The sequence below is a fragment of the Carettochelys insculpta genome, chromosome 11 (genome assembly GCF_033958435.1).
Source record: "Carettochelys insculpta isolate YL-2023 chromosome 11, ASM3395843v1, whole genome shotgun sequence".
NCBI lineage: Eukaryota > Metazoa > Chordata > Testudines > Carettochelyidae > Carettochelys > Carettochelys insculpta.
The window spans coordinates 34,401,361-34,456,354 of NC_134147.1; the positions used below are offsets into that span (position 1 = coordinate 34,401,361).

The following is a 54,994-nucleotide window of genomic DNA, read 5'->3' on the forward strand; positions in this document are numbered from 1 at the left end:
CATGTCAAGCTACTTTTGTGAGTGATGATGATTAAGCAGGGCATCATTGAATATTTATTTTAGATGGAGATGGGCATGTTTCTATTGTTAGTGGCTCTAAGCAATTGCCAAGATAGGACCAAGAAGAAATGACTTTTGAAAAATTTATGTTCTTAGCTTTGTGGTGGGAAAAAAAAAAATCATGAAACCGAAACTATAAAGCAAAAGCAGAGGGAAAAGGCAGATCTTTCTAGTCACACAGTAAATATAATGGAACTATCCAGGGGATTTGGCACCTTTTAAATGATCGTGCATGTTAAGAAAGCTCTCCCTCTAGCAGTCACTTTGAGAGAACCATGGAAGGACAATGTCAATCTGAGCTGCTTTTCTTTCCCATTCTTATCAAGCAGATGACAACTAACCATTTACCTACTGCCCTGCTGCCTCTGCCAGCCATTAGGTTTTCTTGAAGTAAATTCTTCCATGTCCTCAGAAAAGTTACAGAACTGACTTCATTGAGGTCATTTACTTTTTATAAAGGTCCAAGAGAAGAATGAGGGGAAATGTGGCATTAATATATATGTGCAATCCACTATAGCAGCCAGGAATTACCCACATACTCAGATGGGAACTAGAAAAAATAATGGGTTAGAAGCCAGAATGGCACTTCCCCTGAACAGGGTGAAATTCTCAGGGGGTTGGATCTATTGACTTTACATTTACATTGTCAGAACCATGCAAAATATCCAGGATATGACTGAATACAGGCCAGGCTCTGTGGAATGTTCTCAAAAAAATCTTGGTCTAATCTTAGGGCAGTGGTTCTCAAAGTGTGGACCACTAGTGGTCCATGACCATCTTGCAGGTGGGCTGCAGGCTTGGGACTTTGAGCTTGCCACTGTTGCTGCGGGGAGCCCCCTTGGCTCTCTAGCCTGGCACTCCACCCCCAACCTTAGGTTACAGCTGTGTATCTACCTTTTTATGCTTCAGTAGACTAATATGAATAATTTAATTTAGAGAGCGCAAACACATTTTGTCATCGTGGGTGGTTGGCTGGTGGTCTGTGGAATAGTCTACATTGAGTGGGGTGGGCAGTGGGCCAAAAAGTTTGAGAACCACCGTCTTAGGAGGTGGCAATCAAATTCGTCCCATAGAGATGCATGCAAATGATTAAGAACTTCTCATCTCCTCTGCCCCCTAAACTTTTCAACAGCGTTGCTGTTCTAGCAATCTCAGGCAACAGCTACCATACTGCGGTGATCCAGTGAGCATAAAACCCCCCATTAAAATGTCACTTGCTATTATAACACCTCAACACCACCACACAATATGCTCAGCCCCTGGAGGCAGCACAGAACTCAAATGTGTCAATCTTCATCCATCAGGTAATCAGGTGAGAAATAGTTTATAAAGCAAAAGAGTCACCATTTAAAAAAAAATCTATTCAGAGAATTTTTATTGATCTAGATTTGCCTCTGCTAATCTATGGGTTAATTATAGTTATTGCCCTTTGCTCCACAAGGGCTCATACTATTTAATAATAGTCACGAAGACAAAAGGTCCTCTCCTCTGTGAGAAGGATGGAAAGAATTAAGTGCATATACAAGCCCTGCTGTCACACAGTTACTTTACACCAGGCTGTACAGATGGAAATAAAATAGTAATGTTTGACAGAGAATAATTACTTGCAAAGAAAGATCAATAGCTATTGTATAATTTGTTTTTCATTCAACTGCATCTCAAAGTATGGGGACTGTTTGCTCTATTAAAAATGCTTATTTTAAATCTCCTTCAGGACTAGAATAAAAGTCTCACACACTCACCCTGGCCTATTTTCAAAAAATCAATCTGCAGTAAAAGGAACAAAAAACTGGAAAGATTTTTCAAACCCTCTGGTTTTTCATTTCACTTGAAGTTAAACAAAAGCAGTTCTTTGACACAAACATGTAATGCCACATTGACGCTGCGGCTGTTACATGATGAAGATAATTGATTCAAGAACATGGTACCTTTCAAGAACTATTAGTGTTAAGAAATACAGACTACAGTAAATCAGACTGTGAATGATTAATGGCATTCAACTTGTCAGTATTGTAAAACCTTTAGTGCCTTATAACGGAGATTATTTCCATTATTTAAAAATAGTAATACAGGAAGATTTTGATTAATTTCAAACCTCTTTTTACAGCTGTATGTTGTTCTGCTATGGTTGGTAAATGGCATGTTTTAATCAGTTCTTACGTGGTTCTAGAAATTTGTAACCAATGTTCTCAAAAGATAATTTTGTAAACAGGAATGTCTGCATCTTCACACACTTTATTAGAGTTCTCCACGCAAACTTGAATGCTCTTTTTGCAGACTGAAATGTAGCACTTAACAGCCATAGATGAAGCATGCTGCCTTCATTTTTTAAAACCGTTGGCTTAAATGAGTTGGTTTTAAATATCCTTTTGGTTTATTGTTATAACTAAGGTTGCAGTACAGACAGACTGTATCTCAGTTCTGTTCATAATATGGCAAGACACTAAACTGTGCAAAGGAATGATGCTGCCCCTTATTTTACACTAATTTGAAAGTTATAGGGTTTCACAATGTTCTCAGTGTTGGTCTAACTCTTCTCCCATATAAACCAATGGAAAGATGTATAGTCCAGTGGTTACACTTAGGTTTCATCCCTTGCTCCATTGCAGAATTCCCGCCTGACCTTGGATAGGTCATGTCATCTCTCAATCCCAGAAGCTTTGAGAAAATCATGTGAGAATTATGTTGGAATTGAAATCAGATGCCCAGACATCCTTTCCACCTACCATGTAAATGACTAGGGTGTGCTAGCAAAACCAACAACCAATGGAAGCGGCTCACCTGGGTCAGATGACATGGACCCTCAAGAGCCTGATGGGAAGGAGAAAGGGCTTTGTCCCTACACAAGAAAAGCTAGTGAATGGACATAGCAGCATCCACCATGGAGACAGAAAGTCTCTTGTCCCTGTTCCAAGGTTCCATGTTCCAGCATGCTGACCCCAGTTGGCCAGATCTGCAAGTCTCCAGTACATAAAACTATGTGACCTGGACTCATACCCCCTATAGGATGAACTTTCAGAGAATTTCAAGAATTAGCATGTAACATCACTGGCCTGCATCAATAACTGTAACTGATGTATGTAAAATATTGCTTTAACAATTTTTCTCACTAACCCTGTTCTTTCTTTTTTGTTAATAAAGCTTTCAATTTTAAAATCTAAAGGATCTGGCTTTTGCATGGTGATTTGTGTAAGAGCCAAGTGTATATTGACTGGGGACTGCGCCAGGACCTTTTGGGGTTGGAGTTGGTGAAATACGAATTAAGAACCGCTTACCTGAGTTGCGGGGTTGTTGGTCTGGGCTGTTAAGAGCAGCTGGGAAGTTCGTGGGCTTGCTTGCGTGGCTTTTGGCTGGTCAGTAGGGCTGGCAGAGGTACTTTTGAAGCTGATTGGATCTGCCTTTGTTAGAAGGAAATCCCAGCCTGGGGCTGTAAGTGGCCCAACTTTCAGCAAAGATACCCTGGTTTGATTTCTCTCACTGTGCCCAGAAACCCCAACATATTACATCCTCTGATACTATTTGATGTTAGACTATAATTATTGGACTAATTCTATAAAAATTCTCAAACTATGAAGCTCATCATCTCTGCTATGACTCTGATCTCAACTCTGCTCATGTTTGCATGCACATTTAACTTTTAAAAAAATGTGAGTACTGGTTAAAAGATCAATTTTAGTCTAATTCAGATCAAAATATCCATTAACCTGGGAGGCAATGTGTCTGATCCTTTAGGACAGGTAGAACTTTAACTTGACTTGAATGACTGGATGGAGGCCTAAGGCTGGGATACCTTAAGGGAACTGTGTTGTTGGCTTCTAGATAACTACCAGCTTTGGGTAACTACCACCATTATTTGCAGTTTGGCCCTAACTGAATAATCCCAGATGGCACCACTGGGACCCTGGTGAGACTGCTGCAGGCTCAGTCCAAATCTACACTACAAGCCTCCATGAGAAACAACAAACTTCAGTGGTAACTCCAACTGTGCTTCAGTGGAATTGGGTTGATTGAAACATATGGGAGTCCTTCAATTGGTTTCAAGAGCCTCTGCATGAGGTCCTGTATTCCCCCCTGGACACAATAACTCCCACCACAACCTGGTCAAACTGTACAAACTGTGAGGTGGATGGCAGACACCATAACTTGCAAAATTCAGACTGAAATTGCACTTCTGTGATTTCTGGGAGAGCCTTTGGCTTCTGGGTCAGAGACAACTGTGCCAATTCACCTGGATCTTGTTGCCATCGCGATACTTTATGTGCCAGGAGCTCATTGGGAAACGCGATGATAAATGAGTTTGTTTTATTGTATTCATTTGTATTGCTGCTCGCGCAAGTGGGATTACTAGCAATACACTACTGAAATGGAAGGCTGAGCTGGATGCTGCTGAAATCCTTATTTAATTTAGTTATAGATAATGTGTACTTGTCCAGAGGTAGTTTACCGTTCTTCTAACCTTTTATATATTCCCCATACATCAGTTCTGATTACTTTCTAATCCCTCCTCCTCCTCGCACAGATCATTCAATTTCAGCTCCCAGACACCCACAGTCTCACAATGGACATAAATGGTACTGAAGAAGCCCCTGGATTCAGGCAGACAGTACCACTTGTTGCAAGTGGGGTCCCTTCCTTCGAGCTATAACACACTTTTGAAGCCACTGCAGAGAATAAAGATGACACAAAAAGAAAGAGATTCCCCCTTCCATGTTAAAAAGCTGCCATCAGGCAGCTTGGTTTGGGTTCACCAAGGCATCTATTGACCACCAGACAATGACATCTGTTTAGGGTAGCCATAAAACTGTCTGGACAGTAATTACTTCTGTTTTTGGCAGGGACATATTTCAGTTCCAAAAACTGGAGCCATGAATCAGAGTGACAGATATATTACATGTGTTCTCTCTTGAATGAGCAAGACTGACACATTTAAATTTCTCTTTCCTCTAACGACTGTCAGATATCAATGCTTTCATTTATGCAGTTACTCAAAGCACAAACAAGAGCAATCTAAACTGCTCTATTCTCTCCGACAGTCAGGTCCCATTAATGTCACAAAAATCAAATCTATCTTTTGTCATGTCAAAGGGTAAGGTGGTGTTTGCGATGGAAGAAACTCAGAGCCAGGAACTCTCCTGCAGCCATTAAATAATCAACTGGGTTCAATCTCAGGTCAGAGAGAACCAAGTTCTTTCTGATACCACAATTGATGATACCTTGGATGACATCCTCAAAGGCTTCTGGATCCAGTTAAGCTGGTCAGAGATTTTTGAGAAAGACAAAATGTAACTCCCAAACAAAACAGATCTCAGCAACATGCCAGGGCCCCAGTAACAATATAAATTCATCTGTGAATAAGTGGTGTGCTGTTGTTGGCACTGGCAGCTCTGGGAAGCCCACGACAGGTAAAATGTTGCCATGCAGCACTTTTCTCTATCACATCCAATGCTTCCGAGCAGTGTTCCCTGTCAGGGGAGCGTTCGGGTGACTGCCCAGGAAAGATTGTGTTGTGGGGGAGAGGAAAGGGGCAGGGCCTGCCATGCAGGGGCGTTGCCAGGAGCCCTTGCCTGGGCCATGCTGGAGAGGTTGCTGCCTGGCCCCTGGGACAGCCCTGACTGTAGAACTTACATGCAACATTAGGTGAATGAAATCCCCAATTTGTCACAATGACACACAGTTTTATGGAATTCTTACCTTCCAGCTTATCCTATACAGAGCACTGCAAATCTTACAGCATGCCTCAACGTATGCGAGCTAGTATTGCAAGGGCTTCTCTTTAGTTATGATGCTAAACGCCTCTGCCCCATTTGTACAAAATCAGTTGATCTTCTGAGGTGCTGTATCCTAACACTGAAGCCCCCAGATACTGTCACTGGATAACTATCAGAGAGGTAGCCGTGTTAGTCTGTATCCTCAAAAACAAGTCCTGTGGCACTTTAGGGACTATAAGGTGCCACAGGACTTCTTGTCATCACTGGATAATAATTCTAGTTAACCTTTGTGCACACATACCTCTGTCCTGCAGTGCCATCGCAAACCCACCCCATTCAAAGTGGCAAAGAAGCCCTTAACAGCTGGTGATAAAGGGAGCTTTCACCCCCCCCAGGCTTATCTTCCCTCTAAGGCTGTGCCTTCACGTGTTAAAGCAAGTGACAATAGTAGTCCCAGTTTTGCTAGAGATAGGATGTGGTTCACCTCAGCTGAGAGGCCTTCATGAGAACATGCATGACAGTGGATCTGAATAAGCAGGAGCGGGAGACAACTGCTCACTGTGCCAGAGACAGACACAGCAAGAAAAAGATACTGCAGTCCAGTGGTTAGGGTCACGTTTTCTTCCCAGCGTGCTGAAGGTTATGGGACTGGCAGCACCAGCACCATTACCACCTCCAGATGTCAGATTTTGACTAGGACTACCTGCAGTAGGGGGCTTCTGCATGTGACCTAGCTGGCTGATTGCCTCTCTTCCCCTACTGTGGATCACTCTGGGAATGTCAAAGCAAGATAAGTGTCTCAACAGCTAGAGTGAGAAATCAGTGCATATGCCCAAGGCAAAAACTCAGGCACCTGAGGGAGCATAGCCTACAAACATAGGCACCTATGACATTCAGTAGATAATCACAGTGACGTCTGAAATTGGGACTTGAGCACTTGTGTCAGGGTTTAGGAACCTTGGTGGGTAGGGGCCCATCATCTTATACAGGGTTAACACATTTGACCCATGTCCATCTCCCATTAAAGCCACACTATCACAGCCAATCTCAACTGGCACAAAAAGGTACAGCATGCACCCAATTCTTTGACTGACACTGAATAAATATGCCTGAGGCAAATAACTGATGGAGCCCCACTGACTTTGAGGGCTTGGTAAGAGCACTTGCCTATTAGAATTTGTCCACAGAATGATGGTTTGACAGACACTGGCCATTCCACCACCACCACTCCCTTACTGCATTCAAGATGTAGAAGCCTGGCTCTCCTGAGTGGCTCTAGCAGACTGCAGTTGTAAGCCACCTTAGCAGGATTACTAATGCTAGGGCTGACATTTTATTTGAAACATTCGTAAGCACTAACAGCCACATCCTTCAGCTCGCCCTAGTATTTGACATACACAAAACCCATTTGAGTCATTCCTACAGTGGCTTCAACCCATTTAATCAATTATATCCCCTCCCCACAAATTGCTTCTTGGACCACAGCAGCGTGCATGTGTACAAAAAGAATGCCCCACAGTCCTCTAGTTATAGATTGCTGAAACTGACCCCCCTACAGCAAGAGAAATCTATTACATCAAGTCCACAGAACAGTGAACTCCCCAAATCAGACCCATTAACAAAGTTGTTTAGATTGATTTTTGCACTGAAGTAACCCTACTGAAGTCAGTGGACTTACAGTCCATTAAAACTAGCATGAAAGCCTCATGTTTTCCATCTTGGAAAGACAAAGGGATTTATGTAAAGCATCTCATAACGAAGGAATCGCTCTAAGATGATAAACTCTAATGGGCATGCCCACAAGTTGTAATATTCTTTACCTACAGCCAAGTAACAATCAAGGCAGCAAATTCCCTTACCTTTGAAAACTGATGCTATTCCAATCAGCTTTTCGGAACCAAATGTCACTATGATCAGTTTAAAGTGATGAATAAGAAGAAGAGCAAACAAGAAGAAATGGCTTTTGGAGAGCATTTTCTGATCTCTCTGGTAGGTGAATCATCAACACCAGTGGTGATCAATAAATAAAATTCCACTACCAATAAAGAGGGGCTCTCTTTCATGCATCTATAGGGCCAAATTCTCCAGTGAGACCACATGGCTTCCATAATCTCGACAGCAGAATATTTACATTTTAGCTTTCCTCATTCATCTTTCTATTAAAATTTTGCAGCTCTTTGCACAGACTCGCTTGGAGCAAAAGCAAGGTCATGGAAACCATGAAATTACACTTCCAAATCCTCATCTTAAAAGATATGATTACATTTGGCTTTCCTCTACATCTGAAACACAGCAAGATTCTAAACAGTGAAGCAAGAGCGGTCTCTTGTGGAAACACAGGACATCTACAACATTAATGCAAAAAGTAATACACTTGTACAGAGAAGATCTGAGAAATCTTATCCCTTTCCTGTATTCACTTCCTGATTTCATGGACTTGTCTTGGGGATAATTTGAGAAAACGTTCACTCAACACTCCCAAAACTTTAGAGGTTCTCTTGCAGATTGACAAGTTTTAAGGCCCAGATTTTTAAAATAATTTAGGCATTGCCAAAGTCATTTTCAAAGGAAATTTAAGCATCTAGGTGCCAAAATTTCATCAACTGTCAATGGTATTAGGCTGCTAAACCTTCCAACTCTCACATAAATCCTTTTTTAGGGCAGGACCCCTACCATACCAACACTGTGAAATTTCAGGTGTATTCTGAAATCATGAAATTTACCATTTTAAAAATTCTGTGACTGTGAAATTGACAAATGGACTGTGACTGTGGTAGGGTCCCATTTATAGAGGTTATGTTCAGCAGACCTGTAACTTGGGCCTTCCTCCAAAGCACCCTGAAGCTAATAGAATGTTCCTCATTGACTTCAATGGCTCTGGATCAGGACCACAGAGCGGACTGTAAAAACCAAGAAAGCCAGAGAGGGAACAAACAAAAGAGTAAGACGAGGCCTTTATTCAGGGTTATGCTGGATTTTGTATTTCTGAATCCATGGGCAATGCCCTGTGCTGATCACAGCAGCCCCGTCCAATCACCTTACATCAGCCTAAAAGACTGGGGCTTAAAACACAGCAACATCATCAAGTTTTTAAATTCCCAGCATGCACAAGGGTCTTGTTAGTACAGCTCTGGGGCCTTACTGGACACAAACAAATGAGAGTACTCACGTGCACGATGTCCTCACCGCTGCCTTGGGCCTGTTGTCACAGACCTCCATCTCTAGACATGCCACACTCCAAACCACCCACTGCTGTCTCTTAGGAAAGAGGGATAGCCGAGAGTGCTTTACCCCCAGCTGGGAGGCAACTGCCTGGTGTGCAGGGAGGAAGGGCCCAGAACCCTATCCAGGTCAGTAACAGCAGCTGCTGCAGTTGATCAGCCAGGAGTCTATGGAAGCAGGGGCAGCTGCTGCTAACTTTCTCTTCCTATAGGTAATGCTGGCAGATGTCTCTGCTGGCCCAGGAGCTACAGCAGCTACCTGAGACAGGGCTGTGAATACCCCAGGTTAGGAACTACTTGCCTGAGCAGAATCATAGAATACTAGAACAGGATAAGGCCTCAAGAGGCTGTGAAATCTCATCCTCTGCTCTTATGGTAGGACCAAGCACCATCTAGATCAGCGGGTGCACAAAGGATGGGCCCCCTTGGGAGTGTGTGTGAAATTTCATAAGGGGGGCACAGCCCAATCAGCTGCTGGGACTCAGACTCATCCATTTAATTAAAGTGGGGCCTGACATAAAGTTTGCTCATCCCAATCTAGATCATCCCTGACAGCTGTTTGTTTAACCTTTTCCATAAAATCTCAATGACACAAATTGCACAACCTCCCTAGGCAATTTATTCCAGTGCTTAACCACCATGACAATCTATACATACTTTGCTGCAATTTAAGCCCCCTGCTTCTTGTCCTATCATCAGAGAACAATTAAAGAGAATAATTTTCTTCCTCTTTCTTGTAACAACCTTTCAGGTATTTGAAAGCTGTTATATTTCCCTTTCAATCTTCTCTTTTCCAGACTAAACAAACCCAATTATTTCAGTCTTCCCTCCTGGGTCATGTTTTCTATCTAGACCTTTAATCATGGTTATTGCTCTTCTCAGGACCTTCACCAATTGCTCCACATCTTTCCCGATATGTGGTGCCCAGAACTGCACACAAAACTCCCTTTGAGGCCTGCTCAGCACCGAGTAGAGTAGAAAAACTAATTCTGACATCGTGCTCAAAAACACTCCTACTAATACATCCCAGAATGATGTTTGTTTTTTGTTTTTTTTTGCAGTAGTGTCACACTGCTGACTCACATTTAGCTTGTGGACCACTAAGCCCCCAGCTCCCTTTCTGCAGTACTCCTTTCTAGACAGTCATTTCCCATTTTGTATGTATGCAACTGAGTATTCCTTTCAAAGTGGACTACTTTACATTTGTCCTTGCTGAAGTTCATCCTAGCTCCCTCAGACCATTTCGGATTATAATCCTAACCTCCAAAGTAACTGCAACCCTTCCTACCTTGGTATCATCCACAACTTTATAAGCATGCTCTCTATCCCATTACCTAGAACACCAATGAAGATACTCAACAGAACCAGTCCCCAAACTGATCCTGTAGAATCCCACTTGCTATGCCCTTCCAGCATGACTGCAAACCATTGACAACTATTCTCTGGGAAGAGTTAGCTAACTAGTTATGTACCTAATTTAGAGAAGCTCCATCTCAATTGTATTTCCTTAAGGTCATGTAAGACTGTACAGAAGTCTAAGTATACCACATCTACTGCTTCTCCCTAACCCACAAGACTTGTTTTCCTATCAAAAGCTGGTCTACACTACGAGATAAATTTGAATTTAAGGCAGTTAGCTCAATATTACCAATTTAGGAAGCACTAATATTGCGATTACAGTATCACCGTTACCTGATGGGTATAGCATCAAGCTCAAATTCAAAAGTTCAATTAAAGGCCAGTATGGAAGCACCACATCTTAAAATCAAATTCCTTCGCCTCCAGACGTGTCCCATATGTAACCCAGAATGCACCTCAGCTCCAGTCTGACCACTGCTCTCCAAGTCCGCCAGAATTAGGTAACAGGAAGACCATGAATTTGAAAGTGGGAGCCTGTGGCTGTGGGCTCATGTTTGTATTAGAACCTGAGAAATGTCTTTCTTATTTTGCAGTTAGTGCTGTGAGCCCATGTACCCACTACAAATAGCTGCTTCAGGGAGTTCGTGGTTCTGTCTCTACACTTGTTACTTTTTTCTGTGCTGGCTGGCTCCAGCTGCTGCCCAGCCACCCACATGGCAACAAGGCTGTTGTGGGGGTCGTTGTTGCATAAAACACTGAAAAACTTCTTCTCAGCAACTTGCATTTGTGCACGAACCTCCCCTCTTTCCCTTACAGGCACCAAGTAGTCGGAGTCTTTTCTGTGCTCAGCCACAACACGCAGGTAGCCCCAACCCCATGAAAGGATGTGCCTGCTGTTTGGTGGTGACCATGTTGCCAGGCAACACCATGTCTTAGCTTGTGCATGTTTAGGGCTCCAAAGGAAGGAAAGAATTTCAGGGACTTGCAGCCCCCAGGGCAAATTATCCCTCAGCAGCTAAGATAATTGGGGGCTTGCAGCCACTGAGGTGAATCTTCCTCGGTGGCTAAGATATTCCAGGGGGACCACTTCAACTGTGGCACCACTACACCTCCTCATGGCCCTACCATGGGACCAGTGGGGCTTGCAGCCACCAGGGGGAAGTCTCCCCCAGGAGCTAAGATAGTTGGAGGGACTACTGCAACTGCCCCCCCACCACCCTAGCAAGGACTAGTGGCGCTTGTTGCCACTGGGCGGGGAGGGGGAGTCTCCCCCCATGGCTATGCTAGTCATGGGCTTGCTGCTGCTGCTGCTGCTGCTGCCGCCGCTGGGGGGGAAGCCCCCCACTGGAACCCCCCCGCATGCCTCTAGCAACTGGCCCCCCACCAACATTTTCAGTGGTTTTAGGATGCTGGAATAAGTCTCCCCCGGCAGTGACTTGCTGGGTTGAGGGGGTGAATATAGGAATTGATGGAACGCTACATCATAGAAATAGGTTTTATCTTAAGGCTTGACAGCTACAAAAAGACCTGGCTGTTTTTGGCTCTTGCAGAAGCAAGTTCCATAGTGTGAATCAGCCCCTGAGAAAATCCTGTCTCACTTGCTCTGCCAGGAGTCCCAGTGTTGAGTCTCATGGCTCCAGCAGAAGGTCAGCACTGTGAAACATTAGGACATTCTTTCCAGGAAGCTGAATGAAACCCAGGGAGGCTTTGAATATCAGACAGACATGGAACTGGACTCTTCGCAGTAGAGAGCACAGAAAGCAGAATGGCAGGGAGAAAGGGAATAGCAGTCTGTCTTGCTAAGTACATGGGCTGCTAGAGCTTTTTCAGTTTGCCCAGTTTTAGGCCAGGATCAGGTGAGGGTGAAATACACCCTCAGGCCATATCCAGCCCATAGCCCAGTAGGAGCCTAGGGCCCCCCACATGCCCCTCAAAGCAGCAGGCTGCAAGGAACATGTGTTCTGGGCACCCTGGGAGGAGATGAGAGAACCTTCATGTACTGCCCCTGCCCCCAGGACAATCTCATAGCTGCCACGGGCTGGAATTCAGCCCATGAGAGCTGACTGGGCCATGCTTGCGGCAGCGTGCAAGTACTCCCCACCCCAACACTCACAGAAGTGCATGGCCCTTGGAGTTGGGCATTTTGAGCAGCATATGGGGGCATGGAAGGCAGAGAGCCTGCCTGAGGGACCTGCTGGGGTATGAGCCAGGAGCCACAGAGGTAAGCCCCTCCCTCACAGAGCCTGCACCTGGCACCCCAGCTCCTCCCTGCCCAAAGTCATAACCCAAGACCTCTCGCACCCCTGCTCCTAAACTCATGCCCCCCAAACCTTCCTGCACCTCTAAAACCCTGCCCCACATCACAACTCCCTCCCAGACCCTGCACCCCATTCTACAGTCCTCCTCCAAGTCAGAATCCTCTCCTGCATCCATATTCCCTCCTGGACCCTACATACCCTCCTGCACCCCAACTCCCCACCCTGGGTCTTAAGTCCCTCCTTCACCAGACCCCCTCCCAGATCCCACATCTCCACCTACTCACCTATTGCCAACCCAGAGCTCCATTCTGCACCCAACTTGAATCTCAGAAACACCACCCCCCACTTCCTCCATTGATATCACCAAAGAGTGCAGCCCTTGACCATTCATCAAATTCTTGGAGAGGCCTGCCCAGAAAAAAAGTTATTGCCCACCCCTGGCCTAGATGAATGATGAAAAGCCTGGAGGTCATAAATACAGAGATCATTACAACTGGTCACTGTCTTGTAGGATAGGGTGCAGTTTTGTGGTCAGGGACTGGCTATTTTTCCCCTCCACCACAAGTAGGAAGAAAACAGCATCACCCCAGAAATTATATTCACTTGCATTCATCCTCTTCCTTCCAGGTGTAATGCGTGGGAGCAATTCCACACCTTCAGTAACAGCCTGCTGCAGGGAGCACATAAGCAAGAAAATACTTGCTGAGCAGGGTAAGAAAAATGCACTTCCTGAATGGCCTGAAGCTAATGAGAACAATAGCAATGTAGGATATAGAAGATCCCTTACTGTAGTTTTATGCTGGGACCCAACACTAGCAAATGATAGAAAAGTGAGGCAAGAGGTAGAGAATGGGAGCACAACAAAGCAGTGGAAGCAAGGTATGAGACGGGGGGAAAAGGCAAGAAAGGACAGGCTGAAAATATCTTTTCCCATAAACAAATGTAAGTTACAAGCTTTGGTTTAAGCCACTCCTTTTCCGCAGAAAATCCCAGGCCTCACTATGCTCATCTTGGTAAAAAAGCCAGAATGACAGGAGGCTCTTTGGCTGCCTGAGGGCAGAACTCAGGCCTAGGATAAGATAGCTGTAGTTTCATAGCAGATTAATCCAACTTTCTTTGCTGGTCAAGTTTACACCAGATGAAAATTCCTTAAACTTGTTCTCCTCATGCAACATGAAGCCCATGTGGGACAAGAAGAATACATTGTCACCAGTTTTGTGCTTGAGAGGCTATTGCTGGTAACACTATTTCAGACACCTGACAAGCCAAGAGAAACTACACGAATATAGGGAAAACACTGCCTCAATTTTCCCACAGTACTATACGAGAACTACAGGCTTTTCAATTTCCCCATCGCTGGTGCTGGCTGAAATACCTGTTCTGTACTTCGCCTTGTTCCTATTGTCCAAGAGGATGCCACTGCTATCACAGAAGGGTGTAAGATGAGCTATAGCTCTCTCATTCTGAGGGCTTTCACTACAAATATACTGATTTTACTGGGGTCACAGATCCACACAAGTGCTACACCTGCTGTTTTCTAACTGTCTCCAGAAAAAAACCCTTCAATATGCCAGACCCCAGCCCAAGTGGCCTTATGTTCTTCGTGCACTGGGTAAAGCCTGTGACCTCAATGTTCTCTAGTGAACCTCTGGGGCTGAAGCACTCCTGCTCTGCTCTGCTGAGACAGACACCTGGTAGTCTTGTACACATTTAAGGAATTAATGTATCACACCAAGCATTTGTGAGGACACTCAAACAGCATTATCAAAACTGTCAGGTTTATTAGTTCACTGGAACACAGCCTAGGAAATCCTTTGGCTAGCACAGAGAAAGGAAGGTTAAAGCACAGTCCAAGACACTCCTACAGCCAACTCTTATGCCCCCACCTGACCTCTTTTTCTTTAGACCTCTAACATTTAGCAACTAACACCCAGTGCCCTGCTGACTGGACTTGCCACTGTCTTCTTAGATTCACCACTGAAAATAGACTGGCTGAGACCTACCTTATATCAAAGAAACGTTCAAACTCAGACAACTAGTCAACATTCACACCTATGTCTCAGCTTGTCATGAGAACAAATAGTCTTTTTCCTACTTCCCTCCCTGCTGCTTGTGGAGCCTTGCAAGCAGGGGAAACTCGGGCTTCATACATTATCAAAAAGTCCCACTTCATAACCTAGTCCAGCCTTCTCAGCCAGCAACTAAGACAGACTTGTGAAAAAGTCAGCCAGGTGGAGGTGAATTATGCAGAATACAGAGTCCATGAAAGGAATGAAGCTGTGTAATCTGCAACTGCACCATGGGACTCCCAAAATTACAATGTTAATAACTTTTATAGTCCCCTACTGCTTCAAAGGAAGAGGGAAAAAAACAAAACAAAGAAAGGTTAAAGACAGCCTTTTAATACATTTGTAAAAATCTAACCAAGCCATTTTGACAAAATTTCTTAGGACATTTATAAAAGAACATTTGGTCCTTTTAAAAGTATTTCCCCTCCCCCAGTTAAATACATTTGACAATTAAACATATGTACAATGAAATTTTAATTAGAAAAATTATATTGCACATTACACTGAAGTACAACATTGTAAATATCAGCAAGTTATCCTAGCAGTGTTTTCAACTTGGCTCTAATACTTTGTTTAAAACAGATTTTCACACTAGTGCAACAAACATAAGATGCGCTCTGTGTTTTGTCATGTTTTATTACAAAAACCCTTTTCAAAAAAAGGGGGAAGGAGGGGGAAAATTGAATTGTTTGAGGAAACGATGTTTTTCACCTTCAGGCCACCAGATTAAATGCCATACTCTAGCACTTGAGTTTATAACCATGGGATGATTGCTGTTAGGTGATTATGAAAAGTAAAATTGGTGATTTTAGCCCTGTTTTTGGAAATGGGTGACTACAATCCAAATGGCATCCTGGGTAGTAATCTGACACACCAAACACTGAAAGAACATGGAGAGTCAAATCCTCAGTGCTAGGTGTGATTGATCCATCCAACACAAGGCTGAATCACACCAACTGGACAGAACAAAGGAGCCTGCATTGCTCATATTGTACCCATTCCACAACTAAAGAACATCAGTCTAATTTTGGCAATCCACATAAAAAATGTAATCCTAGGGTCAAAAACTTGAGGAAAAAATGAAATTGAACAGCCTAGTTAAATACACTGCTCTTTTGACAATTATTCAAATCTAACATATTCCCGTTACTTAGCCTCCAGCTGGAATTTGCACTTCAGCCCAATTTTTTTTTCAGAAGAACACACACTATGGAAAGTAGCAAGGCATACAACGCATAATCAAAGAGCTCAACTGCGGGTCAAGAAGATTTTACTGTCAGCAGGACACCTGTTGGCATGAACTAATTGGCTTAGAATTAACTGTGAATTGCAAGTTTTGGAGGGTTCTATATGTAGATTTCCCTTCACATTACTAACCTTAATAAAGGTTTTCACTTCAAATCACCAGCTAGTAAGAGGTCTGGCCCAGGAAGCAGTATTTTGGAATGCCAAGATATTTTTGCTTTATACTTTACTTGGCAGGGAGAATACGCTTCTTCCCTATACAACTTTTGCACCTAAAGTAGCAACAGAGGCTAACTAGCATCCCCAGTTAAGAATACATTACCTATATTGCCATAATATATCTTTGGATCATAACATCTCGGAAGCAAGCTTTGCTTTAAAATAGGCACTGAAGTGACTATGAAACAAAATGTTCTAGTGATGGTTTTGAAATGTAAGTAAGAAAAAAAATATTTTGCAGTTCAGGATACATCTAACATCAAAAAGGCACCAGAACCTCTCTCTCTCTCTCTCTCTCTCTCTCTCGCTCTCTCTCTCTGTGTGTGTGAGAGAGAGAGAGAGACAGAGAACTTTACATCTGCTGTTTGTCATAAAAACATGCCGCCTTCTCCCATCCTCAAAAGTTACCACGTAAAACAAGACAAGACAAGATTTTGTTCCTTGAGTATATATTATATCTGTTAGCGAGAACAGAAAAAGTCTACTTGAAGGTCCCTGAGATGCATCTGTATATTAAATTAAGCATTTGCCTCATATACACGTACTTAATCATGTTTGTTAGAAATGTTTTATGAAAGCAACATATGGCTTAAGCAGCACTGGATTTCTGTCATAACACTAAGATGATCTGTGTGTGTATATTTATATACACACACACATTAAATACATATACACACTCTACATTTGGCTCTATTACGCTGAAATTCCTATGCATGTTTTCTATTTTTAATTAAAACTAAAAATATATTAGCTGAATACATTTGAACTTCAGTCTAAAAGAATTTAAAACAGGTTTAAGTGATGAGAAGCACTGAAATAGTAACCTTTAAAATAAGGTATGTTTCTGTCTCAGTTAAAGGTTGTTTTTTTTTTTAAATCCACTACTGATCAGACACGCAAAAAGGGACTTTCACAGGGCAAGACTGAGATCACAGGGGAAAAAAAAATATGAAGATTCCAACTTTCTTTGGGATATGCGTAATAGGCAACATCCTCCCAGTAGTTAAAAATAACAACTTGAGTTTCTTTGGGACTCAAAATTGTATGATCAAGGCACTCCAACAGTAACCAATTCCATTTAACAAAAATATATTCCCACTCAAAGAACAGCACAGGTTCCTCCCTCCCCCCTATGAGTGAAGGTAAGCTTATTAAGGCACTAATCCCAAGAGCACTAGCCAATAATATGAAAATAAAGGAATTATATTCTTGCTAACTTTGTACTTCTTCACAATCTCTCTGTTAAAATTAATTACATCAGTACATGACAAAAACAGAATATTTTGACCACATGTTCAGCTAAGAAATACAAGGTGAGGAGCTCAGATACTTCAGAATAGTTTGTGCATTTCCCCTACAAAGGCACCTTGTTCTTCAATTACTGGTTACTATAACTAGTATGTTTTGTGAAAGCAAAATTCATGTTAGAACACTGTTAAAATATCTCATGATTGTACTAAGAACTTTTCTTTCATGACTATGAGATGCCTCTTAAAGCTGTTATTATAAACCAAACTTTCTTTCAACCAAAACCCATTAAAATGTGTTTTTACCTGAGGAACAAAGAGCATTGTTATTGCTAGTCAGAACAACCCAAATGATTAAATTTGGTGATAAAATTGCACATTCCCTTTCCTCTCCACAAAAGCATTTTCAACTTTGATTCTAATTTTCATCCAAAAGTATCATTTACAATACAGCTACAAAAAGGTAGCAAAATGACTGTCATGGAACATCCCGAATGCCTTTTTTAAAAAAAAAAATATATATAAATATGTACTCCAAGATTATCCAGACTTCATTTGTAATACGAGCTTTGCTGTGTGAAATTTTATCAGGCTAGAACTCTGCTCAAATGGTATTTCAAATTCCTGCTGCTTTACTACCTCTCACTTCAGAAGACAATTAAATCTCTCTCTCAGTTTATTGTCAAATCTTTAAGAAACTCAGTGGCTGTTTAAGTGACTCAGTGTAGGTAAGGATGCATCACAGGCATGCAGTTGTAGATGTTGGTCTCAGAATCCAAGTCCACGTTGCTTTTTGCATATTGTGAAACATTACTACTCAGGAGAACAAATTCAGATCAAACCCACCATTTGATCAATCTGTCTCATGTAAATACTCTTCAGTGGCAACCAGTACCTTCTCTCATCAGGAACCTTATTGCACTGTGAACAAAGCAACACATCATTTTAATAATTCAAAACCCTGAATAAACCATGTACATTCTCTGTAATGCAGCATCACACACTCAGGCACTGTGTAGAGCTTAGCACCATATGGTGCAGCATAGGGCACCTGAAAGTAACTAGAGCGAGTTAGAGAATTCACCATTTGAAGTATTTAAAATCATGATTTGGGTCTATTACAGGATAAGGTGGATCATGTCCATGGCCCGTAACGTGCAGGAGACCAGACTAGGTGATCATGATGGTCCCCTTCTGACTTAAAGTCAGAGTCTGAAATTGGGCTGGTAGTTATTCACTGCATCAAGCTAACCTCTAGGAAATAAATGGAGGGTGCCAATTTACTCTGTACACAGAGACTACCAATCAATCAATGACAATTACAATAAACCCTCGAGTTACATGGGGGCTGTGTTCCTCCAATCCCCGGGTAACTCAAATTTTCACATAAGGCGCGAGGGGACGGGAACCAGGCTATCACCAGCTCACTTGGGCTGGTCAGTTTCCTGGCTCCTGGAGTGCCTGGGAGCTGGGAACCCAGGAAACAGCTCTCCCCGGCTTAAGGGGATCCAAGAAACTGACCAGCCATGAGCTGGTCAGTTTCCCAGGTCCTGCAAGTGGCTGGGAGAGGGGAACCAGGCAACAGCCTGGCTCGCACCTAGTTCCCAGCTTTCCACCACTCTGGGGACCAGGAAACTGCTCCTGTCAGGGGCAACAGCCAAGAGTCAGGCTGCTGCCCCTAACAGGAGCAGCTTCCCCACTCCTGTAGGGACAGCAGCCTGACTTGCAGCTGCCACTCCTGTTAGGAGCGGCAGTTACGTTAACCTGAGACACCTGCAATTCGGTTGTGCATCTCTCAAGGGTTTACTGTATTTCCGGTTACTAAGAGAAAAAGGCCAGTTGGAGCAAGGGACCTGACAGGTTGTGCCAATACTTGTATTCCAAGCCATCCAGATCAATTCTTATTTAAAAATATAAACCTGACTTTCCAAAAATATCTGAGTATAGCATCCATTAGTTAAAAAGTTGCTTTCCTCTTCCAATCTGTCAAGGTATAATATTCCACCAATCACACAGCCAGACACACTTTATATGCTGCTTACATTAGAACTGGAGTTCATGGCTTTTAATTCATTATGCTTTATTTTTTCTGCACTCCGTTCCTCTTCTTCACGGAAGGTATCTTGCCATAGTGAATCACGAAAACGTTTATCCAGAGACACAATGTGTCCCTCAGTAGTAAACATATATTTATTTCCAGATTTGTGCACTGGATTCTCTTCATCAAATAACTAAACGAGAGGCAGAAGAAAAAGCGTAAAGCTATCCATCTAAAGAAATTCATGTTTGTTATCACAACATTCATCAAATGCACGTGAAATAATTCAACATGACACCAAACAAGCTTGTCTGATTTTTTGTGATCAGTGGCACAAACTATCAAAATAAAAAAAACTATAATTTTGGGGGCTTTTTGATTGTAATTCTAAAAAGAACAGAAAAATTGGTAGTAGTTATGATTACTCACTACAAGTAGTCATAATGCATTTACTTTGCACTAAATAGGTGCTTACATTAAGTATACAGACTAAAGGTTTTTTTGAGAAATTCAGAAGTTCACAACATGAAGCACTGTGACAGACAGCCTCTCCCTTCCCACCCAACAGAGTCACTTAGACACTCTCAGGAACCAGTTAGACAACCACCTGTCAGGGATGATCTATGCATACTTAATCCTCCCTCAAGTGGAGAGAGGGAGTCAAGGTTTCAAGACTTCCTCAGGGCTCTACCAGCCCTAAATGTCTATGATTATTATTGCTGTTTGCCTGTAGTCCATACAAGGAAGCTTCCAAGTTTTTCTGATGCTGGTGATAGACAAATACATACCAGATACAAATATTTACATGTTTCACTCAGAAAGAAGCTCTCCATCCGGTCTTCTTTCGACTTTTCTATGACATGATGCAATGTCGCATAGCCACATCTAAAATTAAATTTAGTTTGGTGTTATTTTACCCTCATTTGATATTTAACAACAACATATAATCTTGGTTTCACTTAGTTCAAATGTCAAACATTGGCTGACGTTAAAATTAAAACAAAATGAGGAATCTCACCCCTTTAAAAAGATGTGTTTAGCACTATAGGCATTTGTGAACAGAGAGAAGTTTTGTTAAAACACTCCCCACCACCTCCCCCCCCCAAAAAAAGAAAAACTAAAAACATATAACAGAATAATCAATGTGCTATAATATACTTGGAGGAAGACTCCAGGTTGGTCACAGAATGGCAATACAAAGTCCTGATCTATGACTTCGCAGTTTAACAACTTCTCTGGTAAACTAAGGAGGGCTTCCCTTATCTTCAGAGACAGTCTCTTGGTCTTCCTTATCACAACTTGGGGTATCATAAAGAATACACAAAGGGCGGTTATTATGCAGCTTACTGCTATTGTGCAGTTACATTTCAAAATATTTGAACAAATATTTAGTGGTTAGAGGACTTTCTGAAAGTAATAAATTACATGCAAAAATATTAAAATAAAAGATAATCCAGGGTCAGTGAGCAATGCAGGAGAAGCTGCATTTCACAATGTTTTATATTTTAACAGAGAGGTCTAAAACCATATTACTTGAAATTTCCTGCATGAGCCCTGCAGTAATAGGTACTAAATAAAACAGAAGGCCATATGTTAACATCAATATTACCATTTTAGGGTACCTATTGTTTTGACAAGTAGATAGTCTTGAACCAAAATACTAGACCAGAGAACCCCTACATTCTGATTAAGTCCAAGCTTAAATTAGAGATTGGTCTGAGGTTAGGAATGTTCCTCTTAACAGAACTTAAACATGTTAGTTTCCTCTCTCTGCCATAAACGGGACCAAATCTCACGAAAGGGTTATCAAGACACAAAGGATGCATTACCAAAAGGATCTTTTGTTTAAAAAAAATTAAAAATAATTCAAAAGAAAACACTTTCCTCCCACCAGAGGATGCAGATTTCTACTTGAAGACTGGGTACATCACATCTATGCTGACTCAAATCAGAAACTTCCCCAATTTACTATTTCTAAGTGTAACACTCTTTCCGTCATCTTTCTAAAAACATATATCATCTCTTTACATTTTCAGATAATTTACAGTTTAACAAATATACACTGACAAAAGAAAGAAGGACTTTGAAAACTGACTTGACTTTTGTGTATTTTTCCAAACTCTGAAGAATATCCATGCCTACATGAAGGTAAAAAGGATTCTTTGTGGCCTAGGCAGAGGGAGGAAAAAAAAAAGTGAGTTCAAAATATTGTCAAGATGGTGTTTATTATTGCAGGGATCTATTGGAGCAATAAAGCATACAGGAGCATATTCTCAAGACAGACATTCTTACAGACTAAAGTAGTGTTCCTATTGTTTCCTGGGGCTTTTCACAACATGACAAGCAAAAGGTCATGTTGGGCCTGCCTTCTGCAAGAAAAAAATATTAGTATTCTTCATTGGTTTTCTAACAGAGAGAAGCCATTGGTTTAAGTTTGCTCACTGCATTTGTAATGACAGAACTGTGACAGGGCCAATGTGAAAAGAGAAGTAGTTATATGCCCTTGCACAGATTGTTTGCCTTGTAATAGCTGCCACACCAAATTAAAATATTAACTCTGTGCTATAAGTATTTGTTCAAGGACCTACTGTGTATGTCATCTGAAAGACGACATTTTGAATGTGAGAGATGAAAGCTCCTTCTCAAAACAAGCAGCATTACAAGTCCAGAATACAGCTAGGGAGATTTTCTATATACAATATTTTTGATGGGACTGAAATGAAATTTTGGCAGCAAGGCAATATATATATATATATAATAGGAAAAGCAGAGGTGCATTCTGAAACCAAAACATTTCTATAGGCCTTATTCTCAAAAAATGCAAAACACCTGGTAAAGAAGATATGTAGATTCCACCAATTCTGGCCTCAGTGGATAGAAAAGGACATCTGGTGCCTGTAACTGCCAGTTGTACCTCTCTGGAAGAGCTCCATATCGTTTCCATATGGCATAATAGAAAGCATGGAGACAAATAGCATCTTCCACATCTCCTATTAAAACCTAGACATAAACAACAGTTATAAATTTGTGTATATAAGAAACCCTATCTGCATACTATGCAGCAAAATGCAAAAGATACTGAATTCACTTCTCATCCCAACCACTGCACTGGATTCCCAGGTACGTCTCAAGAAGGCAGAGACCCAAATCAAGGCAGAGTAACACTGTTACTTCATTTACACCAGAAACACTGGCTTGAGGAAGCTCATATCACCACATTACAGATCCCTAACTGGGAGGATTAGGATCAGAAATCATTTTCGATAACTAAGGATTAATGTAAGTCTAGTAAGGTGGACGCTTACTGACGGGGTTCAGTCTTGGGCAGTTATCCTGGCTCACCCTCTCCTTTGCAGGCAGTCAGCTGCCGAACAGGTTGCTGGGTATGAAGGGGGCTCCATGAACTGCTCAGACTCTCACTTATGGCCAGAACTAGCATTAGAAGAAAATATCTCAACTAAATGAGCTCATCGTACTACCTAGTCTCCAAAAGACTGACCTGCAGCCCAGGAAAAAAAGCTTGCAGAGAGTCAATCCAGGTGTTCATCAGCTGCCCACTGAACATATTTACATTAACATAGAGAGGAGGATCTCCTTCACCTTCATTACAAGCTTCTCGTCTGCATAGCAACCAGAACACATGAATATTTCATTTTCAGGAGAGCATAAGACACAGCAGTGCTAAACTCTTACAATGTTGACACAACTTACAACTACCACAGAAACAGTAAATGTCATATGTGGCAGTGCTGTATTTTTGTGCCTATGTTATCATACCTCATTATTCCCATTTTCCTATTCTCAAATAATATTCACTAATTATATAAATTCAGGGCCTGATTCTATGCTCACTGACATAAGTGGAAGCTTTATAACTGATACAACAGAGCAAGATTGGACCCTAAATTAAAATATTATATGACTGAATGAGAGAAAGAGAAAAACATACACCACCCCCACCCACTTCACAACTCTGCCCTTCATCTCCGATGGTCTTTGCTTTACTGCTCTCTCAAGTAGTAAGTACTGGTTTAACTGCACAGTGATTTACCATTTCTTCTCTCCTCTTCTCCATCAACTCTTCCTAAAAGAGTTCTACTGGCACAAATGTCAAACAAATTTTAAATGACAATGACAAAGTAATATCATCTAGGAAAAATGGTCTTCAACAGCACAGCTTCTTCAAAGGCAACAGCCCATACTAATACAACTTATCACCCAGCACTTGACCATTTGTAATTTTAAGAAAATTATACCCATGGGAAACATACCCTCTTCTTAGGTAGTTCTGAATACTTCGATATGCATCATTGAACATCTCTAGGTCTTCCTTTTCTCCAAAAAGGATGTATGACTTCAACAGATACTCATAGAATGAATCCAAACCAGCTCCTAAACCACTCTGCTTTCCAACCCAATGGCCAGTTTGGATATTCACAACGTTTCCTTCAGAGAGACAGAAAGACAAAAATTTAGGTCTATGACACTTCTTTATGCATATTTTACTTGAAGCACTGGAGACAACTCATTTTTGAAGTTCCAGTTTCTGACCTGCACCATGTTCAAGTTCCAAAATAACAAAGGAAAAAGTACTATCAAAAATTAATGTTTGTTAACTTGAGGAACTAACCATTAAGCATAATACTTTCATGCAGTTATTCAAAGACTTAAAGGTCCTGTCCTGCAGCCTTTACTCACATGCCATTTTAATTTATGTTAATAGGAACTTCCAGTTTGTGCCACAGTCAAATTTATTTCACATTTATGTGCTTTTTGGAAAAAAAATCCAGCCTTCCAGGGTTTGTGTCTTGAATCTCTGACACTTTCCCTGTACATCCACAGATCACCACCACTAGATAACAAGCACATATATGGAGAGCACAATATCAAAGTCAGATAGAAGATAAGTGCTGCCTTTTATCCACTGGAATCTGTGAAGGAAATTGGGTATCTAAAAATAGAAGGATGGGAAACAAGACAGTTAACAGCCTGTTCTCTGAATAAAGCGATTAAGACATCTGCAAAGCACATGGGAGCAGAGACTACCTAACAGTCCAGTGTCATTGCTCCTAAGACTCCACAGTGCTTTAACAGCTCGCCGCGCCACCCACTCAAACGTAGAATCCCCAAGCAACCGGCTAAGAATGCCAAACTCCACCAACAAAGAGCCAGCTCCTGCAGTACAGGTCTCATTATTGCTGTCGGGAGGGACTCCACTCTTTAGATTCACCTGTGAAATAGATAAGGGATTTCAGTTGCATGACACGTCCAAGTTCCACTCTTAGCTGTATTATAGATGCCATGTATTTTAATAGACTGATACATTAGTTACATACAGTAAGAAGAGATTAACTTCACATCAATTGGAGCAAGAGCTGAATGTATTACAATCAGAGTTCAAAATCTGGTCTTTAAAATTAGATTATTAGAAGTAACATGACTAAGTAAATAGCCCCTTGGTTCCCAAAGTGCTGAGCAAACAATTCCTAAGTACTTAGCACCTATGAAACTCAGGTGCCTAATTTCTTTAGGTTTGTAAGCTATCAATTACAACTGTACTCTTCTGTGCACCTCAACTTATTCCCTCATTTTTGGGAATGAATCAACACTAGCAATCTGTTCATAATACATACATTGTTCTGTCTATTCCCATACTACATACAGTAGCTGCAAATATAACAGCTCAGAAATAATTACAATAATCCCTTAAATGTCACTGGTTGTTAGAAATGTATCCCAAAACAGATGACTCTTCTAGGATACCACAGTCTGATGTTGCATCATTACAGTTAGAAAAAATATGACTAAAATGATGAACTAATCTTCTCCTAAAAATATATCATCATTCACAGGAAAATCTTACCGCACTAGCCACCTATAGATCCATTATTACTCCACAGCAGAGATAATATCTTATTCTCAATGCAGTTTAGTGGGAATCTAATAATTCCACACATTTAAATAGTCAGTCTTCACACTCGAATAAGGAACCTCAGTGGCAGAGATGACTTACACTTGCAGCAGCTGCAAGTGGGCCATCAAAAATTGCATACAGTTTTAACTGCACAAAAGAGCCAAGGAACAAATGGTCATCAAGAGGGAATTGCTATTTTTACTCTGTATGAATTCACTCCAGAAAAAAATACATTTATTAATTAGTTAGGGGCCCAAGGGGGTAAAATTTTGGATTCCTGCCACTCAGCATATTGCGTTTATTCTGCAAAGCTGTCAGAGCAGCACTGTTCACAAGCATTAATTTCAAGGCTTTGAAAAATGTCTTCACATCTGCAAGCCAAAGGATGAAACTCAATAGCCAGGAGACAAGGAGAAATGGGCTTAAACTGGAGCAAGGGAGATTCAGGTTGGACATTAACCACTGTGACAGTTAGGAAGTGTCTCCTAAACACTGGAATAAATTACCTAAGAAGGTTGTGGAATCTCCATCACTGGAAATTTTTTAAGAGCAGGTTAGATAGATACCTATATGGGATGATCTCGACGGTGCTTGGTCCTGCCATGAGGGCAGGGAACTGGACTCTATGACCTCTCAAGGTCTCTTCCAGTTCTAGTGTTCTATGATTCTATGAGAAAGAAACTGAGCTGCTACATTGTATGCACGCGCACTCACACTCAAAACGTGAAGAAAACTATTCTGCTCATGAACCTTTAAACTCATCTTACTGAACAGAAACTTAACTGGCAATGATGTATTTTAAAAATCCTCACACATCCTTTGACGCATTATATAATAAATTTCAATTAATGTAGCATCCATGCTTCCATTCCAGAGGTACTTTATTTTGGTATTAATTCACTGATGCCACTAAAGAAACTCTTCCTCCCTGCATTCTAAGAGTTAATAACTTTAGGAGTATCTTCCAGCTGTATCAGTTACTTAAGATGTTTAATATATACAGTACTTAAAGTCAACAAAAAGCACCTTGAATAAGGAGGAAGAGCTAGAAATAAATCTGGACAGTTTGGCTGGAGTAAAGGAGAATAACTACCTACACTACGTAATCTGAAAAAAATAGGTTAGGTATGTCAGAGAAGATAAGTTTTTTATCTTTAATCTGGCTTCTACAGAGTGGAAAAGTGGACTCAAAAATCTGTACAGTACCGGAAAACGTAGTAAGTCACTTTTGGTGCCAACATTTGTGGCTTTTAGACAAAACAAAGATTTCATTACTATAAAAATAGAAGTTGCGTTTTCTTACAGAGACAAGTAGAAGAAGGAAGTTATCCAGAACACATCATTATAGATTGTATCACACCTACCCGAGGATAGGGAATACCAGTTTTGGTGTTCTCAAAAGCAGGTAGCAGCCTGACTGCCAGGTCACGAGCCATATGTAAGAGTTCGTCATCATAATCTTTAATGGTCATATCACCAAAAGGTTGCTTGGTATCTGTAATTATGATGTGGGCAGAAAGCAGACTTCCTAAAACCCTAGTGAAGAGAGATTGCAGAGCCTTTTAAAAAAAATCCACAGAATTTGCAATATAAACTCCAATATCCTGCCTCATGCAATGTGGCCAATACGTACTGCTACAAAAAAAAGAAACACTGGGCAAACCACATAGGTCTGAAGGTCAGGTCCTGCCATTACTAACTGAAATTCAGTAAGACAGTTAAGACCAGATGCAGTTATCTCACATCTCCATTCACAGAAAGTGAAATTTCTCCCTAGTTTTACTATGTAAACAGCTTTAGTTAAACTGGGAGAACTTTTATAAAACTCTTAGCACACAATGACTTTTAATAAGCTTCAAAAGGGAGCCAACCAGCAGTCAGCAATGTGAAAGACTACAAAAGAGGAGTACTTCAGAGAGAATGACCCCACTGAAATCTGTAATGAGTCAGAGGAAGAAGGTGGCATCCTTTCTCTCTCAGATACACATAAAATCGAACCCTGCCCCACACACTCCAGGGCCAGGGGGTGTGCACCGTTTTTAAAAAAAAAAAAAAATATGCAGAACAAAAGGCCAAAGGAATAAGTGCAGTCCTGGGCTGCAGAGACTCATTTGAGATTCAGAGACTAAGCACAATGAATGCAGAGCTTTGAACTCTTGTGAAGAGCCCTATAACCCACTCCCTCAGAATCTGCGTGAGTTCTGAAGGACTTTTGCTCTTGTATTACTAGAGCTCTACCTTGATACACTGTCAACATCTGCAAGATCAAATTACAAGAGTGTGAACTACATCAAAAGTTTTAAAAACGGGTTACAGAGAAGAATTAAGTCTTCCCACAATGAAAATTTACTCGACAATAAAATGAAGCCATATCTGAACTATAAATTAAGACCAAAATATCCCAACTCAATTCCTATGAAACTATATTTTCTGAAACGACAAGTTATACACAAAATTAGGAAAAAAAATTATTTTGGTAAAGGAGTACTTAGTATCAACCTGTTGGTTCCAGTTAGGCTGAATCAGGCAATATTTAAGACATCCTGCAAAGGTTTTTAATTTGTCTTAGGGTAGGTCTACAAACCAGTTATTTTAAAACAACAACCGTTATTTCAAAATAACTATCCTAGCCTATACACAACGCAACTGCCATTTTGAAATAAATTCAAAATAGCAGTTAGCTTATTTAGAAATTGGTAAACCTCATTTCACAAGGAATAGTGCCTATTTCAACAGTGAACAGAGCCTATTTCAAAATAAACCATAGTGCATCCAATGGCTGTACAGTAATCTCTTTCACATCCGGCATTCTATTATATAGAACTCTCAAATAAACTAGCATTTTAGCCATAAGTTAATTTTAGTTACGTTTTCCATAATTACAGTTGAGTGAAAATAAATACAAATACAGCAAATACAGTGCAAGTTTACCGTGTACCTACTACTGTTGTTGGTAAATAAAGTATTCTGCATGCATTTCTGTTTCTTAATATCTCATCTTGTTTTTCTTTAGTGTTGTACATTGCTAGGGATACCTCTCCAGAATAACTCACAACTCCTGGTCCGAGGGCTGCTGAACATGAAAGAGTTGACTGTATTTTGAAACAGGCTCTGTGAGCATAAACAACGTATTTCAACTTTGCTAAGTGCTACTTCAAAATGCATTTTTGTGTGTACCAGTATTATTTTGAAATAAGTTGTTCTGAAATAGCTATTCCAGAATAAGGCTGCTGTGTAAACATGCACTGGGAGAACAAAAAAGAAAAAAAGAGCACAGAGGAACTGTCGAGTTGGGATTTTTTTTTTTTTTTTTTTTTACTTCCATGATTTGCAAATTATACAGTAGAGCGAGTGGTATTACTGAAAATGCTCAACTCTCCAAACTGTCTTGCAGTTTAAAATCATTGAGCAGGGAACATTCATAGTTACTCAATAAGAGATATTTAAAAAGACTACTTTAAAAGTAAACTAGTTCATTGAGTACACTTTCTAGTCACTCTGAAGCTAATGATGCCTACTAAACAAGAAACAATGAAGTTTTGGGGACCTGTAAGCATCTTCTTGAGCAAAGAAACTTCTCCAAATCAATCCCACGCACATAAAACCTCAATAATTTAGTCAGATATTTATGACTATATACCTGATTGTTGCCTCAAAGACTTGGACTGTAGAATCTTTGTCAAATGAGACTGTGTCAATCACTAATTTCACTGCTTTCTGGAACTCTGAAGAATTTCCCATTACCTTTAAAAATCAAAGAAAATATTAAAGAACACAGAAAGGTCTGTCAAGTTGGTACACAGAAGAAAAACGAATTAATGCAGTTTTTATCTTCACACACAGATGTGTTATCTGGGTAGAGTTTTGCCTTTGATATTCAGTCAGCGTTTCTATTAAAAAAAAATAGTTTGAACCTCTCTCATCTGGCACCCTCAAGACCTGACGTATGCCAAACAAGAGAATTTGCTGGAGCACAGGAGGCCAGTGTTGCCCAGCAACATTACCAACACATTCACTGCTTACTGGGCTCTTTTTTAGAGGTATATTACAGCTAAACAACAGCACAGAACACAGAGCCAGGACTGGTGGCTGTAAACGAGCTTTATGGGACCATAGAAAACAGACACACCCTGATAAGAGGTCATCCAGCTCAAATCACTCTGGATTACGGATGTTGCTGGATGAAAGTGTTCCAGATTAGAGAGATTCAAACTATACTGACCTGTCCCCTTTCCCCCTTACAGCATCTTTTAAAAACTTATCCCATCCGGAATACTTCACAAAGTAGTTGTAGCACTGGAAGTATATAAAAGGGCATCTAGAATTGCTAGAATGCATTTTTACCCTACAGTAATCCCTCAAGGTATGCAAGGGTTACATTCTACGTAACCTGCACGTATCTTGAATCTCGCATAAGGTGTGGAGGGCTTGAGGGGGTGGGCTCGGGCCCTGGGAGAGGGCAGGGAGCTTAAGCCTGGGGTTGGTTAGGGCTGCAGCTGAGCCAGGGCACGTAGAATGTTGGACCTGGGCAGCAGGGGGTTGGGCCCAGGGCTATGGGGGTGGCGGGTAGGGGGCTGGAGCTGGAGCCCTGCACACTCATGCGCCGGTGGTTGGGAGCCCAGGCACAAAGTGAAGCCAAAGTTCTGTATGCCAGGGGGTGTGAGCTGGGGCTGCGGAGGGTTGAACAGGGTGAAACAGGGCTGGGGAGGGTTAGAGAGGAGGGTAGAAACTCATGCACCTGCAGCAGCTGACAGCTGGAGCCCCACACACATGGGGGCTGGAAGCCCAATACGTGCTGGCGGGGAGTTGTGCTGGGAGGAGGTGGGATTGAATGGGGGTGAACCAGGCTGGGGCTGGGTTGAGCTGGCGAGGGGGAGGTTAGAGCCCCTGTGCATACCGGCAAAAGCTGACAGCCAGAGCCCCACATGCAGGGGGGAGCAGTTGAGCTGGGCGGGGTGTACTAGGGTGCGGTGGTTGAGTGGGGGTGGGGTTGAAACCCCACACAGCACTCCAGGGGCTGGGAGCCAGAGCCCTGCACGCAGATTGAAAGCAGAGCCCCAAATGCCAGGGAGTGAGCTGCGGCCACACAGCGGTTGAGTCCTGGGTATGGGGGAGGGTTTGGACAAGGGGGTTGGAGCCAGGTTTGCGAGGGGTTGAGGGTGACCCCAGACATGTGGCTAGAGCCCCCCACTGGGGGAGGAGGAATTGAGCCAGCAGGGGTTTAATGGGGGTAAGCCAGCGCAGCGCCGCTCTGGGAAGTGGAGGGAAGGGGGTTTTAGCCTGCCTGACCACCCACAGGGGCAGGCAGCTAGGCAGACTAAAAGCTTTCCCAGGGTGGTGCCTAGCACCACTCTGGGAAGCAGGGGGAAGGGGCTCTTAGCCTGCCTAGCCACCTGCAGCTGCAGGAAGTTAGGCAGGCTGACAGCCCAGTAGCTTCACATTGTGCAAAACTAGCATTAAAGCGAGTTTCACACAACGTGAAGCCGCATAAAGCGAGGGATTCCTGTATGAACTGGGGGTCAGCATTGTAAGAATGGGATCACATATTCTGGATTCGCATACTCTTGAGACATTACTGTATTTAATATTACTCTTTTCCTCTGCCTCAATCAAGACAGAATTCTGGGTCATAGCACAAGACAATAAGAACATTAAAAACAATAGTTTTGCCTTGTATATTTACTACACTCTTGTTCATTTACTCTAGTATGTTTTGATATCCATATGCCTTTTGTTTTTAAAGCTCCATCGTGCATTTCTTACAATTTGCACAAGACCAGGGAAAACAAAAAGAAATGCTTTGTTTTATTGGATAGTTAAGTTAGCCAAGCAGCAGAAATGTAGCACTTCAAAGACTAACAAAATGATTTATTCAACGATGAGCTTTTGTGGGACAGACCCACTTCTTCAGATCAATTTCATCACCCAATAAATCAATTTTAAGTCTTTAAAGTGCTACATTTCTGCTGCTTTGTTTTGTTGGAGTACAGACTAACACTGCTACATCTGTTACTATTTAACTACCCAATGCTAGCAAGGTCTCTACTAATCGCACCTGCAAGTAGATATAGTTATATTGTTTGATTCAGTAACATGAGTGGAAGGAGGTTACAAGAAATTTTTCTATGCAGAGGGAGACATAACAGCAAGAGTTCCTGAGTAAATTCAGAATTCAATAAAATTTACAAAATAAAGTTCTTACAGCCACAACACAGTTTCAAAACCAAACTCAAACTCATTTCATGTGGGAACACCACCATCAGTTTCACTGAAGTTACTCCAGATGTACTCCAAAATGAGATGTAAATTCATCCCTTTCATGGTGCCTCAAGTCCAGCTCATTCCTTACACATCCTGGCTAATAGCCATTAAATGGACCCAACCTCCATGAGTTTTTCTAGCTCTTTTTTGTAGCTCTGTTATAGTCCTAGCCTTCACAGCCTCCTATGGCAAGGAGTTCTACAGGTTGACTGTGCGTCGTGTGAAGAATTTCCTTTTGTTTTAAATGTACTGCCCATTAATTTCATTTGGTGACCTCTAGTTCTGGTATTATTGGAACAAGCAAATAATTTTTTCTTGTCCACTTTGTCTACATCACTCATGATTCTATATACCTCTATCACACCCCCCCTTAGTCTCCTCTTTTCTAACCTGAAATCTCTTTATTCTCTCTTCATATGGGACTTGTTCCAAACCGCTACTCATTTTAATTGCCCTTTTCTGAACCTGAAGCCTTTTTTGAGATGAGGAGACCACAACTGTATGCAGTATTCAAGATGTGGGTGTACCATGGTTTTATAAGGGCAATAAGATGCTCTCCATCTTACTGTCTCTCTCTCTTCCTTAATGATTCCTAACATCCTAGCTATAGAACCTGCTTCTTTAAAAAAAGGAGAGAGTGTCACAGGTTCTGTTATGTCACTACCCAAGTCATTCTTTAGGTCTTCTTAACCAAGTCAGAAATTACTGACAACCAAAGGCTTGTTTGATTAAGGACACAAAGTCCATCTTATATGTGGACTTCAGCGACTGCATTTCAAATATATTGAGCCTGCCACTGCAAACTTCTACAAAACACTAGCCAACTGAGGAAACATCCATCAACATGCATCTTTTGTTAACAATATGAAGTATTAGTTCTGTGACAGCAACAATAGATGTATTTTAACAGCTGTGCTAACTCATGTTGTGATTGTGACGCCCTTGGAATAGATACCTTAAAAACAACTCAATATGGTCTGTGTTTAGTAATAATGATGAGTATGTCATGTATTTTTGTCAAGTTGAAAAATTATGTAATAAGAAAAAGGGAAGCTGCCCCTTTAAGAAGTGCCCAGTAGCACAATAAGTTATAGGGAGGTGGCTAGTATTCAGAAGGATTGCTGCAACTGTAAGAGGAGGCTGGCTTGTAGCTGTGCATTGAGGTGCTCTCTGTAACAGCCAAATGGAAAAACTTGGAATCCCAGAAGAAAGCTGGATCTTGTGAATAAGGGTATAAAATGATTTTTCAAGGTAAGCAGATTTAGCACTTTAGTCAAAGGCTTCAGTAGCAACACACCGCCTGTTCACCACCACAGGATGCAGCAGCGGATATTGAGAAGGTGACACTACCAGCACAGAGCTAATCACAGAATCACATGGCTGGAAGGGACCTCAGGAGGTCATCTAGTTCAGCCCCCTGCTTCAAGCAGGATCAACCCCCATTAAGTCATCCAGGCCAGGACCTTGTCCAGCTGGGACTTAAAAACCTCAAGGGATGGACAATCCACCACCTCTCTAGGCAATGCATTCCAATGCTTCACCACCCACCTGGTGAAGTAGTTTTTCCTAATATCTAACCTACACCTTTCCCTCTTCAACTTCTGACCACTACTCCGTGTTCTGCCATCTGACACCAATGAGAACAGTTTCTCACCCTCCTTTTAAGATCTCCCCTTCAGGAAATTGAAGGCTGCTATTAAATCACCTCTAAGTCTTCTCTTCTGTAAACTAAACAAGCCCAAATACCTCAGCTTATCCTCATAGGTCTTGTGCTCCAGACCCTTAATCATTTTTGTTGCCCTTCGCTGAACCTGCTCCAGCAAATCCACATCCTTTTTATCCTGGGGGGCCCAAAACTGGATACAATATTCCAGATGTGGCCTCACCAGTGCCAAATAAAGAGGAATAACTACTTCTCTAGATCTGTTTGAAATGCTCCTCCTAATGCACCCCAGTATGCCATTAGCCTTCTTGGCTACAAGGGCACACTGTTTACTCATATCCAGCCTTTCATCCACCATAACCACTAGGTCCCTTTCCATTGTACTGCTGCTGAGCTAGTCAGTCCCCAGCCTGTAACAATGCTTGGGATTCTTCCGCCCCAGGTGCAAGACTCTACACTTCTCCTTATTGAAATGCAACAGACTTCTTTTGACCCAGTCCTCCAATTTATCCAGGTCACTCTGGATTCTCTCTTCCCTCCAATGAATCTACCTCTCCCCCTAGTTTTGTGTCATCCGCAACCTTGCTGAGGGTGCAATCCAGTCCCTCATCCAGGTCATTAATAAAGATGTTGAATAACACCAACCCCAGAACCGAGCCTTGCGGCACTCCGCTTGAAACAGACCGCCATCCAGATATTGAGACATTGACCACTACCCATTGGGCCCGACCATCAAGCCAGCTTTCTATCCATCTTATAGTCCAAGGATCCAATCCATATTTCCTTAACTTATGGACAAGAATGTTGTGGCAGACTCTCAAAAGCCTTGCTGAAGTCAAGGTACATCACATCCACTGACTTCCCCATGTCCACAGAGCTTGTTACCTCATCAAAGAAGCTAATCAGATTGGTCAGGCAGGACTTGCCCCTGGTGAATCCATGTTGGCTACTTTTGATCACTCTCCCCTCTTCCAAGTGCTTCAAAAATGGATTCCTTGAGGATTCCCTCCACTATTTTCCCAGGGATTGAGTTAAGGCTGATGGATCTATAGTTCCCTGGATTGTCCTCCTTTTCTTTTTTAAAGATGGGCACTACGTTTGCCTTCTTCCAGTCATCTGGTATCTCCCCCGATCTCCAAGAGTCTTCAAGGACTATGGCCAAAGGTTCAGCAATGACCTCTGCCAATCCCCTCAGTACCCTGGGGTGCATTAAATCCAGACCCATGGACTTGCGCACATCTAGTTTTTCTAGATAGCTCAGAACTTGTTCCTTCCCCACAGATGGCTGCCCTCCACCTTCCCATACTGCAACATCTAGGACTGTCATGGGGAAGCTGACCTTGTCCGTGAAGACTGAGGCAAAGAAAGCATTGAGTACTTCAGCTTTTCCTGCATCATCTGTCACCAGGTTACCTCCCTCATCCAGTAATGGCCCCACACCTTCTCTGATAACCTGTTTATTGTTCACATGCCTGTAGAAACCCTTCTTGTTACTCTTCACATCCCTTGCCAGCTGCAGTTCCAACTGTGCTTTCGCTTTCCTGATTACTGCCCGGCATTCTCCAGCCATATGTTTATACTAATGCTCCCATGCAGCCCTGAACAGCAGGTACTGCTGGAGATACCATCCTTCAGAGGAGAATAAAAACCACAGCTTGCTCTGTGGCCATTAAAGACGCCATGAGACATGATTTGTAAAACCCAGATCAGAAATATCAGCATTTACTTCTGAAAGGCACATTCAGGCTGGGGTAAGTGAATTCTCTATCATTTCAGTGAAAAATATTTTTTCCTCAAATACTCTGCTTTAAGTTCTGTAAGCCATTAGTCTGTTCCATCAACAACTGCAGCATCTCACCACAGAAACAGATACCCATCGCAGTGATGAAGCAGCGCTTTAGTTTGCAAATATACATTGTGCTCTTTCAGGAAAGACAGCATATGGAAGAAAAATATACAACCGCAGAATTCATTTACTGACTATATTGTCCACCTGATAACTGTGGACAAATGGTAATTATCTGACAGCATTCCATAGCATCAAGTTAAAAAACAAAAAAACAAAAAACCACAGAACTTCTCAATGTAAAAAATTAGATTATCAAAAGCATGTTTAAAATTGCATTATATTAGACAAGCAATTTCTTTTGTATTCCACATGGTTAAAATGGTGTGCCACTCAGGGCCACACACAGTCTGAAAACTCCTTCCAGAAGTAAATATAAAATTTTGGTTAAAAGAAAAAGACCGAACAGGTAAAAAGGGTAGCCAGGGTACACAGTAACATCTTACATTAAATGGAAAAGGGGAGGGGAAAAAAAATTATGCTTGTTATATTCAAGCAGATATAGAATGAGGCCATGTCTATCCTGTGGGTGCTAAAGCAGCATAAAAACAGTGTGTAGCACCACAGCACAGATGCACTCTGCCAGGGACTCCCAACCCAAACACAGGTTGCAAGTAGATTTGGTAAGGGTCACTGGCTGGGCAGCTGCAAGCCGTACATGGCTCTTAAAGGACTCATTTGTGGCTCTGCCACCATTCATTCCTCTGGCTCCCAGTCCCTGCCAAGCCTTGAGGCACTGAAATGAAACAATGTAACTGGTTTAACAGCCAGCAGGAGAGATCCAGACACTAAACCAATTAACTTGAGTCCTATTTCAGCACGGCAGGGCAGGGAACTGCCCATGCAGCAGATGGGAGAAGGGAGCAGGAGGGCTGGGGGCAGACACACAGCGGATTAGGTGGCAACTCAGCAAAGGAGCAGCAGAGGCCAGCAGCGACAGCATGCAGAACTCATGTCAGGTAAGTGGTGGGGACGGGGGGCTGATAGGGGTTTAAGCCTGGGGATGAGAGGGCGGAGAGACTGAGAGCCAGCCAGGGCTCCACAGCCCAACTGGCTCCCAGCTACGGGTCTGCAGGGTCCCCCTGCCTCCCATTGCTGGCGATCCCGTGGCTGCCACTGCCAGCTAGGTTCCAGGCCCCAGCAGAAGGGCTGCCAGGGTCCCCACCCCCCACCCCAGTTTCTGAAAACTTTATGCAGGACAGGTAGCCCTGGCTGGGGACCCCATGGGTGGGGCTGCCAGTCCCGCATAAGATTTACAAAAATCTGACAACCCTAGCTGAGAGGGGTTTAAAGCAGGGGGTGGGGTGGGGGGCTAAGAGGTGGTTTAAACCAGGGGGCAGGGTGGGATTTTGGGGCTCAGAAAGGTTTAAGCTGTGGGGGGCGGGGGGTTGCAATTTCCCCCAGCGGAAAACCTCCTCCCACTACCACCACCTCAGTTTTGAATTGCCTTGGGTCATAAAGTCATCCTGAATTGTTAAAATAGGCCCCTGTTTCAAAAAGGTTGGGAACCACTGCTCTCTACATAAGGGAAGGGGTTTTTTCCTGTCTCCTAGGCATCACCTAGGATGCTGGAAGAATTCTGAATTTTTCATATCCCTGTTCAGTGCTGACTTAACTTTTAAAGGCATGAAACAGGAGCCAATGAAATAGATGACTTAAGAAAAGTGATCCAAATTTATCATAGCCACAAGGAGAAGAACATCACAATGCAAACAGAACCAAGCCAGGAAGAGAACTGTATATGCCAAGAGCTCCTTGAGCATGCTACTCCCAACAAGCCCCCTTCCTGACGTCTACTCCTTTTCAGACCACCCCTTTCACTCCACTTAAAACACTGCCATTTGTTTTTAATCAGCAAAGAGACTCATCACAGAAAATATCCAGGTGTGTTAACATGGATTTAACATAATTTGTAAAATTATTTGTTATTTTTAATTCACTACACTATCCCTTTGAACTTCCTTCCTAGTGATTTTTCTTTATTTAGGTTCATTCAAAAAACTGCCATTTCAAAAATTCTAGTGCTTTGTGCAATTAACAGCTTAACGGTTCCCTGTTTTATCTTCGTTAACCTTTTCCATAATTAACATGCTAGCCTCTTTATTTTCCTTCCCCTCACCCCTGCCACAAAAAAGCCACTCTAGCCACCATCCACGTCCTGTTGGGGCTACACTAGCTGAAAATATTTAAGCCACGTCAAATTGTGAATTCTTGCCTGCTGCTACGAATTTGAAGATACATATTTTTGTATGTTGACAACTCACCGCTAGAGTATCCAGTGCATCAATCAGGGTTAGAGAGTAGTTTCCCAAGACATCATTGATATTCAGATTGGAACTGAAACAAATACAGTTAAATGTTACACGGCAGAACTATCTATTTACAATCACCTTACTAAAAAGCTACCAATCAAATCCTAGCACATGTATGTGTGTATTTAATTATTTCCAGGCATTTAAGACATAAGAGCCTAATGCTGCTAGGGAGTTTGTTTTTGAGTCTCCTGGGGAAAGTTGAGCCCTATGGTCCTGTCTCGACTGGCAAAAAAGTGCAGTTTGTAATGAATTACAAGACCTCTTACTTTTCATCAAGACTCTTTTGCTGCATTATTGTAGCCTAGGCTCACTCCAGAATACAAGACAGTGAATTTACTCAACTTTCCCCTCTCTCCAAAGACATGACAGGGTTCAAACTTTTTCTAGTCTAGCATGTCACTTCAGTGTTCTCTATTGACTTGAGGTGTCCGGCCTTTTCACAGCAAATTTTTTTGTTCTATCAAAATAAATATTGCCAACTGATTAGTTTGTTGCAGCCATTCATTTCACTCAACTGCTATACGTATAAAAAAAAGTAGCCCACTTGATACAACCAGGTAGAGGAGCAAGTGAAAACAGTTCACATTCATGTAAAAAAAATCAGTTTTGAATTTTATTACATACAGTTAATTGTTTTCTTAAGTTATAAAAATATACTTTGTGCACAGAGAGTATTTAAGATGTTGTGAGCAGAACCATGAACTATAAATAAGTCAGCTAGATACAGCTGTAACCTCTTCATCAGTCCAAAAGTGTTAATTTGAAACAGAAATGTGGGTTTTATTGTAGGGGTGGGGGCAGTAGTGTTTGCAGGGTAGATGGAGGGATAGTTTGTGCAGTTAAGAAAAGTTAAATGCAGGCCTGCTACAGTAGTAAACTCTCTATAAGCTAAACAGGTAAAAGAGTTAAAATGAAGTTGTTTGGGTAAATGGACATCTGTCTCAACTACAAATGCATTTTTATTCATGATATAGAAGTTGCTTTTAATAAGCCTATAAAGCTGTTTCTTTAATAATTTACCAGCTTTCTTTTTAAAAGACTGTAGTTCTTAAGAGATCAAACTTCAATATGTTTCCAGTCTGGCTGCTAATCTATCATTCAAGGTTTTTTAAAAATCAACGACATGAACTAAGATTTTACAGAACACACTCCACAGGTTTGCTAGTTGTCATGCACACACGAGGCACGTCAGCATCTATGAGCTGAGAAACTGCAGAAGTATGAGAAAGGAACCTGCTCAAAGCTGGTGGATGAGGTGAACAGAAACTTCCCTTTATTCAGAGAGAAACTGTAGATAAGTAGTAACAGTAGCAAGACAATCACTGACATTTTGCTGTCAGCACAAGTTTTCTAAACTCTGAATGCAATTCTCACACCAGACAGTCCTCAATCTTCTCTGTTAGATTTTACAGGATAGCTGCTTTAGCTCTCTTCTGCTGCCAGTAAATAGCTACTTCTGAAGAAAAGTATGTCTGATTGAACACAGCTGTCTCCAGAATGAGAGAATTTGAACTTGTTCTCATTTCTCAAACCTAGTAGCCAGTAGCAAGTCTAAACAATGGTCTGGTTTATGTTTTTAAGGTATTTATTCAATTGGCTTATCCACTGGTGGCCTGTAACTCTGCCATCCTTCAGCACAAGAGCGAAGAGCTTTAATAGTTTCGTGTAAGGCTGATTTAGTTATTTTACGTGGAGAAGGGAAACAATATTTTGCTCTTCACTTTACATGACAGGCTGACCTTTTCTATGAATATTTGTTATTGTTATTTCTTTTAAGCTGGCCAAATGTCTCTGTGCAGTGGAGGCCAGTAAGTTAGAAAGATCCAAACATGTATTAGCAAATAGATTTACAGTGCCAATGAACTTTACTTCAGAATCTGCAAAATTTAATAAAACTAGGTATTGAATAACATATATATACACTCAAGTGCTTCCTGTGGCTTTACCTTCACGTTTAAGCACACAATTCTACTAAAATGCAATATCAGAAGGAAACAACAGCTGTCTATAGGAGAGGTGGTTTACAGGAGAGGAGAAAAAAAAAAAAGAAATCCTCCTGATAGTACACTGGTCTCGCTTCAGGCTCAATGGATCAAATTCTGTCCTCTTGTGCAATGCAGTCCCATTGTTTTTGAATTCCACTATTTAAAAAACAAAACCCCAAAATTCACCATTTATGGGACAAAAACTACAACTAAAAAAAAATATTGATTTGTTAGTGATGGTTTCATGGGGACTAAAACAGCAGCATCTACTAGAAATAGTTTGACAATCTAATGTTGACTCAATAACTTGAGTATCTGAAGTATTAACAGCTAGTGCTACCTTTCTGCTTGCAAAAACTAAATTTCCTTACAAGTATACATTAGAGCAAGTGTGGCCAATTGGCGGCTCTTTGAGCCATTAAATACAGCTCCTTCTCAGAGCAATGCACCAAGAATGCTGTCCACCACTCTTTGAACACTCCCCGGCTCTTGGTGGGAGAAGCAAGTGGCAGCAGCGTCTCTGGTGAGTTGCCTGCATTTAGTTAGAGCAGGCAAGCCTGAGGGTGTCTGGCTCTGTGGGAGGACGAGGGCACTGAGCTAGAGCGGGGAGCTGAGCGTACCTGGTTCTGGGGGAGAGGAAGGGCACTGAGCCATGTACTATATATTTATATAAAGTTATATCTACAGAGATTGATAAAAATAATTATATAATATGTGGCTCTTTGCACTATATCCATGTGGCTCTTATTCCCTAACTGGTTGGCCACTCCTCCATTCCAGTGGGAACAACGCAGAAGACCAAGCCAGTTCTTTACAGATATTCTATGTGGATTCACTACAATTGAGGACTCTATCAAAACTAAATATACAAATTCATTCAGCTATATTAAAAAAAAAAAAGGAAGTTATACTGCATGAGGTTTGGGTAGCTTATTTTTAAAGCTAGTGATTATTGTCCCCTCCCGTCCATGCACATAAACATAAATAAAAAGTGAAGTACTAACTAATGTCTGATCCAAGGAGTATTTTTCTATTTTATAGAACTGCTGCTCTTTTAATAAGCACAAACCTTTCCATAAGCAAGAAGTCAAATTTCTAATAATAATTTTATCATTTGTACTGCAGTATTGCCTAGGAGTCCCAGTTACAGACCCAAACCTCCCTATGCCTGGGAAGGGCCATATCCATGGTATAGACAAAAGCTGGCTTAAGTTCAGATCTGTGATGTTCACATTACATTTATTTTTTTAGAAGTTTCCCACTGGATTTGTTCTCTGTACAAAAAAAACATCTTTCAAGCTGCCAGTATTGCAAGCAATACATGGTACTGGTTGGGGAAGTGAAATATAAAGCTGAAAAGATGTCATACATTATACCTTCACCGGACATGAGGAGATTTTAAGAAGTTAAGATTGCTCTTTGACACTTACAGCAACATTTGTGTTTTCTTACAGCAGGAATGGACAATAATTTTTGATGGGTGGCCACTCCAAGTATTTAGTAAGTGGTCAAGGCATGAATTCTCCCATAATATAAATAGTGGGGGGAAGCGGTTGGGATGGAGGTCGGGTGCAGAAGAGGGTTTGGGGTAGGGGACCGAGATGCAAGAGAGAGGGTGGGGTCTAGGAAAGAATATGGATGAAGGAGGGTGTTATGACATGGGGCACGGGTTGGTGTGCAGAGTCTAGGACTTGGTATGGTTGCAGAGAGGATTCTGACCCAGAGAAGAGGTATACGGGTTTGTTGTGACCTGGGGCAGGGCACTGGCGTTCAGCCTCTGGGAGAAGGTATTTATGGGGTAAGAAGAGGAGCGCTTTGGGAGTGGCAGGGAGGGGCTTGGGTGTCAGAGGCAGGCTCTAGTTGCAAGGTGCTTACCTGTTGTGGCTCCTGGCCAGCAGGTCCCTTGGGCAGGCTTCCTGCCTGCTGCTCCCCAGCACGCTACTCACCGGTCAGCTGTGGGGGCTATGTGCATGTGGTTCTCTGAGAACCGTAAATGGGGAGAGGGGGAAGAGGCTTCTTGCATTACCCCCACCCCCAGCACAATTGCACAGCTCCTATTGTTCAGGGCAGGCAGGGTACCTGCCCAAGGCTTCCATCAAGCCACAGATCAGGTCCAGTGGGTTGGTGGCGGGCGGGGGGTGGGGGGTTATCTTGCCCACACTCGTGTTTACAAGAAGCTAAACATAGGGGATGCAAGAAGTATAATCCTAGAATTTCAAAGCATTACAAGGGGATTTAGCTGCATTATGACCCTGAAAAATCAAGCAAGTCACACACAACTCCCTATAAAAGTTCAGGGCCTATGTACTTCATATTTCTGAACTGCCAACTTCCATTTCTACTCTCATTACAACCATGCTTTAAAACATATATATAATTAACGCTCACCTCCTGAATAACCTGTAGATAAGTGTAAAGGGAAGGGTGGCCTTGGACTTCAACTGGTCTAACACTAACCACTTCTTGGATTTAGCTGGGGCTTCTAGTTAAACTACATATGCTGGCAGGCACTAGCGTACACATCTTCACCAACAGATATATGCTAGAAAAGACACAGATACCACAATAGGAACATTTATATTAGAGTAACAATAAGTATGAAGAAATACATATACAAATAGATGATGTTCTTCCATAGTTACTAACTGATGCAACTAGACCGAGGGTCCGCAACCAAAACTGCAAAAGCATTTTTTTTTAAATTTAGTTAAAAAACTGAGTATGAGATGGTTCTTAATAAACATCAAACCATACTTTTTGTAACCCCTATTTTAAGAACATTGCACACACAATTATTTGTAACATGACCCATGTTTAATGCAGGTCATGCACATGTTAACGGGAAGTTTTTCAACACTTCGATATCACTTATCGTTTGTTATTTAGATGCGAGTTGTTTATTGTCAGGCTTTTAGACAGTCACCGTTTAGTGAAAATAATCAGGAGCTTTTTTATTAACCTTTGCAATTGTAGCCTGAGATACCACAAAGAAGTCCTTAAAGAGCCACATGAGGCTCCAGAGCCACAGGTTGCAATCCCCTGAACTAGAACAAAGGCCCAAAGTCAAGAAAATAACATGTTGCGCTGCTCTGCAGCTGCTGCCGTGTTGCTCCCCAGAAGTGGCTGCATATCCATGAGAAATTAAGTGATGTTTGGTACAGTTCATAAAAGGACTGCAATTCTTAAATGCAAAGGACACTTGTAGTGAGTCAGTAAGGCCTCCTGCTGACTCAGAGGCAGAGGAGGCTGGGCAGAGGCCCTGGTGGTCGGGTCTGGAGCCAGAATACCAGAGGCCCGCCCCTCAGAGGGCAGGGCCCAGGGCTAGAAGAGCCAAGGGCAGGGCTCAGGACCCATTAAAGCCTGGTCCTCTGGGCAGGGAGGACACGCCTGCACGAGCTCCCTGGCGCCAAGGGCAGAGGGCCTGTCGCCACCCGGCCAGGCCTGGGAAGCAAGCTCCCAGCGGCTCCGAACTACCCCGGATCCAGATGCCCCAAGGGGACTACCTGGACTTCCCTGACCTGCCAGGACCTTCACGCCGGCGGAGACTCCCTGCCTTGGAAGAAGCCCCAGGAGCGGTCTGCCCCAGAGTCCTGGCGGATTCCTACAGCCCTCAGGCCCCCTGTGCTACCGCCGCCCGACTTTCCCAATGACATTGATATGAGCGACTGGCCGGAGCCCCCGAAGGTGGACAACCTGGAGGAGACCGACCTAGAGGACCCCCGACCAGATGGACTGGAACCTTCTGCCAGCGGAGGGAGAGGTAGGAAGTGGCCTGGGGAACGACGCTCCCGAACCCATGGCAGTGTGTTGCGGCCTGGATCCCCACTGTCGTGGTCGTGAGTGAGCGACCCCCAGGGCCCTGGGCCGGGTTGCAGTGGAGTGGGAGGGCCTGCGACCCCCTACCCCTTCCTTGACAGGGCCAGCCTGGGCTGGGCCTGTGTTAAACCCTTGTGCTGTTGCCCCGCCCCAAACTGAGGGCTGGGCCTGTGTCAAACCATTGTGCTGTTGCCCCGCCCCAAACTGAGGGCTGGGCCTGTGCTCAGGCCCCTTGTGTTGCTGCCCCGCCCTGGACTGAGGACTGGGCTGGAATTGTAATACTATTGTGAACTGCTGTCCCGCCCTGGACTGAGGGCTGGGCTGGAATTGCACAGCTATAGTGAACTGCTGACCGCCCCGAACTGAGTGCGGGGCTGGTGTTGTAACCCCTTTTGGGTGTCGCCCGCCCTAGGCTAAGGGCTGGGCATCTCCGGACTTCCTACACGTGGTGGAGAATGTGAGTACTCGATCCCCACCCCTGATGTTAGGGGTGACGGAGTGGGCGCTGACCCACAGAGAGAGGAAGAAGCCCCCGGACCGTGCGGGCAACTATCCACTGGTTTTTTTTGTTTTTTTTGGGGGGGTTCTTGTGTATTACTGCTAACCCCGCTCCCCCGATGGAGATGGACAAGCTACTGCAATATTTGGCCGAAAGCCAGAAGAAGCAGTAGGCTGCCCAGCTACAGCAGCAACAGGAGCTCATCCAGCAGCTGGGAGCCCAGCAGACACAGCTGCTGACTGAACTGATGGCCCAGCACCAGGAGCACCAGCGATGATGCCTGCAGCAGCTGGCAGCCCTGGTGCCATTGCTGGCCGAGCCACAGCAGAGAACTCCAGGGGAGAGCCCTGCATCAGTCCCGCCGGTACGGCTGACAAAGATGGGCCCAGCAGATGATCCGGAGGCCTTCCTGGTCACCTTTGAACGGGTAGCGGTGGTGGCTGGGTGGCCCCGGAACGAGTGGGCTACATTACTGGCCCCTTATTTGACTAGGGAGAGCCCAGAGAGCTTACCGGGCATTATCTGTCGAAGACGCCCGAGATTACAACCGGGTGAAGGCAGCCATCCTCGACGCCCTGGATGTTAGCCCGGAGACCTTCCGCTGGCGGTTCCGGACCCTGACCTACGCCCCAGGGGCCTGGCCGCGGTGCATGGCACAGGAGCTGAGGGACGCGTGCCGGCGGTGGCTGCAACCAGAGGCGAGGACCCCCGCAGAGCTCATGGAGCAGGTCGTCTTAGAACAACTCCTCTGCATCCTCCCACCTAGAGGGCAGGCGTGGGTGCAGCGCCACCGACCTGCCACCGTGCAAGCTGCTGTCGACCTCATGGAGGACTTCCTAGCCGCGGAGGAACCAGAGGCACCCATGGGCTCGGCCCCGTCGTCACGGCCCCTGCTTCGGGAAGCCGAGAAGCCAGGGGAGCCTCGCTCCGAAGTACCCGGCCAGCTGCGGGAACCACCCAGTCTTTGTCGGAGGCCACCACGAAAGCCAGGCCCCAGTAACCCCCAGGGGCAAACGGAGGGGACCACCAGCACACAGCCACCAGGTCCAGGGGGGCGCCAGGCCCACGGGCAGCCCCAACCAGCGCTAGGGCCCTGCTTCACCTGTGGTCAACGGGGACACCTCCAACGGGACTGCCTGGAAGGTTTTTGTAGTTTTGGCCGAGTATGGGCGGCCGAAAAGAGGGCGCGACCCCCACAGGCACCCACAATTACAGTCCCGGCCCTCGTGGGAACTGAAGCCACGGTCGCCTTAGTGGACTCGGGGTGCAGCCAGACCCTGGTACGCCAACGGGCCGGCCTGGAGGCTGACCACGCTCTAGGGACCATCCGGCTGCAATGCATTCATGGCGACGTGCGTCCATACCCCAGCGCACGGGTGCCCCTGACGGTGGCAGGGGTGACCCATCATTTGGTTGTTGGCCTAGCGCCCCAACTGGCGTACCCAGTGGTGTTAGGCCAGGACTGGCCAGGCTTTGCGGATATCTTCCACCCAGCCACTGGACTCAAGGGGGAGGCGGCCCCTGTCCTGGAGGGGAATACGCCCAAGGACCCACCCGAGGAGAGCGTGGGGTCAGACCTGGGACCCCTAACGGAAGGACCCGCTGAAGGCTCAGGGGGCACCAGCCCCGACGACGGGGCAACCTCGGATTTCTGCCGGGACCAGAAAGATGACCCCACACTAAGCCGGGCCTATGCCCAGGTGGCGGCCATCGACGGGGTGGCAACAGACCCCCAGCTCGTGGCACAGTGGCCCCACTTCGAGCTGCGCCAGGATCGGCTATACCGGGTGGACCAGGACCCCCAGACCCAGGAACAACGAGCACAGCTACTGGTGCCGAAATGCCACCGACAGGCCGTGATGAAGCTGGCCCATGATATCCCTGCTGCCGGCCACTTGGGCCAAGAAAAGACCTTGGCCCGGATACTGTCCCGATTCTTCTGGCCAGGGGTCCACCAGGAGGTGAAGAACTATTTTAGCTCTTGCCCTGTGTGCCAGCTTGCTGCTCCCCCGCGGGTCCCTAGGGCCCCGCTGATCCTGATGCCAGTGGTGGGGACCCCGTTCGAGCGGGTGGCCATGGATCTGGTGGGCCCACTGCCGAAGAGCGTAGCTGGGTACAAGTTTGTGTTGGTCCTCGTGGACTATGCCACCTGCCTCCCGGAGGCGATCCCCCTGCGCAACATCACGGCCCGCACCATCGCGGGGGAACTAATGAAGATCTTCGCCCGAGTAGGACTACCACGGGAACTTCTCACCAATCAGGGAACCAATTTTACATCCCGCCTGATGAAGCAGGTCTGTGCCCTCCTGGGGATTAAACAGCTATGCACCTCTGTGTACCACCCCCAGACGGATGGCCTGGTAGAGCGCTTCAACCGCATGCTGAAGGAGATGATGCATAAATTCCCCCCAGAAGATCTGCGCCGGTGGGATCAGTTGCTACCTCCCTTGCTGTTGGCCATCCAGGAGGTTTCCCAGTCCTCCACGCGTTTCTCGCCATTCGAGCTATTGTACGGACGCCGTCCCCGGGGAGTACTCGACCTGATGCGAGAGGTCTGGGAGCAAACTGCGTCCCCCTCGAAAGGACTGCTGCAGTACGTTTTCCAGCTCCAGGAACACCTGGAACAGGTAGGGGCCCTCGCAGAGGAAAACCTGAGAGCTGCACAGGCGTCCCAGGCTCGAAACTACAACCAGGAGGCGCGGAGCCGCAGCTTCGAGCCAGGTGATCGGGTCCTGGTCCTGCTGCCATCCAGCAAATCTAAGCTGTTGGCTAGGTGGCAGGGACCCAACGAGGTTATTCGAGCCGTGGGGCCCGTCACCTATGAAGTTTACCAACCCGACCGCCGTAAGACAACGCAGCGGTATCACATCAACCTCCTAAAACCATGGAGGGACCAGGAGGGCTTTATGATAAACCCCTGCCCCCCGGACCCCGAACTAGGACCCCAGGTGCCTCACGGGGAGGAACTGGCACGACCGGCTCTTGGGGCAACGCTGACCAATGAGCAGCGGAAGCAGGCCCAGTGCCTCCTCCAGGCATTCCAGGAGAACTTCACCGCCCTCCCCAGACACACCTCCCTGGTCTGCCATGTCATCTGTACAGAACCTGGGAAGGTGGTTCGCGACGCCACGCGCCCACTACCCTTCCGGATGCGAGAAGTGGTAGAAGAGGAGGTACAGGCGATGCTGGCCCTGGGAGTCATAGAACCGTCCCAAAGTGAGTGGCGCTGCCCTGTGGTACTCGTCCCAAAGCCCGATGGTGCTCCGAGATTTTGCATCGACTTCAGGCGGCTGAACACGATCTCCAAATTCGATGCATATCCGATGCCCCAGGTCGATGAACTGTTGGGACGTCTGGGGGCAGCCCGCTATTTCAGTACCCTTGATCTCAGCAAGGGGTACTGGCAGATCCCCTTGGCACCGTCTTCACGGGAGAAGACAGCCTTTGCAACTCCATCAGGCCTATACCAGTTCACCCGAATGCCTTTTGGTCTCCACGGCGCCCCGGCGACCTTCCAGCGGCTGATGGACCGTCTACTTCAGCCCCACCGGGACTACACCGCGGCCTACCTCAACGACATCGTCGTATATAGTTGCCACTGGGAGGAACACCTGGACCGGGTGGCAGCGGTCCTTAGGTCTCTGAGGGCAGCAGGCCTAACAATGAACCCAAAGAAGTGCCGCATTGGATGGCAGGAGACGACGTACCTCGGGTACACTATAGGAGGGGGCCAGGTAAAGCCCCTCATAGACAAGGTGCAGGCCCTAGCGGCCTGCCCTCCCCCCAGTACCAAGCAGCAGGTACGACGGCTCTTGGGACTGGCAGGGTACTATCGACGCTTCATCCCGGAGTTTGCTTCAATTGCCACCCCCCTGACGTAGCTTTTGACGAAAGCCCAGCCGCAAAGGGTAGTATGGACCGCAGCGACAGACAAGGCATTCCTGACACTAAAACAGTGCCTAATGCAGGAACCAGTTCTCTACAGCCCTGACTTCACCCGTCCGTTCATTCTGTAGACCGATGCATCAGGGGTAGGCCTGGGGGCTGTCCTGTCCCAGGAGATCAACTGCGAAGATCATCCAGTAGTCTATATCAGCCAGAAGCTGTTTCCGAGGGAACAGCGCTACGCTGTAATAGAAAAGGAGGCCCTGGCGGTGAAGTGGGCCTGCGACGCCCTTAGATATTACCTGTTGGGCGCCCCCTTCACCCTAGTTACGGACCATGCACCGTTACAGTGGCTGTCCCGAATGAAGGATACCAACGCCCGTATTATGCGCTGGTATTTAGCGTTACAACCATATGCCTTCGACGTACGTCATCGGGCAGGTAAAGACCATATAAATGCCAACTTCCTTTCCCGCCTGGGGGAGATGGAGGAATCCGCCCCCATGGCACGGGAGACGGACTTGAGGGCAGGGCGGGGAGTGTAGTGAGTCAGTATGGCCTCCTGCTGACTCAGAGGCGGAGGCTGTGCAGAGGCCCTGGTGGGCGGGTCCGGAGTCAGAATACCAGAGGCCCGCCCCTCAGAGGGCAGGGCCCAGGGCTAGAAGAGCCAAGGGCAGGGCTCAGGACCCATTTAAGCCTGGTCCTCTGGGCAGGGAGGACGTGCCCGACTATCCCAATGAAATTGATATGAGCGACTGGCCAGAGCCCCCAAAGGTGGACGACCTAGAGGAGACCGACCTAGAGAGACCCCCCGACCAGATGGACTGGGACCTTCCGCCAGCGGAGGGAGAGGTAGGAAGTGGCCCAGGGAACGATGCTCCCAAACCCATGGCAGTGTGTTGCGGTCTGGATCCCCACTGCCGTGGTTGTGTTAGCGACCCCCAGGGCCCCGGGCCAGGTCGCAGTGGAGTGGGAGGGCCTGCGACCCCCTACTCCCTCCTTGACAGGGCCAGCCCGGGCTGGGCCTGTGTTCAGGCCCCTTGTGTTGCTGCCCCACCCCAAACTGAGGGCTGGGCTGGTATTGTAATACTATTGTGAACTGTTGCCCCGCCCTGGACTGAGGGCTGGGCTGCAATTGCACTGCTATGGTGAACTGCTGACCGCCCCGAACTGAGTGCAGGGCTGGTGTTGTAACCCCTTTTGGGTGTCGCCCGCCCTAGGCTAAGGGCTGGGCATCTCCGGACTTCCTACAGCACTGCATAAAGGGGACAGCACCATGGGGTGTTACAGATTTGGGGCACAGGACATGCATAACACAACTGTACCCAAGAGTCAGGGAAATGAAGTAGAAATATGGCCAGATCTCTCCAAGCAGCTCCCCTCCCACATAACTCTCTAGGCATGTTTCTCTGCTCCCCCAAGCTCCTTCTGCCAGATTTCCAACCACCTAGCCCCCTGCCAGTTTTCCTTTTCCTATCTGCCATCTTAAGAGGCCCTTAACTCCTTCCCACACAAACCTCCTCCTCCTCCCCACCCTTTTCTCCCACCTACTTAAGTCACCTGGCCTCTCTCCATCAAACCTCTTCCTGTCCACTCTTCCCTCCTCTAGTCCCCTTCTTAAACCACCACAGCCTCCTCATCAAACCCCCTCCCAGCCAGTCCCATCCTGCCCCACCTTCCTCTTCACAGCCTCTCTCCATCCACTTTCCTCTTGTCAGCCCTCAGCCCCCCATCCCTTCCTGCCAGCCCATGCCCACCCCAGTGCCCTCTTCCCTCCTCTAGCCCCCCCCAAATCCCCATTCTGCCAGCAACCCACACCAACCACTTACCCTCCTCGCCCCGCCTCCAGCCCCACCCCACCCTCCGCACGCCTTTTAACCGTCTCTTGGCTTCTCCCCTTTCCTGCCCAGAGCCCCCTGCCTCCTCACCAACTACCTGCCCTACCTGACAGTCCCCTTCCTTCCAGCTGCCCCAACCCCCTCCAACTCCAGTCCCCCCGCCCGAGTCCCCCCACCCCACGTGACAGGGCCCGTCCCTGCCCCCTTAGCCACTCACGGGTCGGCGCGGTCGGGGCCGCGGCCGGAGCAGTGCAGCGGGTTCAGCTCGTCCTGCGGGAAGGCGTGCCGCATGTAGTTGTCGTAGCCGAAGGCAAACATGCCGCGGGCGGCGTCGCGGAGCTGGGCCCGCAGCTGCGAGGGGAAGGCGCCGCTGTAACGCTTCTCGTACTCATCGCCCCCTACCGAGCCGCCACCACCACCGCCGCCGCCACCGAACAGGCCGCCCCAGTGCGCGCGCTCCGCGGGCCGCGGCTGCAGCCAAGGCGGCGCAGGGGCCGGGGCCGGGGCCGGGGCGCGGGGCCCGGGCAGCGGGAGCCCGAAAGGGAAGCGCTGGTGGAAGCCTAGGCCGGGCCCCAGCGCGGACACCAGCCACAGCAGCCCGTGGAGCCCCAGCCTCAGCAGCAGCAGGCCGAGCACCAGCGAGCGCCATTGCATGGTCGCGCGGTGCCCTCGCTCATAATTTAAAGGAAGCCCGCCCGCCAGCCACTCCCAGGCGAATCCCGACTCTTCCCGGACGCCCCGCTCCGCGCAGGCCGCCCCTTTAAGGGACGCGACAGCTTCCGGCTGGAGAGAAACTTCAGCAGCTCCGTGCCGGGTCCTGGTTGGTCAACCCTGCCCTCTTCTTTCTCTGCCCCCTTTCGCTCATAGGCTGCTGCGGTTGTCAATCCCAAACGGGGCCTTCCACTTCTGGGAGAGCGCGGTGGGAGGTGCGGGGCCGCTGCCGTGGCAAGCCGGGAGTGCTCCGTCCATAATCGGGCGTGGGCGGGCCCTCGCTCCTGGGCCGCTAGCAAGGCGAGAGCGCGCGCTGCCGCTGGCCGGGAAGTGTCCCGTTCGCTGCTTTCCCCTGCCGCGGTAGCGTGCGGCTCACGCTGGGTGTGCTGCGCTGCGCTCCGGAAGGCGGGTGGTGGGGGCTGCCGAGCAAACCTGCCCCACCACCTTGCAGCCCGCGCCCCCTGCTTGTCCCCACCTGGCTGCAGGAGCCGTGAACCCTTCGCCCCACGCATCTGGTGCAGTCCTTCCTGCCTCCCGCTTTCCCCGGCAACGAAAGCTCGTCTCGCCGATGCTTTGGCTGCCCCTCCTGCAAATTCCGGGGGTGTGGAGGACCCACCGTTCACTACGCTGCATCCTGGGTTCCTCTGTAACGACAGACACTGAGCAACACCTACACCACCTCAGCGCCCTGGAGCCTGCATGGGGCATAACCCCATCCCCAGGGAGTTTTGTTATTGTTCCTTCCACTGAAGAGTTCAGCTCAGCCAACCCCCTAGGACAGTGTCTACCAAAGAGTATGTGTACCACCTGGGGTATGCAAAAGGATTTCGAGGGGAACGTAGATAAACTACTAAAATCAGGAGACAAGCACTGGATAGGGTATACCCAGAAGGGCAAAGTCCCAAAAGGGTACATAAATGTTCTAAGCTTGGGAAATGCTGTCCTAGGACTGTCTCAGAGAGATAGCACTTAGTCTGTCTTTAAAAGCAGTAAGGAGCAGTGGGGCACTGTAGACATGAACAGATTTACTAAGGCACAGGCTTGTGGGGGTTAAACCCAGTCCAGCAGAAAAATCTGAGCAGAAGTTAGAGAGCCAGGCTCCCCCTTGAAGAAAATATGTCAAAAATGTAGGACCAGTCTTACTGACTAATCAAGTCAGCATGGAGGTGTCTGGTTAACCACAATTGTTGTGGAAACATGATTAGCCGGAGAGGGGAAAATGGCTATGTAGTTTCTTAACCACCCTTTCTGCCATGTATATTACCCAAACCCATCTTTCTCTCCACCCCCCCCCCCCCCCCCCCGCTAAATGGATGCAAATCATACATTAGCACAAGTGACAGACAGAGGTGTAGGGGAAATGCCTTAACATCCCTGCCCCTTCAGGCAGGGATTTAAAAATAGACAGACAGTCTTGTACAAAAGAACTTTATAGCCCTATGACAAAGGAAAAGAGCTGAACTGGGGTTAATTTGAGAGTTCAATAACCAATTTAGAATTGAGTAAGGATATTATCTGGTTAACACTACAATGACAATTTCCTCTTTCTTTATAGTCACATCTCCACAACTGCTGAGAATGAGACATGTCCACGCTAATTTGATTAGCATCATTAACACAGGTCCTATACTTGAAGTATTTTTGTTCTCTTATTTATACACCCCTGCCTCTAATTTCTATTCCAACTCATCTGATGGGGGTTTTACCTACAAAAGCTGAGGCCGTAATCTGTTAGTCTCGAAAGGCACTACCTGCGTTCTCATTTTCCATAGGCCAGGACATTCTTCAGTAGGGAGCAGGGCCAGGTATGTAAAAATGACTGGCTTCCAAAACTCCAGTCTGAGTTCCAACCACAGATCATGTAAGTTAGAAATGAGAAAGATCTGCTAGGTTATAGAGTTCAGTGTTTTGCTACATATGTAAGATGTATTCTTCCACAGAGACAATCTCATCAAATACTTAGATTACATGGCCTTGGATGGAAGGCTCAAAAGAGAAGCAAAGCAAATACAAACATAGCAGGGTTTTAAATCCCTGTAAGAAAAGCACACCTGTTTCTAATTATGTAACTTAAATGGATAGCAATGTAATAACTAACTTTAAAATCCAGCTTTTGGAGGAACAGTAGAACATGACCACAAAGAGAGTTAACTAGCAAGTGTTAACACAGAGTTGTATTTTATATTGTTAGGTTTTTGGGAAGGCATAGCTTGAAATTAGATCAAAACTAGTCATATCAAATATGGGAAAGATGGGGAGAAAATCAGTAAGGAAACATTCTTCTGAAGACTAAATATTTTTAATATACGCACTGTGAAAATAACATCAAAATACCATGAGGTAATGTCCTATCAAACTAATAGGTCAGGAATTTCTGATTTAAACCTAAAATTCCATCCCAGACCTATTTGGATATGCATTGGCTTCAAATCAGCTTATTTGCATACTGCTTATGTTGAAATATTATAATGGCAAAAAACCCACAAAGTTCTGAATCTTTACCTTTGAGGTATCTAAATTTCAGGGTTTGTATTTAAGTTGGAGCAGTAAACTCATTTCCTTTAGTTATGGCAGATTATTCTGTCTTATTTAAAAATGGCAGAATAGGAAAAAAGTCACTATCAGAGAATCATGTCAACCAAGCACATTTGGGGCAATATTTGAACATTACTCTAGCTGGCTAGTGGTGAACATGGTGCACTGCTACCCATCTTTACTTACTGCACATCTAACATGCCTTAGAAACCACCAAAGTTCCAGTTCATTTCTGGATGGAATAAAGGGGATAGGGATTTTGACTGAGGACTCTGTTGGTTTCAGTCCTGGATACCTTACGGACAGTTTCCTTTCCTCCAGCTCCACCCACCCACACCTTACCTCACCTACTGTTATCAGTAGGAAAGCTTCAGCTGACAGAGTACTAGCTCCTGGGTGTCTAGCTAATCAGATTTACTCAGCAGAACCTATGACAGATTCATATATTTTGAGGCAGGATATTCTTTTGTGGATTTCACAGTCTTTTGCTATAACAGAAGTCTACTTAGTTACAGAGCAACTGATTCACACAGGCATCTCTCAGAAGTTGCTGGGGGGGCGTTAATTTTCTGAGCTTGAGTTAGAGAAACTGCTGTGTTTGTCATTTTTAAATTGTACGGATCTGTGGAAGCTTGTAGTGGGTACCTCTGAAATAACAGAATCATGTTTGTGTTAAGCCATATAATAAAAAAGGGCCATATGTTCTATTTCAAAGTTGTTTAGGTTGGTTATTTGTGGGGTGGGGTGGGGTGGTGGGGGGACTTTAAATGACAGCACATTTTTAAATAAGCCCATCTTTCATCAGCATTTTTATGCAAATGTTAAGTTTCCTTTATAGCCTGAACTACTTCAGTTGTATTTGTGTCACTGCTATATAAAAAGGATAAAAGCTGGCATGGACAAACAATTAGAAAACCCCAAACCATGTTAAAAACACACACAGTCTAATATTCCATTGCAAACTTGAAATTTGAGGACAATCCATTGATAGAATCTATAAGGTCCTCAAATCTGGGCCAGTTTGTTAGCATGACAATACTGTGGAATGTGCCCAGAGATGAATGGCTGCTGCCTGAAACTATAAGAATTAACACTGTTTTGAGTTTTGCTTTGACTGTTCAAACCCCCAACTTTAGGGGGAGGAACACTAACCCACAGAGAAAATGAAAAATAGATTCAGCTGAACTCTTGGGATCTGAAACTGCTGAATCTCACACAGTGGTACAAACACCCACACTTGGTCTGTATGATCTCTAAAGAAAATGCTCATTGTTAGAAATAAAGCTTTCTCTTCTGTATGACTGGTGCCATCTCCTTATTGATTAATATGAATTACACTGATGCTGTGGAACTAGTTCTATGCCATGTATATTGCACTTCTTGAAGGACTCCTGGCTTGAGAGTTGGCATAGGATTTCACCCTCTCTGGGGTGTGAATTATTTTAATAAAAATAACTTTAGCTTTGCTTAAACTGCAGGTTATGGGAATGTCCAGCTTTGGGAAACACCTGATACATTTTAAAGATGAGGGTTCCACATTTAGGCTGAGAAACACATGAAGAACATTATGGACTGAGTGGAGGAGAACAAGATTTGCCACAGCTCTTCATATCAAGTCTCTCGAGCCTTGCCTGTGTAGCAGCCAATATTGTTATTTAATTGTACAATGCTGGACTTTGGGGAAATTTCAGCTGCTTAAGCCACCCTTTTAGTCTCTGAAGCATGAAATTTAATTACTTTAATTTTGGTATATACTTACAAATGTTGGCTCTACCCCCCATAGTGGCAACATGCCAAAGGACTCCCCACAATTTCACTTACAACCTCTACATTCATTGGTTGCAATGATTTTAAAAAGACAAGGGCTACATCTACACTAGCCCAAATCTTCAAAATGGCCATGCAAAATAGGAATAAGGGGATTTTGAAGTACCCAGGGTTGAAGTTTTGGGCTAGTGTAGACACGGCTAATATGCTTTAAACACCTTTGGAAAGTCATAGGGAACAGACTTGAGGAATATTTCCCTCTTAGGAACCCCTTGGCAGTGTCTACACTAACCCAAATCTTTGAAATAGCTATGCAAATAGCCATTTGGAAGATTACTAATGAGGCACAGAAATGCATATTCAGCACCAACTTAGCATGCCGCCAGCCACAGCACTTCAAAATTGCCATGGCTGATCCAGAAAGGGCTCCTTTTCAAAAGGACGCCAGCAACTTCAAAATCCCCTTATTCCGATCTGCTGGTAGGGTACACCTGCTGATAGGAATAAGGGGATTTCAAAGTTTCCGGGGTCCTTT

At 44.9% G+C, this 54,994-nt stretch overlaps 1 protein-coding gene across 2 annotated transcripts; it reads right to left on the reverse strand.

Annotated features, from left to right (window-relative positions):
- Positions 1–14,993: 14,993 nt before the first annotated feature.
- EDEM1 (ER degradation enhancing alpha-mannosidase like protein 1) lies at positions 14,994–51,373 on the reverse strand. 2 transcript variants are annotated; one of them, XM_075005223.1, is made up of 12 exons: positions 49,664–51,373; positions 37,373–37,445; positions 28,979–29,082; positions 26,703–26,874; positions 24,471–24,654; positions 23,696–23,870; positions 22,924–23,044; positions 22,254–22,424; positions 21,520–21,593; positions 20,213–20,309; positions 19,429–19,617; positions 14,994–18,307 (listed from the first exon to the last, which is right to left on the reverse strand). In XM_075005223.1, the coding sequence occupies exons 1-12, from the start codon at positions 50,098–50,100 to the stop codon at positions 18,218–18,220; spliced, it is 1,887 nt and encodes a 628-aa protein (XP_074861324.1). In that variant the 5' UTR covers positions 50,101–51,373; the 3' UTR covers positions 14,994–18,217. The 2 variants fall into 2 exon arrangements, with proteins under 2 accessions (XP_074861324.1, XP_074861325.1); XM_075005224.1 differs by lacking the exon at positions 49,664–51,373 and adding an exon at positions 41,797–41,859.
- Positions 51,374–54,994: the final 3,621 nt, after the last annotated feature.

Bases quoted from the DNA above. Each gene is read 5' to 3' on its own strand.
- EDEM1 (XM_075005223.1), bottom strand. From the start codon at position 50,100: ATGCAATGGCGCTCGCTGGTGCTCGGCCTGCTGCTGCTGAGGCTGGGG. The intron at 20,310-21,519 runs GTCAGTTTTCAA...ATTTAATTTTAG, and splicing joins GAAAAATACACAAAAGTCAA to ATGTGGCTATGCGACATTGC. The intron at 19,618-20,212 runs GTATGTATTTGT...CCTCTCGTTTAG, and splicing joins CATGTAAATATTTGTATCTG to TTATTTGATGAAGAGAATCC.